The following is a 71,875-nucleotide window of genomic DNA, read 5'->3' on the forward strand; positions in this document are numbered from 1 at the left end:
GCGCACGTGTGTATGTTTTCCTCCCGCACATTTGTTTCGTCATCTCACATAAACACAAATCTCCTATAATCTGCTGTGATGAGCTGATAAAATTGTTACACTCGGTCTCACCTCCTTAACTCTGTCTGTCAGTCTGGCAACCCCTCAGGTGCGCGCGCGCGCACACACACACACACACACACACACACACACACACACACACACACACACACACACAACTCCCCTGAGACACCTAACCCCTTATAGTCTGAAACTTGCCACCATGTACTGACAGGAATAGCAGGTGGGGGACAATGTTTTGGTGCCAGAAATCCTACCCCGGACCGATGCTGATATAAATACTGTCATCCTTTCCAGATGCCCAGCCCAGTTCTGTTTGTATGTCTGTGTCAGGTTGGCTTCACGTTATGGCCTATGATCACATCTGGGGGAACCAGACTGAAATTGGCCATTTCACGATCGTTAGTGTAATTTTCAACAGACCTTTGAATCCCATATCAAATCTTTTGATATCTTTTTAGCAGCTAGAGCTAGATACAACTATTTATCAGTCAAAAAATATTATTCTGTTTGACCATCTTGACTCACACTCCACAGAAACCTTGGCTAGGATCACTCCCCAAATAATTTTGGGGAGCGAATAATTTAATTTATTTATCACTGTAGTAAATGATCCTGCTTCAAATAAACAGTGATTTCAACGATCACGAGCTGATGTCCATGTTGTCGTTTCAATTTATCCATTTGTAACTGTTAATTTAGCATCCTGAGTGAAATTAACATATAGTATTTAGCTTGTTTATTCTCATCCTCTGCCTAACAGAGATGTTCTCGCTGCATGGCCTGGAGTGGCCTCAGATTGGGCTTGAGCCCTCCAGTCCCACTGACCTCCCAGTGGTCCCCAAACGTGTCCATTTCCGTGATCCACCTGTGGATGTACCTTTGGCCCATGCAGGATGCCAGGATCTACAAAATAATTTGTACAATAACTAAAACTAAAATGTGATATAACATTTATTTATGTATACTGTTCATCAATACTGTATTCGTCTTTTAAAACACGATACAAGGAAGCAGACGAGGTATGTTAGTTCAGTACTTCACTTACCACAGTAACATTCAAAATAGAGCTGTTAATATCTGTTTCAAATGGCGCATCGAATTGTTTGTATATGAAATGAACTAAATGGCTTGCCTTGTGTCAAGCATACAAAATGCCCACAAAAAGAAAGTAAATAAAAAACTGTGAAAGACACCGATCTGTCCATACAAGAAACCTGGATTTACCACAGGACGCCTGACACCTGCCAACCTGCCTTTCTTCCTGCCCTGAAATAGTGTGTGTTTGTGCGTGTGCGTGTGCGTGCGTGTGCGTGCGTTCTTATCTCTGTGGGTTGATTTTAGAGCCATGCTGACTGCAGCACATTCCCAGACTTCCTGTAGAGCCCTGGACAGCTGCATATTGATCAGTGTTGATGAGGGCCTCTCACTCACACTACGTGAGTGTCTTTCTTTCTTTCTTTCTTTCTTTCTTTCTTTCTAACTTCCATTATCAGGTAGAGGCTCTCAGGGATGGATCATAAAACCTCATCAAAACAACAGAAATGACTGAGCAAAGGATGAAGGCAAGAGGCAGGCTTAGTGAGAAGATGACCTATCATCTATTGTTATGTTCTATTTAATAGAATCTTTTCTAATCAGGCACTGTACTTGATATGATAGTGGTTCTCAAAGTGAGATCCGTGGATCTCACAATATTTTCAGATGGGGATCTGCAGTGGCTCAGGGGTAGAGTGGCTGGATGGTAACTGCAAGGTTGCCAGTTCAAACCTGGGCTCCCCCAGAGTCAGTGTCGAAGTGTCCTTGAGCAAGACACTGAACCTAATTGCTCCTGATGTGCTGGTTGGTGCCTTGCATGGTTTCTGTCGCCATCAGTGTATGTCTGTGTGTGAATGGGTGAATGTAATGCACAATCTAGCGCTATATAAATGCACCATTTACCAATTTGGGTGTCCATGAGATGAAATTTTTTTAGACCCAACGTGATGCCTAGAGACAGGTTGTGGGCTGTTGACCCAGTTGACTATACTGTACTCAGCAAGAGACAGAGCTGCCAGTCTGTCTGCATTGGAATGTCTGCCTGAAGAGTCCCACCGACCTTTTAGGATTCCTTCTTGCTTTTAAATAGATTCTAGAACCGTGGATTCTAAAACAGAGACAGAGTCACTAGGACGGCCACTGTATCCTGATGACCCTTAACCACATGAACCCTATAGTGTCCGCTATTCTAGGCGAACATCAAAATAAATAATAATAATAATATCTGGGATTTATATAGCGCTTTTCTTGACACTCAAAGACGCTTTACATGTGTTGGGGCCAGGGGGGAACAAGAAAAAAAAGGACAACTTTATTAGAAAAAAAACTATTAAAAGAATAAAACCAATAAAACAGTGCATATAACAAGTTTTAAAAACACATCAGCTTGGAAATGTGATTGTGAACAGGTGGGTTTTCAGTGCAGATTTGAAGTTGGGGAGTGAGGGGGCATCTCGGATGTGTTTGGGGGCATTCCAGAGGGTAGGGGCAGCCACGGAGAAGGCCCTGTCGCCCCAGGATTTCCGTTTGATCCTTTTAGGGACCTCAAGGAGGCCGGCGTCGCTGGACCTGAGGGAGCGGGATGGGGCGTGTGGCTTGAGGAGATCGGAGAGGTAGGGGGGAGCCAGGTTGTGCAGTGATTTAAATAAAGAAATAAATGTGTCTACACAGTGAAGAAATTTGGTGTATAGACTATACAGGTAAAAGGGACCCCTGAGGGGTGTTCTCAACAAACGCAGGCACGCGCACACACACACACACACACACACACACACACACACACACACACACACACACACACACACACACGCGCGCGCGCACACACACACACACACACACACACACACACACACACACACACACACACACACACACACACACACACACACATGCATGCACACAGCAGTGTACATTCCTTACAAGCTATTTCTGATTCCCCCCCTGCAGTTTGTTTTCCCGGAGCAGAGTATTGCGTTGGAGATGGGTGGAGGATGTGAAGAACGATTTACGTCCCTGGAAGCTATAGATTATCTCACACGACAGAACATAGCTCAAGATCCTGCTGCCTCTGACAGTAATTCCCTGTTCTCCTCAGAACTCATCTCTGTCTCTCCTTCTCCATGTCTCTGCCCATCTGGTTTCCCATTGTCCTAATTTTCTTTCTCCTTTTTGTCCCTCTTTCATTCTGTCTCTTATAGAGATGATTATATCGTCTATATCGTGTATGTCAGTGTGGCTGACTCCAGCAGCCCTCATTTGCCAGCCTCTGATTCCCTGGCTCCGCCTTCAACCAATCACACTCACCTGTGCCCTATAAAAGGGCTGTGTTGGGCTCAGTACATGCTCTCTCTTCAACAACAGCAGTTTGTTTATAGACCAAGGACTAAAGACCATTACTTTTCAGGAAATTAGAAAAATTATCCTGCTGTTTTAGCTACTTTCGTGTGACACTGTCTCATGATGAAGTATGTCAAATAGGGGATTCATTTGTGGGGGGAAAAGAAAAACGCATGCAAGTTTTTTTTGCGTTGATATGATGGATGAGATGGTTATATCTTCCTGACTGGCTGTCTGCTTGTACAGGGTCAAGCCGTGACCCTGTACCTCTAACCCTGAATAATTCACAAGAATCTAACAGAACTTCACACACCTCAATGCTGGTGTGAATCACTGATGTTTCGTGTGACAGATTGTTTGAATAATGCACCCACACGTCTGCAGTCGTTTATAGTGCAGGAAACAAAGCCCCAAAAGTTGACTATACCCCTCCCCGAGGTATAACAAAACGGGACAAAACATTTTCATATCTTTAGGATGTCCCCTTCATGAAATGGATTGTCCCGAGATTTACTTTTACTGCAAAAGGGTTGAAATTGATCCATGAAGTTACTCAGCACATAGGCAATAAAAAAGCCTATCTGAAAGAGATAGTTCCAAGAAAAGTCTGTCATTTTTTACAGAGGGCCCTCACTCAGGGCAGCAATTAAACATTGGTGTATAGCATTTAAGCATTTAATGCATTTAAGCATTCAGCATTCAAATGCTGCCCCCAGAGCAGCAATTTAACATGGTTGTATGTATAGCATTTAAGCTGCCCTGAGACCAGCATTCAAATGCTGCCGTCAGGGCAGCAATTTAACATTGGTGTTTGTATAGCATTTGGCTGCCCTGAGACCAGCATTCAAATGCTGCCCTGAGAGCAGCAATTTTAATTTAACATGGTTGTATGTATAGCATTTAGGCTGCCCTGAGACCAGCATTTAAAAGCTGCCCTCAGGGCAGCAATTAAACATTGGTGTTTGTATAGCATTTAAGCTGCCCTGAGACAAGCTGATCTTCCAAGTTGAGCTCTTCTATGATTAAAGTGCCAAACGGAAAGATAAGGAGGGACTTGGAAGCAAAAGGAATGCCCATAGCAGATGTACCCATCATAGGGATGGATGCAGTGGAATTAGGAGTCCTAATTGGCGGAGACCAATATTGGAAAATGGTCACAGGAAAAATGGAGAGACTGAATGAAGGACTAGTTGCACTGGAAAGTGTATTTGGATGGCTGGTGCAAGGAGAAGTCACCACGCTAAATATCATAACTGAAGTTGTGGACATTGAAGTGATGCACATCAGCGTCGGAGAGGAACAGGCACTGTCAGATCAGTTACGCAACTTTTGGGAAATCGAATCCCTTGGAATCCATGTGAAAGAAATGCATTCTGAGAAGGAAGACATGGCAGTGTATCCCAAGCCGTGCATATCCACGGCTTGGGATATATGCCTATTCCCACCCCTATCTATCTATCTATGAAGGTAGTCCTGCATGACAAAGCACAGTGCCATTTAATCATCTCAAAAGTAAATTGTGGCCTTTATTTTCACAAACACACAGCACAATACTGAAACATACATTTGCCAATCGACCAAAGATGATCATGTGACATACTATTACGAGTTACGACTGCCATTTCCCTGTGCCAATACTGCATTTCAAAGCCAGCTCTCCTAATACTGAATAAGGACATGGATGCCTGCTCGAAGTCTTCCTGAGCAGACTGTGTGTTTACAAATTGTTAAGACAGACAAAGACCAGATCATTCTTTGTGGTAGGCTAGCCCACAGTATTAAACCAAGAGGTTATGGCTAATGTGTTTTTTTACACACAAATAGCCTATCTTCATTAAGGACCTGACTTTTTACCATAGACTGCTTTTTACCCACACTTCCAAGTTTGGTGTGGAAGAGCAGAAATAAAAACACAAATCCTCTTCATGCTGCAAGGGTGTTATTCTGCCCCCGGGTGGCCAAATGCATCACATTGCAACAGTAGGCTCTAGGCTTAGAGTGGGGCTCTATGTGGAAGCTTCCCGACTAGATCATGTTTCTAGAGGGATTGGTTTAATTGAAACACAGCAAGACTTTCACAATAATAACCAAGGTTAGCGATTCCATTTATGTTGTGTGATCTTGCATAACAATTACGTTGATAATGTGCTCCAGATGTTAGCCTCGTTGTCCGTTAACAAAAGGCACACCGAAGACAATGATAGATCAGGAGTCAGGACAGGTCACAGTGGAAGCAGTTCTTGAAGTAGCAAAAATGGCTAAATGAATGTGATGCAGTGTGGAACTCATTAGAATGATACTAAACACTGGACTGGGTTCACCAGCTATTCCATTATTACAATACTAAAAGTCTCTATTATTTAAATTCAAAGAATGTCTTACTCTTATAGTATAAAGTTACTGACGTGTAAATGTTTACTAATTAACATTGTAGCTGTGTGCCCAACAATCAAAGCAATAACGACACTCCATCACAAGCTACAAACCATTAAGGTTTCTTTAGAAACCATGGTTCTTTAAGTAAGTGAGCGAAATACTTCGCTTATGGGAGGTTTCGATCTGAGAAAGCGAGGTGCAGATTTTCATTTATGAACTCACACAGGCATTATTTAATGCACTGTGGGTTTAAGGCTCGTGACGTAGGCACCCAGCGCCCTAGGCGTATATAAGGCCTAGCTGCTACGTCACAGGCCACTCGAACAATTTCCTTCTGCCACAGAGCATGACAGAAGGGTGTTCAGCGAAGTATTTCGCTCACTTACTTAAAGAACCATGGTTTCTAAAGAAACCTTAATGTTCTTTTAAGTTGTGTTCGCGAAATACTTCGCTTATGGGACTTTATGAACTCCCGTATCCAGAACTTAGCCAGTCCTAGGACTTGGGAATCATTTAAGGGCTGGGGACAAACCTCAGGTTTGTGGCCCGGTCCCACCTAGTGGCTAATTGGGGTAGAGAAGGGTTACCCCAGATAGCCTGGGTTTATAGAGGAAGGAGGGGGCATTGTTCCCTTCCCTCCGGGGCTCTGTAAGGTGGACTTTATTAATATTATGTTATTATATATATTATATATATAATGTACGTAGTCCACCTATGGTGCGGCTGCTCCCAAGACCGCGTGCGCTATAGAAGGCACTGCCACATCTAGGTTATAGTATGTGGCAAAGGTCGAGGAGGAGGACCAGCTCGCTGCTGTGCAGACGTCCTGGATCGAGATGCCCTTGTGGAGCGCCCAGGATGCTGCCATGCCTCTCGTGGAATGAGCCTTCAGCGTAAGCGGTGGCTCTACCCCTTGAGTGGTATAGGCCAGGCGAATGGCCTGCACTATCCAGTTGGAGATAGTGACCTTGGTGACAGGTTTTCCCCTGGTTCTTTCACCCCAGGATACGAACAGTTGATGGCCTATCCTGTAGGGGCCTGTCCTATCCATGTAGGCGCGGAGCGCTCTTACTGGACAAAGGCAGTTCAGCCTCCTGTCCTCTTCCGTGGCGAAGGGGGGAGGGTGGAAAGCCTGTAGGTCCACCGGTACGCAGACCGAGAAAGCGTTCTTTGGTAAGAAGGCTGGGTTTGCTTTGATGGTGACCTTGGTTGACCTGTCGTCGAATCTCATGCACTCTGGAGTGGTCGAAAGTGCATGTAGATCGCTGACCCTCTTAGCGGTCGTTAGAGCGATTAGGAGGGCTGTCTTAAGAGTAAGGGATTTTAAGTCAGCCGTCTGCAGTGGCTCGAAGGGCTCATTTGTTAGAGCCCTGAGTACTAGTGACAGATCCCAGGAGGGGGCCAGGGGCCTGTTGACCCTACAGTCCCTGCGTACGCCCTTCACAAACTGTTTTACCAGCGGATGTTTCCATACTGTCTGGTTGTCAATGCCCACGTGGCAAGCCGAAATGGCTGAAAGGTGGGTTTTCACTGAGGAGAGGCCTAGACCTCTATCCAGGAACTCCTGCAAGAATGTCAGGATGTTGACTATTGAAGCTTGGAAGGGGATAACCTGGTTAGGTCGTTCTAAGCACCACCGCTCGAACACGTTCCAGGCTGTTTCGTAGCGTATTGCTGTTGACTGGGCTCTGGCCCTCTGAATTGTTGCAATAACATTCGGAGGGAGGCCGGTTTCTGTCAGCATCACCCTTTCACGGGCCAGACCCAGAGGTCCAGGTCCCTGGGGCAAGGGTGGAAGATCTCTCCTCTCGCTTGCGTGAGGAGGTCCGCTCGTAGAGGGAGCTGCCATGGTTGGCTGTAGAGGAGGGGAGCTATTTCCGTCCTCCACACGCCCCAGGCTGGTGCTACTAGAAGTAGCGTCAGACCCTGAGTCCTCACTCTGTCCAGAGTGTGAAGAATGAGACCCAGTGGAGGGAAGGCGTAGAGAAGGGACCTGGGCCATTGGTGAGCTAGAGCGTCTAGTCCCAATGTTGATGGTCCTCTCATGGCGAAGAAGAGAGGACATTTCGTGTCCTGCTCTGAGGCGAACAGGTCTACCTCGGGTGCTCCGAACCTGCACCAGATCTGGTTCGCTACTTGGGGGTGTAGTGACCAGTCTGCGTATCGGAGGTCTCCCCTGGACAGCAGGTCCGCCCCTGTGTTTAGAACACCCGGGACGTGGCATGCTGTAATGGATAAGAGACGAGCGTCGCACCATAACGTGAGTTTCTGAGCCAGTTGGTGCAAGCGGGGGGATCTGAGTCCTCCCTGCTTGTTGATGTAGCACATCGTTGTCGTGTTGTCTGTCCTGACCAGGACGTGCCAACCTTGGATGCGCGGTTCGAAGCTCTTCAGTGCGAGGAACACCGCCATCAACTCCAGATAATTGATGTGGCAGGACAGTAATTGTCCCGTCCACAGTCCTCTGGCTGTGGTGCCCTCCAATGTGGCTCCCCAGCCAGACATGCTGGCGTCTGTGGTGACGACTTTCCTGGTCAGAGGTCTGCCCATAGGGACGCCTTCTGAGAGGGCTCGTCTGTCCGCCCACCATTTCAGTGCTAGCACGCATTGTGACGTCACTGTTATTCTCTGGCGGCGACGGTGCATGGGTATGCGTAACGCATTCATCCACCGTTGAAAAGGTCTCATATTTAGCCTGGCTAGGCGTATTATGTAAACCACTGAGGCCATAAGCCCCGCCATCCGCAGGCATGCATGAAATGGAATCGAGCGATCCCTTTTGAATGACGCCGTGGACTGTATTATTGCCTCTATTCTTTCTTGGCTCGGACGAGCCGTGAAAGAAATCGAGTCCAGCGTTATACCGATGAAGTCTATAGACTGTGTCGGAGTTAACACGCTCTTTTCCTGGTTCACTCGGAACCCTAGGGAGTGGAGGTGGTTGAGCACTTGTTGTGTGTGCAACAGCGCCTCCTGCTGTGAGTCTGCTGACAGGAGCCAGTCGTCTATGTACGTTGCTAGACGAATGCCCTGTTGTCGGAGTGGAGCTATAGCTGCGGCTGTCACTTTCACAAAGACTCTCGGACTCACGGACATTCCGAAGGGGAGTACGTTGTATTCGTAAATTCTCCCTTCGAACCCGAAGCGCAGGAATTTTCTGTGCGGGGGGTAAATTGGAACGTGAAAGTAGGCGTCCTGTAGGTCTATTGACGTGAACCAGTCCCCCTCGCGGAGTGAGCGTAGTAGGACTGGCGGCGTCAGCATCCTGAATCGAAATTTCCTCAGAAATTGATTCAGGGCTCTGAGGTCTAGAATGGGGCGAAGTCCGCCCCCTTTCTTTTTTACCAAGAAATAACGGGAGTAAAATCCGTTTAGGGATTGTATGGTAGGGACCTCTGAGATGGCGCCTTTCTGCAGGAGGGAATTGATTTCCCCCTGTAGAATGTGCACTGCCTCCCCGCTTGCTTTTGAAAAGATGACTTTGTCGAAAGTGGGCGGCTTTGAGGCGAATTGGAGCATGTAACCTTTTGCTATAGTGCGCATGACCCATGGGTAATCCCCCTGCGTCTGCCACTGTGGTAGGTGACGTAACAGGGAACCCTCCATGTTCAGAGGGGATCCTGTCCGTGGTGCTCTGGCGCTCTCTAGCGTTTTGGACGCGTAGAGGCATGGCCTCTTGTTCCTGCTCACACTCTGTGTCAGAGTGTGAGAGGAAAATCGGGCGTGACGGCTCTGGCCTACGACAGCTAATGCTGTCGTAGAGTGGGTTATGCCTCCCACATGTGGGCTTATGCCCGTCAGAGTGCGCCTTATTGTTTTGTTTTTGTGTTTTTTTGTTTTTTCTTTCTTTATTGAATTGAAAACATACACATGTGATTCTCTTGCACATAAAACAACATTTTTCTGAGAGACAAATACAGGGGCAATTTTTGCATATACAGTCTCTCTGAAGCGCTTGTGTTGCGGTTCGGGGCTGAGGTCCGTGACCACTAGTCCCCTCGCAGAACTCTGAACTGTAGGAGGAAGGGGGGGTGCGGCCTTGACCCCCCTCTGGACCCGGCCGGGCGCCTCACTTACGCTTCCCATAACCACGTCCTCTGGGAGCGTCCTTCTTGTAGGGTGGGGGAGAGCGGCGGCGGGTGTCGTCCCTCTTGGTACGTCCTCCGCGCTGCGCTGGTCTGTCCCCGCCACGGTCCTGGTTCCTGGGTGGTCCCTTGACGTCCGTTCTGGTCTTCCATGGTGCCTTCTTAGGCCTGGTAGGGCGGTTGGAAGGGGCCTGGACAGCCAAAGGTTCGAGAGCCTTCATTGTCTTAGTGGAGGACTCGGCCTGCTGTATGGACACGGACATTTTCTCTAGGACCCCGTGGAACAGGCTTGTAGGAGAGATAGGGGCTCCTATCATGTCCTTCTTGACGGGCTCTGAGAGAGGGGCCAGGCTGACCCACCTCATCCTTTCTTGTAGAACGGAGGACACTAGGGCTTTCCCAGTGTGCTCCGCTATCTCGCACTGTAGAGACGCCATCTCGTGATTGAGGCGGCGGAGCTCGGCGAGGTCCTGTGGGCAGGACAGGTTGCCCATCTGGGCCAGGAGTCTTTCTGCAGATCCCTGTAGGAGGGCTCCAGCGTTGACTGCCTTGGCCACGAAACACATGTGGGCGTGCATCCACTTGTTGATTTTCGCTGCCTCCTTGTCTGCTGTGGAGGAGAAGACAGGGTCTCTGTTCAGTGGGATGACGCGTGGGACGGATGGATTGGCGAGGTAGGCCGCCACGTCCTTGTCCATCGGTGGCATGCCGTCCAGACCCATGTCACCGGCGTCCACCATCTCCATCACCCCTCTGGTGCTGCGAGTGGTGCACTCCACTTCCGTCAGTGGGTCCCCCCACGCCATAGTAATGGTGTCGAGGAAACCTTTCCCCTGGGGGAGCTTCTGCTTCTTAAGTGGGAGGGGAGGACAGCGGTCTTCGTTCCTACCTTCCCACTGGATTCTTTTGACTGAAGACTGGGGCCATTCGTGGCCGCAGCGCAGGACCGCCTTCTTGTAAATGCCCATGATGTCGGATTCATCCGTCAGCATTTCTTCGCGGTGCTGCTGCTCCTCGGTCTGCATGTCCCCGTCGTCCTCCTCGTAGAGAGTGCCGCGGGGTATGCTGCCGTCGTCCTCGTCGTCTATGTAGTCCGAGTATTCGGCCTCGTCGACGACGACGTAGTCCTGGACGTAGGGTTCCTGCTGGTAGGAAGGGAGGCTACCCTCCTCTTCCTCCTCGTCGTACCCTGGGGACGGGTCCATGCGGTCAGCCATCCTCCTAGGCACGACAGTATGTGCTGCGCGCTTCGGGGGAGGCTCCGCTGCAGCTTTGACTAACAGCGGGCGCGGTCTAGTCAATGGAGCGGGGGGAAACTCTTCCACGGTAATAGGCCGTGTAGTGTGTAACTTCCCCCGCTCCGCTGGCTGCTTTGGCTGGGTCGACATTTTCTGCTTTGCTCCCCAGGCCCCGTAGTCATGGGTTTCGGCCCTGTCTATCGGGACCCGGGAGGCTGCAGAGTTGGCCGTGGCCGGGGCGCGCGTGCGCGGAGCCGGCACAGGCTTTTCTTTTTCTTTGTTAGCCGCGCTAGCATGCGGCACTGGTGTGCTACGTGCTAACGGCGGCCAGTCGACCTTCTGTCTAGGTGTGGAACGTGGAGGCCCTTCGCAGACCTGCTTCTCCCTTTGAGGAGGCAAGTCTGGGTCGGGTCTTTCGCCTTCGAACTTTTCATAGAACATCTTCACGCGTTGAAGACGGGACCTCTTGAGCGCGTCAGGGATGGTGTCGCAGGGGATGCAGCCGGGGCCTTCCCCGGTGATAGCGTCGCGAGCATGAGTCTGTCCTAAGCAGTAGACACAAATAGCATGCTCGTCCTTTATAGCCATGGTGTTGTTACACCCCCCCACGGCACACGTCTTTCCCCCGGAGAGGTTGTTCTTCTTCGAAGCACACTTAGACATATTGTTTCTTATTTTTTTACTATCGTCACAGCTTAGAGACGGCTAGCTAAAAAACAAGACTAAAAAAGAAAGCGGGTTCACCCTTTCCTTCCGTTCACTAACGTCACAGCCAGTGACGGCTAGCTTAAAAAAGAGCGGGCTCGCCTGTTCCTTTGTTCTTTAAGTTAGCTAAGCTAGCGGAGCCGCGGGTAATAGGCCCGTGAAGCCGCACAGCTAAGGCTAAATAGCTTGCTACGGTAATAAGCCGTATCGGAATTTAGCTAGTTTTCCTAGAGTCAAAACAAGTTTCAACGTCGAGAAAAAAGCTGTAATAGAGTTCTTTTCTGCTTTTAAAATTACAATGAATGCTAACCAGTTATACCAGGGAGCCTCACGGAGCTTGAGTCTTGTCCTCTTGCCCGGTTTTCGAGACGCTGAATTGCCCAAAGTACAGGCTGGATAGCTTAATCATGCGACCTCTGTGGCAGAAGGAAAACGAGTGGCCTGTGACGTAGCAGCTAGGCCTTATATACGCCTAGGGCGCTGGGTGCCTACGTCACGAGCCTTAAACCCACAGTGCATTAAATAATGCCTGTGTGAGTTCATAAATGAAAATCTGCACCTCGCTTTCTCAGATCGAAACCTCCCATAAGCGAAGTATTTCGCGAACACAACTTAAAAGAACTACTTGTTTCAACGCACCACAGCGACTCAGCACTATATGTTGCCATCATCAGGCGTTGTATAAATATATATTTAAGTAATAATTAACTTAAGTAATGACTTAAGATGGGAGAAGTAAGATGCCCATTTGGGTAACAGAATGGACCAGGTTGAACTGCACGATAATGAATGGAGATAGTTGCTATCAGTAGCTTTCAAAGTTTCAAACCTAGCTATATTTGCAAATAATTAAAAAAAGCATATTGAATTATTGATAGTTTAAGTGTGCCAGTATTGAGCTGATTTAGCTGTTCAAACACGACTTCCAAGGACCAAAACAGATGTATTGTTTATGATAATGGCAAATTATAGGTAGGTACTATGACATTAGTTTGGAATCCAGTGAGTGTCTATAATTATTTATTGCCCTGTCTTTAAGATACCTTTCCCTCCTAGAATGTCCATTAATTTGATGTTCTCCTCTCCATCTTCATGCTGCAGAAGGATGGTTCTGTGTGCAGTAAGTAGACTCCTCAAGAGAAGTGTCGGCAGGGGGTCCTGGAGTACTAGGTAAAGGAGCTTGTCCAGTTAGGATCCTTTAACCACATCAACCCTAGCATCCCTATTCTGGGCATCTCATAACAGGCAAACGTTCTGCAAAAATAGCATTGTTAGATTGTCTGTTTTTGGCGACAATATTTGGTGTAGGCCTAGACGGAAAAAAGGATAGGACCATGTATAGACCCTGTGGAACCCCGGTCAATTAATATACAGTATAGCGTTTAAGGAATTAATTTAATTTGAAGTTGTCTGTGTATGTTTGTCTTTTATGCTCACCCACAACACAGGTTTTTTGATTGATTGAATACTTTATTAGTCAGAATGTAAACAGCATGTGGTACCGTCAGACAGTAAGGCTAAAAGGATAACACAAAGAAGTCCTTGGGGTCTTGTTTCCATTGTGGTACAACACAAACCAGATTGTGTGGTGCTGAAACTTTCCACTGCAGTGTGTTATGATCCGAGGAAGGTCATGGTCATCAACTTTTTTGAAATGTTTTATATTTTAATATTTCACTTTTTAAACCATTTGCCCATGACCTCCCCCAGCTCACAATACACCATTATGCAAAGTAAATATTACGCTAAGTAGACTGTATTTCTCCTGGGGACATGATACCACATATGTAACAAACTGATTTATGTAGTTATATAAAATATAAAGGCCTGTTTGGCCTGTCTGTAGTCCTATGATTCCAGCACTTGTTTGTGTTACGAAACATTTATATTCATTTTTCTTGAGAATGCAATATTTCTTTCTGTTCATGAGTTCCACACCACCTGCTCTCTTAGCTCTAAACATTTTACAGGCAGTTGAGCATCAAGTATGTATTTAATATTAAATATACTGGGGTTCGCAATCAGTCCTGTTCCTTCTGTAACAGCAACTTCTGCAAATCCAGAGAGCCGAGGCACAAGGTTAAGCAATCTCCTGTGCTGGATGCAGAAGGAGTAGTTGTCATGTTCTAACCATCTCTATTCTTCTCAGGCCATTTCAGAGACAGAGCAGTGGTTGTGTTTACTCTAGCAGCCATGGTTTCAACCAGGAGGAGATCAGAGAGAAGCTGCAGGCTTTTCCTGGAGGTACCGTTGACCTGGTCAAACAGGAGTCTGGCATCGCGGTGCTGACCATCAACAACCCCACTCGCATGAACGCCTTGTCTGGTATGAATTCTGCAGTACTGTGTTAGGCTGTGGATTTATCAGTGGCGTTATGGATGTCAGATCTTATATTGGTACAAGGTGGCATTCTTGATTTGCGTCCAGGGGATTTGGTGTTCAGGGATCAAAGCTGCATTGTCTGTCAATCATTTTGAAGGGTTGATTTCTCATGTACTGTAAATGTACTGTAGCAGTAGTGGCTCAGAGCCTCTGCACGATGACCAAAAGCTCACCCCGGTCAAGGGGAATTGCCTTTTAGGCTAGTGGTTAAGATGTCGACTTTTCACGTGGGAGACCCGGGTTTGATTCCCGGGTGTTACATAAACAGTAGAAAAATTATGTTTTCAAACTGCATTCATATAATTCCTATTCTGTACTGCCTAGTTTGTTTTGATGTGCTTGTAGTTTAAGAGCTTTACCTTGTAGTCTCTGGAAATGTACTGTACAATACATGTTTAGTTTTGAATTGATAATATTGCATAATCCGTTGATGTTGGGTGGAAACCTAAGTGTCCAAAACTGTTACTTTTCAGGATTTAAATAAAAAAAATAGCAAACACAGATCTGTTATTTACTACATTGTAGTTTTGTAGTATGAAGTAGGCCATTACTTTACGAAAAGTAAAGCAATGTCACTCCCCTTCTCCGCTCCCTCCATTGGCTCCAAGTCGCTGCCCAAAACTGTACAAAACTGTACAAAACTCTGATGCTGGCATTCAAAGCAACTAAAGGTACGGCACCGCCATATCTTGCAAGTCTGATCGCACCCTACAAACCCTCCCGAGTGCTCAGATCAGCCGACGCAGGGAAGCTGCCCTAAAAACACTGGGACAACGCTCCACACGTCCCAAACTCTTCTCCCTTCTGGCTCCAAAACTATGGAATGCACTTCCCATTGCAATCAGAACTGCAGATTCCCTCCCAATCTTCTGACTCCATCTTAGCCCATAGAACTTGCCGTAGTATTTGACCTAGCCTCGACCTCCTACAGGCGTATGAAAAGGCTCAACTTATGTATCTTAGATAGCATTTTTATGTAGACTTAGAGAGCAGTTTATGTAGACTTATAGCATGTTACTGCATAGTATATATATATATATATATATATATATATATATATATATATATACCGGTATGCATAATTTCATTATATAGATTTTCCACTGTTGTGCTCTTAAGCTTACGTATGATTCATGATAACTACTTTGTATGTATTTGATGTATTGCCATGCTTTTTTATTCTTTCTTCTTGCTTAATGTAAATCGCTCTAGATTAAGAGCGTCTGCTAAATGCCTAAATTGTAAAAGGTCAAATCTGGAGATGATACAAGGTTCCTGCCTTGGATATTCTTAACTAGCATTTTGAGGTATGAGACTTGACATGATGTGATACATTTAGCAGGACGGAGGTCAACACTTTTGGAACTTCTGCAAATTAAGACAACTTCAAAGTAATTCTAGTGCAATTTAGTTTAGTATGACTCCCATTAGCAAATGAAGGTCTAGAAACTGCTTGTGTATTCCCTTCCAGGTAGTATGATGGTGGACCTGGAGCAGAGTGTGAGCCAACTGGAGACGTGGACAGAGGGCAAAGGACTCATTGTCCAGGGAGCAGCTGGGACCTTCTGTTCTGGTTCAGACCTCAATGCTGTGAGAGCCATCTCTAATCCACAGGTAGAAACATACATATTTTGTGTCTGCCACGCCCTGTCTGTCTCTGACAAGCTGTCTGCCTGTCTCACCCTAGACTGTATGTTTCTCTCCTTTGCTCTCTCAGCTGTCTCTTTTCCATTCTATATACAGTGCATTGTACATGTGGTTTGGATTTCTGTACTGTACCTTTAGATGACTTTGATTTTGTGATTTATGTATTTGTGCTTGTAGGATGGGATGAAGATGTGTATGTTCATGCAAAATACTCTGACCAGACTTTTGAGGTAAGGGCTTCTGCCTCTACTACATATGGCAGAGTAGCAAAATATGGAATGTCATACAGTCACACAGTATATCATCATGCATACTGTACATGTATTTTCCATTAGTAGTTTTATTTTTAGATTTAAAGTAATTTTTTTCCCTCCAAAGTCATGAAAACATTCAGTCAATATGTTGGCTTTGCGTTGCTGTTGCTTACTAGAGTTAAATCAACCCGTGCTTTAACATACATTATTAAAACACGTTAACATAACTTTGACAAAACAATTATGGCGCAGTGATACAGTATGTGTGTTCTGTTGGATTAACCACTTTCAACCTGGCGACCTGATGTTTCTCAACCAAGTTGTATACAAGTTGTATATATCAATCTAATTGTATACAGTGTAACAACACTGCTATTTTTCCCAGTGCAGGTTGCCTCTGATCTCTGTTGCACTGGTAGAGGGGAGAGCACTCGGAGGAGGTGCAGAACTTACCACCGCCTGTGATTTCAGGTACACAGAGATGATGAGAAAAAGCATGCACACGCACGCACGCACGCACGCACGCACGCACGCACGCACGCACGCACGCACACACTTAATCTTGTTCCTACGTTCTAGCATCTGACTCTTCCACCTCCACTTGTAGGTTGATGGCTGGAGGCAGTGTGATCCAGTTTGTACACAAACACATGGGCCTGGTCCCGGGGTGGGGCGGTGCGGCCCGCTTGGTCCACATTGTGGACAGCCGGAATGCCCTGAAGCTCCTGGGTGGAGCTCTGAAAGTGGACCCTGAGCTGGGTGTGCAGATTGGATTGGCAGATGGAGTCCTGGGAGTCTCCCAAGCAAGGGAAGGTGAAAGCAGTTCCATCAGTGTTCTGGAACAGGCAGAAAACTGGCTGAGTCGCTATACAAAAGGCCCAGCCCCTGTAATCCAGGCTATGAAGAGGGTGGTGTTGTCAGGGAGAGAATTATCTCTGTCTGAGGCTCTGAGGACTGAAAAGGATGTATTCGGGACAGTGTGGGGTGGACCGGCAAATCTACAGGCCTTGGCTGGCAAGTCCAAACACAAGTGATGGCCACCCAGTTTCCTACAGTAGTAATTTAGCGCACAGTTGACAGTTCATGTTCAACTTTTGGGAAAACTCTGAAAACCATCTTGCTCTTTAAAGTCTCGGACATTAAATAATGTTCTTGCAATAAACACCATGTTCTCAAAAAATGATTGCCTCGATTTAAATGTGGAAAGGTTTTGCAGTGGCAGTAGAGTGATAGATGATTGACAGATGACTACAGGATGTATTGCTGAACTTGCTGTTCTAACCACATTTGAAGTTGTGAGAAAGCTGTTGATGCAGAGTTTCCAAGCACACTATCAAATAGTACTGTATATAATTGGAACTCATTGGTCAAACTCAAATTAAAACTAGCCTGGCACTCAGAGAGATTCCTACCCCTGTGCTGCATAAACAGGCAAAGCCTTTCACAAAATCTGCAAGTGCTGCTTGCAGATTGCTGCTTACCCCATGTGGGTAACAGTACAGTATTTATCCAAAATGTAGATGTAATGTATTTTTCTCCACGTTTGATTTGAGTAGTCATTGGTGGAAATGAATACAAATAGATTTTTTTGTTTTTTTACTTGACTCGACAAACACATTTTCATACAAATTCAATCAGAACTGGAGTGTGGCTTTGTAAATGACACTGCTTTAAAACCACTAATAACTTCAAGATAAAGTTTGTGTTTTCCACCATGACCTGTTGGTTAACACCATCCCCGCCCGGATCAGCTTCCATCCCCTAAACATGAGCCAATTGTGTTTGTGTAGATGCACGGCAATGCCGGATACAACCCGGTGGATTCGAACCCCCAGACTCCGCAGTGGTGAGTTTTTAAAATAAAAAGGTATTCTCTTTGTGGTTAAGCGGTTAATCATCACAACAGCACAGCTGACACATTGTAAACACTGATACGGTGCCTTTTTTGTGAAGGAATTGATGAATTTGGTTTTAAATGTAAAATTGGGAGATTTGATGGTTATCTGACATCTACAGTACACTTTTGACAGTCGCCCATTCACGGAATTGTGCACATCTTAAAATATGTGTTGTCTGTATAGTGAAGGGATATCCTTGATGTGAGTGTGATTGATATTTTTAATAAAAATGTATGGTTGATGTACTGTGTAATTGCACAGTACATCTGTGAAAAACACAAACCAAAACGATGCTACATTCCAGAGATTTTCTGTATTCCTCCCCATGCAGGATTAGGTTAATGTTATAGATGCTTGCCCGAGCCTAACATTAGCACATAGGCTACAGTAGTAGATATCGACAGTGTAGGAAAATAACTAAAGTAACTTATTACTTAAATTCATATTACCCTTTTCCAGTAATATAACTAATTACTTATAATAATATAATAATAATAATAATAATAATAATATTACAGTTTTTCAAAAGTATAAACTCATTACTATTTTCATGAGCCTTGGTGGTACTGTGGACATGAGTGCTTATTTATAATGGTAGACTGGGTTGGAATCGAGTTGCTTTGCAGGCTGCTGATCTAGCGGATCTAGACTGTAGTGGATACGGAGATGATGCACACTACCAGTAATAAAAAGTAATAAGTAACTAGTTACTTTTGACATGGAGTAATATGTAAAGCAATATTACTTTAGTTTTGTTTAAGTAAAGTAAGTAGTAATAGGTAATATATTAGTTTTTGAGTAACCTTTCCAACACTGGATGCCGATGAATATGATTATGAACTTTATTCAACCTCCTTTTTTGTGTTTACATGAGTCAAAGGTTAATCTCGTAAAATCATGAAACATTTAGTACTCATTTGTAACTAAAATGTAAACTGATATTTTTTCACTTGCCCATATCAGAGCTGCTTTCGGCTTTCTATACAAATATATTACTGAACAAATGATGCATCAGCAGACAAGTCCCTAGAGCATGACAGGGCTTGTCTCTTGTTCCTCTTACAAAGGTCATTCATTTCCTGACCAGGCCTGTGGTGCCACTGTGGGCAGAATAATACCAAACATCCACATCACAGGTGAGGTGAATAGACATGTTTTACTCTAAACTGTCTTATGTTAAGGCCCTGAATCAGTTGACATTAGGCTATTTCTTGCTAGTTAGACTATTAAGTAGACCAGGGATACTCAAATAGATTTACCTGTGGGCCACATTACAAAAATGGCAAGGGGCCAGGGGCCAGTAGATAAAATTACGACATTAATGATACTTGATAACTTCTCTCTTTCAATTGCTTTATTTTCGCAAAATGTATCAAAGTACAATGTGCATGCACACAATATGTAAATAAATAAATGTGTTACATTTTCTTGCATAAACACAAAGAGCTGTTTCCATAACTGCACAAATTATTGCACATAACATGAGTAGCTGTTATAATAACATAATAACATAACATGAGTAGCTCTTTGCCTGCCTGCCTGTCTGTCTGTCTGTCCATGAGTAGTTATTTGTCTGTCTGTCAATGAGTAGCTGTCTTACTGTCTGCCTGTCTATGAGTAGCTGTCTGCCTGCCTGTCTATGAGTAGCTGTCTGTCTGTCTGCCTGCCTGCCTGTCCAATTGTCCATGAGTAGCTTTCTGTCTGCCGGTCTGAGTAGCTGTCTGCCTGCCTGCCTAATTGTCCATGAGTAGCTGTCTGTCTGTCTATTAGTAGCTGTCTGCCTGCCTGCCCAATTGTCTATGAGTAGCTGTCTGTCTGTCTATGAGTAGCTGTCTGCCTTCCTGCCTGTCCAATTGTCCATGAGTAGCTGTCTGTCTGTCTATGAGTAGCTGTCTGCCTTCCTGCCTGTCCAATTGTCCATGAGTAGCTGTCTGCCTGCCTGTCCAATTGTCCATGAGTAGCTGTCTGCCTGTCTATGAGTAGCTGTCTGACTGCCTGCCTGTCCAATTCTCCATGAGTAGCTGTCTGTCTGTCTGCCTGTCTATGAGTAGCTGTCTGCCTGCCTGCCAGCCAGCAAGTTGGTTAACAGAAAATAAATTGTTATGGCTGAGTAAAATAAAATACAATAAACACAATTTGCCTGAAAATAGATTACCCAGCTATGACCTTTTTCATGAAAAGAAATGAGTAGTGATATGGCTGACTGAGTAAAATAAAACAATCTACCTGAAAATAGATAGCTATAAGTGAAGGGCAATTTCCGCAATTACCATTTCCGCAATTTCCATTTCCGCAATTTCCTCAATTTCCATTTCCACAATTTCCGCAATTTCCATTTCCACCATTTCCGCAATTTCCGCAATTACCATTTCCGCAATTTCCACCATTTCCATTTCCGCAATTTCCATTTCCAACTATTAATGGCAGCTGGGTTTCATCATTCAAATAAAATAGAATTCTGTCCGTTTAGCTATAAAATTATGTCAGGGAATAGGGATACACAGTATGTCTTTCATTTGCATTGCATCTCCCCCCCCCCCAAGCTTTTATTTTCGTTCGAGTAATAGTACAACTCTAATAGTATTACTTATAATAATGTAATTAAAGTCATAATGGTCCCGCGGGCCTGATGTGGCCCGCGGGCCTGAGGTTGAGTATCACTGAAGTAGACTATTGTTTTCAATTCTATAAATTCCAAGCATTATTTACTTAAGACATCTTGAGATGTTTGTTATAGCGCTTTTCCAAGTGCTCAAAGCACTTTACAATGGTACAATGTGGACAGGAGGAGCCTGGATTCGAACCACCAATAATTGCATTGAGTGGAAATGCAGTTCAAATGTTTGTTGCTTTTCCATGCTGGAAGGAATTTCATATGTATTAATGAGAGATTTACTCAGGGAAAAGTGTGTGGAACCTTATGTATCTGATCAAATATTCAAACTTTACCAATTAGAAATCTTGGCAAAGACCAGTTTGTATTCTACTCGGTCATGATGTTATGAGGGACAAGTCATAAAATGTGCTTCAAAACGGTAAACCACTAATAGTTTCAAGATGAAGTGATACAATTGTGTGATACATGTATGCCATATTGCCATTCTGGGTGTGACACTTCCAACAATGTCTTTACTATAAGTTCTATTGTACAATTGGGGAACTTTTGGATTCAACAACTGGAAAACACAAAATCCCATCCTTTAAGGTTGATGAAATTTATTCTTAAATTACAAACTGTGAAATCAAGCAAAGGCTTACAGAAAGTTACGTTTACTTTATTTTTCAGAATGAGAAGTGTAAAACTGAAACACCGGAGGAAATGGTAATTATGCGTTTAAGAAATAAAACAAAGTGTGGGGGATAAATGACAATCCCCTCCCCACAAAGAAATATAATTAAAACTTAACATTTCTGGAGATGGCCAACAAGTGTTCTCTTACCGCCTTAGAAATTAGATGAAACAAGAGAAGAGTTACAACCAGAGGAAAGGCAAAAACAAACTGCACATTAATTCAAACTAAACCCCAGAATCAATGAAACATCCTCCCCACCCAATAGTGTTAAAACAAACGGTCTTCAAACACATGCACATTATTAAACATACTAGCCTTTCAACATGGGTAATAATGAACACTCAAAGACCATGTTTTTCTTAAGCAACACACCAATTAAATACATTAGTCATGGCTAGAAAGAATACTGGAAACCGAAACCGACTCAGAAGATTAACACCAAGATGATTTATGTAAAAGTGACCAATTATCTTTCAGTTATGTCAGAACAGAGATTAAAATGTATCGTTAATGAGCAATTAATTGCTTATTAAGTATGTTTCTTAATAGATTCTATATAAGACACTTGGTTAATATTGATGTAAAAGAACCAAATCTCAGCAGCCAGATGATTTTGCCAATTTCTCTTAAAGATCTGAATTGTGAAATCTTGAGTGTGAGCTTGCAATATTTACATACTGTAGCTCATGGGGTTACACTACAGCCCTGAATCAGCAAATTATTAATTTAAGACCTGCTTTGATTTCAGATAACAGGAAACCAACTGCCACTGTGCCAAAATTGTCAATTTTTAACAGTTAACAGTTAACAGTATTTGAAAGTACATTTTCATCATTAGATACATCTGAAACAAGGAACTACATTAGGGGATTTAAGGGTCGTCAACAGTAGTCAGATGAGCCAAGCTTGGGAAGCCTGTGTGTGTCTAAGCTGTAAATATTCATGTAAATTGTCAGTGGCTGCGCCCCATTACAATAACTCCCTCTTTTGTGCCTTGTTTCACTACATGATGTCACAGATTTGGACGGGAACTTCAAAACAGTCCCTGGGAATCGTGATTCCCATCATCACAATGGGCATGAATGAAATGTACTTAATCTTCAATGCGAATTCAATGTCCCCCGTTAATTTCGCGTGGTTCTGCAGTGTAGACAGGCTCTGGGCGACGCACATCGTGTGTCTCACTGCTCATGACACCGTTCTTGTAAGTTTATACTTACCGGTATATACTTTAATTTTAAATTGCAAATTCAAATGTTATAATCCTTTAACTAGTGTTCAGGAAGACCAGGCGACCATTTTAGCAAATGGCAAGTGTACAAAGGAGTCGTCGTCCCATGTCATTTACATTAAACAAGTGTTATGAACCATTTAATCTAGGGGGAATAATAATAATACACGACCCCAGTCGTCACACAAGTCATTACCTAAATTACATGGGCACACCAAGACACCATTCTCCCATTCCCTGCTCCTTAATAGCCAATCTACAAGCTCACAAGAACATGGATGCCCTCTGTCTGAAATGGGTATGAACACGCTGCAAAAATAAGCACAAATTATAAAAGCTTATTTTTCTCCAGTTCTCCAACATCAGATCTGTGACAGTGAAGTGAACAAGGGCATATGAGAAGGAATAAATTAATGGAACATAGCCATTTAATGAGGTTGATGACTTCACACTTCAGTCACTGTACATTGGCCATCAGGCATTCTGGACCTTCCAGTGCTACTGGAAGATGAGGAAGGGGGAGCGTCAGAAGACTCTGCCCCAGGAGGGATTCTGTCTTCTGGAATCAGTCTTTGCCTCCTTGGCCTCATCTCATACGGCTCCACACATTCGTCGTCTCCACCCCCTTCCTCATCTTCTTCATCGTCGTCCTCTTCTTCATCATCACTCCAATCACCAGAGCCAGACTCTTCCACAGAGGTATGAGGGTCAGAGGACCTAGAGGGAGAGGCTTCCTCCTCTTCCTCCTCTCCTTCCCCAACATCAGACCTTTCTTGGGCAGGTATAGGCCTGGGACTGATTTGCAACTGGGAGAGTGTGTCCACCAGAGAGGGGCTGCTGCTGCCAGGTTGGCCCCCAAGAGAGGTGGGGGGTCTGGGAGCCTGGGGGATAGTGACCTGCTGCTGTGCCCCTGCTATGGTATCGGCACCATCTGCAGAGTTTTCTCGACCCGTTCCTGTTGCCCCAACAGCCACAGCCCCAGCCTCAGTGTCCAAACGCAGTCCTGCCACACCCTTCTTGGGGATGTCCACAATGTCTCTTTTCATCTTGCGCCTACGGCCGTGCTCGTTGCGCCGATATTGCACCATGTTCTCCAAGTCAGCCACATACAAGAAGCCAGCAATGAGCATCTCAGCCGTCTTCTTGCCCTTGGAGAAAGCGTCCTCCAGCTCCCTGCTGGTCCGCTCGTCATACTGCCACCAACCATTACGCCCTTCATAGTACCAGGCGTGATCCCCCGCCGACGGTCGTCCAGCCGATGCCTTCAGATCCTCCGGGGAGAGCAGCGTCGGTCTCTCCAGGAAATCCTCCGGCACTTCCTGTCTGCAGAGGGCACATCGCTTGCTCTGCCAGGATGCTCCCTTAACACACAGAAAGCAGAAGACATGGCGGCAGGGCAGCTGCACCGGGTGGACACAGCTCTGAAGACAGATGGCACACTCTGGTACAGGCAGTGCCGGAGAAGAGCCACTGGAGCCAGAACACGAGGACTCTGCACTGTTACCACTTCCCCCACCACCGTCGCTACCCTTCTTGCTGGATGGGAGCGAGCTAACAGAGTGGTCTACCTCGCTACAGCTAGCCATCCTTGGAAAAGTACTGTTGAATAGGAAACATTGAGAAAGCGTTAGAATTGGCAGATACATGGTTTCTGTTGTGAATGATGTCACATCATGCCTAAATGCTAAATGGACATCTCTGATGGCAGAGAGGAAGAGGAGAGGGCGGAGGACATTGTTAATATTATTAGGTTAGATAAACCGATTACAGTGTGATATGGACCACGAAGAAGGGATACCATTTAATGTTGAAATACAACAAAGTATCTAGAGCAACTATTCGTGTTTGCTAGCCCAGTAGTTAAGAAATTATTTATAACTGTATTATTGTGTTTTTTATGCTATGTTCATTAAATAATGGAATACATAGGGCCACCACAATGGAAACAAGCTAAAAGCCAAGTGTTATCCTTGGTTTTTAGCCTTCATGTCTGACTGTACCACATGCTGTTTACATTTCTGACTAATAAAATAATTTAAAGATAAATCGCTATAGGTTATTCTACACTAGATCACGTTTATTTTCTAACAATAGTGGGACAATAAAAACTATTAGATACTTACTGCAAGAACCGTTAATGTCGGTGTATCATTAGGAGTGCGGTTCTTCAAACCAGCCACTGAAAAAAAACAGTGTCAACAACACGATCAAATTACGTTATATACATCCAACCAAGACAGTGACAGCTTACATTATGGAACTTGAAATGTATGTCTGCCGTTTTGGGCCTCTTCACTGTGAATATTATCATAATCACTAGAGAGTTGCCAGGTTTGATAACATTCCCTACAGGTCACACGTTAACTGGTTGTCTGATAAACAGTGACATTGTTGTGTTGGATTACCGGGGAAACGACTGATCTGTTGGTCACTGTATACAGGGAACTGTTAACCCAGTTTTTGTCTTAATAGTAACACTTGTAAACCAGTACAAGCAGCCAGGCAGAGAATCCTTTGTCTTTATTGTGGACACAACACCAGTTAAAGTTAACTGTTAAGTTAGTTAGCAAGCGCTAGTTTGGGAAATATATATAAATAAATATACGTGACGTACGTCGTTACAAAAAACACCCTAAAGACCGTAACGATTGACTGGCCAGATTTATAATGACTGATAAAAACAAAACAATGAGACCTGTTGTTATGATTAGCTAGTGACGTTCGCATTGAAAAAAACTCCTGCCATTCCAGCAAATAGACGGCGTTCAACTGACAGTGCTATCTGGTTAGCCCAGGGTTAGCACAGCTGGGATACAAACAGCTAGCCTGTGTTACATATCGAACACATGATCATCTTAAACAATGCAGCGGGATATACTCACATTACGTGCCGTGTCACACTGGATGTTGTCGTCTTCTTTCTGTTGTATACAGTATCAGCTCGTGCCACTGCTGTTTCCAGCGTTTGATTTAGAGGGGAGACTGTTATCAAAATGCTAACTGGGGCTTTTGTTTTCCTCCGAAAAAAGAATCCGAGACGAACAGCCCCGATTTATATGGCTCGCCGTACGACGGCGTCGCGCGGCGAAAATAGCCGATCTGCAAGCTCACGGAGTGTCTCGTAAGCGACACGCCGTGAGCTTGTAGATCTGCTATTTTCGGGCCAAAAGAGAGAGAGTCCGTCTGGGGGGCGGGGGCGTAACCACGCATGTATACGTAATGACGCGCGTAACGTTAACAGTGTTGCCAGGTCTGCTTATTAGAAGTGCCTCTGGGCTTGCTTTTCTTTTTTTGATTGATTGATTGACTCTGTATTAACAGATAATTGTTTGCAGAAAAAAGGCACAGGAAAGTACAGTTCAATCCAAGATCTGCTAAGAGTATTAAAAACATAAGCAAGCCTATGGCTTAGTTGTTTCCATTGGGGTCCTTCATATTTAATTAATCGGTCTGTAGCCTACCCTGTAAAGGTTGCTTGCAAATATTGGTAGATGCAAGTTGTGTTTTTTATTGGGGGTGAGGGTTGTTAACTTGTTTATAAAGTGTAGTTGATTATTTTGAGCTTGATAGTTGTTTCCTAATGTTGTTTAAACCAGTGGTTCTTTTTTTCTCCCTACATTTTCTCCCACGATCTTTGTAACCCATTTTTCACCCCATGTGTCAATTATCTAATGTGATCCTGGGCTCTACACACCCTCCGCCAACCTGGGGAGAGCAACGGACTTGAACTCATGCTTCCTTCATGCATGAGTGTTCAAGTCGCTCCTTTACACCGGATGTAGCACGTGGAAGGAACACTTATTCGAGTTTCAAATTGCAGCCATCTGAAGGTGCCCTTTGACTGAGAGCGGCTTTGAAGGAGTCAAGAGATTCACATGTCTTAATGGCTGTTGGTAGGGCATTCCAAATATTGTCACCCACTCTAACCATGAAGCTATCTGCCTTGCTAAGATAACTTTTTGATCCAAAGAGAATGATTTCAGTTTTTCCCAGGTGTAAAGATAGTTTGTTATCAGGGAGCCTGCAGGTTCAGATTCTACCGAGTTTAGAGCTGAGGGCCTTTTCAACCTGCACTTTGTTCCTGTCTGAGACCAGCAATGCAGAGTCATCTGCGAACAGGAACAAGTTGCAGTCACAAGCTGATGTCATGTCGTTTACATATATTAGGAACAGTAAAGGTCCTAGTTTGCTTCTTTGTGGAACGCCACAGCTCACTGGGAGGGGGGACAGTGTTCCGTTCACCTCCACCACCTGTCTCCCCTCCAGAAGAATACCAGACAACTCGCCCCTTTACCAACTCACCCCGCGAAATATGTTAATGTAATGTAATGTAGTTCATTTAGTATTTCCCTCCCTCTCTGGAATTATCTTGTATACAGATTTATTTGATTGTATAGTAGTCGATCGCTATACTAACTAAAGAATAACATGAGACAGAGACGGTGACTGCCCATGTTTTGTAATGGCATCATCATGCTACTATGCCCGTGGATATACGTGAACTTAACAATGATAAATTAATATGATAATACCTTTTATATAATCATGTATCAATGTGTCCAGAGTAACAGTTTTTTTTTTTTATTAACCTGTGCTTTCATTTGAAATTGTTGACCAGCTCAGTGGCCTTCTGGTTAGAGTGTCCGCCCTGGGACTGGGAGGTCGAGGTTCAATCCCCGGCCGGGTCATAGCCTACCAAAGACTTTACAAATGGGACCCAATGCCTCCTTGCTTGGCACTCAGCATCAAGGGTTAGATTGGGGGTACTAGTGCTATGTCCAGGGCGTCTAGGCCTACTTGTACATCAAGCTGCCTAATGCTACAGAAACAGGAGATAGGCTCCTGCTCTATGGGCCTCATGGCTCGGCAGGTGCAGTACTTAGATTAGACAGTCCTACAACTAAAACCTATCTCAAACCCTCACCCTAAACCTAACCTCCCACGGGGGAGCACACCTAAACATAACCTTAACCCATGTCTAACCAATGACTAGTCTAAACTAAGTAGCCTATCTGTACGGCAAGGCTTACTTACTTTTACTTTAATAGGCCTACTTCATTTGAAATGTAGCTACCATTCTACATATACTGTGAAATACAAATTTAAATCAATCAATCAATATTATCCAAGAACCCCCCATCTGAAAGTATTTTGTGTGTTGTTAAAATGTTTCGAAAATATTCTACAATTTTCACTTTGAAAATAGCAGATGCATTATGCATATACCGGTTACACCGGTAGGTTTAAAATTGCTCCATGAATTGAATAACCATGTTGCTTACTTGCTTCTTTTCCATAGACCTGGTTGCTTAATTCTCTCACACAATCTGGCAAAACTGCACGTTATGACGCAGGCTGATGACGCAGGCTGATGACGCCTTCTTATACCTTTGCCATTTACCCCAGCTGCTAAGCTAGCCGCCTGGTCTTCCGGTACGCTTCGGTTAGAGGACACTGGTGTCATACAACAACGGGGACGTTGAATTCAGCCATTTAACGCTAAAGCACTGCAAACCAAACCATCAAGAATGTACTCCCGAGCCGTGAGACCCGCCATGTGCGCGGCCGTCGCCCGAAGCCTGTCAACGTCGTCCCAGAACCACGCTAAAGTCGCGGTGCTCGGCGCGGCAGGGGGCATCGGCCAGCCCCTGTCCCTGCTGCTGAAGAACAGCCCTCTGGTGAGCCACCTCTCGCTGTTCGACATCTTCCACACGCCCGGCGTGGCAGCCGACCTCAGCCACATCGAGACCCGGGCCCAAGTCACGGGCCACATTGGGCCCGACCAGCTCGGCGCTGCCCTTCAAGGCTGCGAGGTGGTGGTAATCCCCGCCGGGGTCCCGAGGAAGCCAGGTATGACCCGTGATGACCTATTCAACACCAACGCGACCATCGTGGCCACCCTGGCCGACGCTTGTGCCCGCTACTGCCCCGAAGCCATGATCTGCATCATCGCTAACCCCGTCAACTCCACCATCCCCATCACATCTGAGATGTTGAAGAAGCATGGCGTCTACAACCCCAACAAAGTGTTCGGCGTGACGACCCTCGACATTGTCAGGGCAAATGCCTTTGTGGCAGACCTCAAGGGCCTCGACCCAGCACGAGTCAATGTGCCAGTTATTGGTGGGCATGCAGGAAAGACCATCATTCCCCTAATCTCACAATGCACACCCAAAGTAGAGTTCCCTGCTGACCAGCTGGCGGCCCTGACTGGAAGGATCCAGGAGGCAGGCACTGAGGTGGTGAAGGCCAAGGCTGGAGCTGGCTCTGCAACCCTCTCCATGGCCTATGCAGGTGCCCGCTTCACCTTCTCCGTCCTGGATGCAATGAATGGGAAAGAGGGTGTGGTGGAGTGTGCGTACGTCAGGTCGGAGGAGACGGAGTGCAAGTACTTCTCAACACCTCTCCTCCTCGGGAAGAACGGCATCGAAAAGAACCTCGGCCTAGGGAAGCTGACCGCCTTTGAGGAGAAGCTGGTGGCTGACGCTATTGGCGAGCTTAAGGGCTCCATCAAGAAGGGCGAGGAGTTTGCGGCCGCGTTTGTGCCCAAATAGATGGGCCATTGCTATGTAATATGTACCACTTAATAGTTCACAGCATTCTTTATTCAGTTATCTAAGACTGTCTTAGAATGTCAATGGCATCCTAGGGCAGGCACCTCAGACTCTCAGTTTCCTCTATAGTTTTTTCGTAGCTGTGGGGGTTAACCTTGGTTTAAAGACCCTAGTTCTGACCTTGATGTTCCTGTTACTGTACCTAGTTTTAAAGGGCATATGTTTCCATACTGCTACTGTGAACTTCCTGTATGTCTTGTCTAAATTACAAGCCCAAGTGATGGATGTGTTTTGCATGTCTATTTTTATTGCAGGAGAAGCTATATTTTGTGCAGAATGCCCCACCCCCTCACTGCTGCTTAAAGAATGGAGAAAAAACTGTCTCAACTACCTGTTTGTTGCTGATGAGTGGGATGTTTCTAATTGAATCAAATTCAATGTCAGTCTGATCAACATCTGACCTTTAAAGAATAAAACCAACTGAACAGACTATGTTAATGTGTCCGTTCTATAATTCTACTCTACCTACTGTATCTCAGCTTTGTTTTTGCTTGTTGCCGTTATCCCATATACAGCCATGGAAAAATTGAAGGGCAAAATTATCTCTAAAACGATAATTGTTTTAATGTATTCATCCAATAGTTCAACCCTGATTTCTTCAAAGTATATTACTTGGGTTGTGTTTGCCTTCCAACTGCCATTGCAAGAGGATTAGCGTCCACAACAGTTTTATTATAATTCTCTTCGTTAAAGATTTAGTTCAGTTGATTACCTAATGAGTAACTCTTTAGGTGTGTTTGTGTTGGAATTAGACACTGTAATGAAATGGTTGCCATAGATATGATAACTTGAGAAAAGTTTGGAGTGGAATCTTAATTTTTCCAGAGCTGTGTATATTATCATTGTCTGGTTAAAAAAAATCTCCATATACATTGTTGTATGAAAGTTGGATCACTGGTTCATTTTTTTCCATTTCCTGAAAAGTTGTGGTTTTGGACATAAGGAATCTGCCCAACAGTGACATATCATGGGATTATCACTTCTTGTGCTGTATGTCTATAGCGGTATGTGACAGGTTACACAGAAAGTAGAGATGATGAAAACAACACAGACTCATACAAACCCATTATAATTTTATTTGACATTAAGGTACTTTTGGTTTCTGGTCAGGGGCTTTATTGAAAGCACAGACCCTGTTTGCACCAATAGGCAGAACCAGTGACTGATTAAACTAGTCATTAATTTGAGCCAAATTAGCATTTCCCCTCCCAGAGATACAGAAGAAACAATATATTTGTTTTTCCCCCTCTGCAGCCTTATTCCAATGACAAAACATTCAGTCCATTTGACTTACATAATGACAACATGCAGCTATCTGTTTCATTATGTCACTGGTGGTGGTGGTGATGTCACAAGATGATGAGCAAACAAGTTTTTTTTTCCTTTTTTTATACAAATGACATAAGCAAAATTGTAAAGACATCTAAAGAATAAAAACAATGATTCTACATAATGTCACAAAATCTACATAAAAAAGGCGCAATGTTGTACCTGGGCCCCTTTTAAATAACCATATCAACAAGCACATAATATAACCTCAATGTCCCTCCGATATGCATGTCCATCCATCTGCCTATCAGTCCTCCACTTTTCCCAAATGTTTGCTCTTTTTTGTCTTGTCCAGTCACAACAGCAGTCATATTTCTCTAATGCATTTTAGGGAAATGCAAGTTTGGGGAAAAGTGACGGAGAGACTAGTGGTGAACAAGAGATAGGGTGGAGCTGGAGGGGGTAGAAACTAAGAAAATGATTTTTAAAGTCCATAATGGCCCAAGCCTTGTGGCTGAATGTGCCCCATCTTTCTTGTGCATAAACAGTATATTCAAATCATACAGATAGCAGCAGCACCCCTGCGGTGAGGGGTTGTGGGGGGCGGGGTGGGGGTGGAAGGGAGGAGAAGGAATAGGGGAATGGAAGGTGGAGAGTCATTTGAAGGTGGAGCGCTACTTTGCGGCACCATCCTCCTCCGGTGAGGCCAGGTGTGTGTCTTGGCCTCTGCGGTGCCGGTGCTCTGTTTTGTTCCTGTTTTCAGAGTCTTCACGGTCACCTGTCTCTCTCTCCCTCTCTCGTTCCCTCTCTCTCTCACGTTTCCTCTCCCTGCGCCCTTCCTGGCTGTCCTTGTCTCTCCGGTTGTTGCGATTTCTCCGCTCCCCCCTTCGCTCACCCTTCCTCCTGCCTCCTGGACCAAAGAGCAGAAAAAGGATACAGTCAGCATGTCATGTAAAATGTGGAACTATCCGTACAGTACAGTGTAATCCTCACCACATCATAGCATCTGTTTTTGTTCTGGCTGGTACTGAAGAGATTTCTCTTTGTGGTCCAGTGTCCATGAATACTGTTCATACATTCATTCCAGCTAAGCCGTTTCAAACCAGCATCTGCCAAATCAGTTTAATTTCACACATTGCGTTTTCTTAACAAAATAAGTGCTGTTATTCTGAATCCACAGGGAAAAAAATGTGGTGGGACTTTTGCAGAAGGATGAAAGAAAGACATTTGAAACTCCTAGAATGCAAAAGATTGCATGGATAGTTTAATGTTTAAATGTTTTTCCACAGTAGGCCTACTAACTTGTGCTATGTGACAGATTTTGACATTCATTCATGCAATGTTCTCCATTCGCCACAAGATGTCAGTCTACCCCAACAGACAGACGCCACACCCAGACTTTCAGCTGTTGCAATCCCCTCTGATAAGCAGGCTTTGTCCAAAATAGAAAGCCTTTAAATAAACCCCCCAATTTATCTGCTCTTGCAACACCATCTCATAAACAAAACAAGGAGTTTAGGAATGCTGGAGGTTTATCTGCTGGAGCTCAGGCAGAAGTTATTAATGATAATAACAAGATACACCCCCAGGGCGAGTGGAGACAGATCTAGCTAGTGAAACCAGGGGCCCTTTCCTGTTGTTGTGCTGTTGCTGTCCATGTGTGACTGGAGTGGAGCACCATAGCCTGCTTGGATGGTTGTCTGACTGGCTGGATGCATGGGGATTGTGAAACTGCTGAAGTAGGCAGTAGGCATGGACACGGGGAGAGAGAGAAAGAGGGGTGATAGAGTTGGAGCAAAAGAGAAAGAACCATATCTCTTTCTTCCTCCCCCATCTGCCTCATAGCACCCCCGTACTCCCTTCCTCTCCCTCTCTCCATTAATCAGCCCAGTTCCTTGCCTGGACCGGGTAGTGGGGCTCACCATTGCTCTGCCAGTCCAGACCTGACCCATACATTCCAAAGGTCCACTCAAAGCGATACAGGGCCCTGCCAGCCAACTGTGTTTAGTCTTTAACCAGGAGTAATGAAAGACCTTAGAGGTAAGGAGACACAAATTGTGAGGGGGAGAAGAGATGGCCCCTGCCCCCATACACACATACAAATGAACCTGTATGTACTCACATGCATATGTACACTGTCGGTGTACAAACGCTGCAGTGTGAAAAAGGTTTTGTTGAAAAATTAAAGCAACAAAATCCACTAAAAGCGACGGATGAATTGATGGACAGATAGCATATCTTGGTGGTCTGACTCATTTCGACTCATCACTCTCCCCTTTCAACACAGGAAGTCCTCTGGGTTCACAATGTTTTCTTTGCCTTGACACCATAACTATTTATAAGATCAACAGATTAGTCACACTGTATTCTCTCCGCTTTTGCAGAGCCAAAGCAGAAACCTAATCCATGCCAATGTTGAGATCATTAGGAGGAGCGTTTATCAAACCAACCTGTATTTTGTTAGTTGGACTTGTAACAGTTTCTGATCAATCATGCAGTATTGACAAGGGGTGCATGGACCCTGAATTAGGTGCTTACCATGCTTTTGGTGTTTTGGAACACTCTAAATACATTTATCACATTTCTTTAATGCCAAACCAAATCTACCCTAAAGACTCACATTATGTGATCTTAAGAGTAAAGTGTTTCTTTGTGAGTAATGAGTATTCAAAGGTATTCCAATATAAGAGATGTACAGCATGTCAAGTTTAACCACATGAACCCCAGCATCCCCATTCTTGGCATGTCATAAAAGGCAAAAATAGACAAACATTTGATACAAAATAAATAAACAAACATCTGGCCCACAAATCTGAGAATATTCAGATATAATAGTAGATCTACAAGCTCACAAAAAATATGTATTCATCTCATGTGAATACATCCAAGCTTGGTCACCATAGTGCCTCACAAAGCAGATCTTTACAGGGATACCAAAATATCATCTGGAATCGATTGTCCACAAATGTGAATAGGTTGTACTGTGAAGTGTTGCACAACATTATACACAGTGAAATTTAGATTTGACTGTGTATAGCCTACAATGCACTTATCCGTGGTTTTTAACATTGACCCACAAACACGTTGATGGAGAAATGTCTTTGAACTAGCTGAAGCATTTGGAAAAGGATCAGGTTAATGATTATAGTATCTCCAATGCTGAATTCATACTCATAATATGAATCACACTTTAGTAACACAATGTGGTCATTTTCTTCTTGTAATTTTAAATTCAAGTTGCTTATTGCATTCAGGCCCTAAATTGGGTAAAACAATGGTTTATGTCTGGTCTCAAGATGCGATGTGATGTATGCTTTTAATATCTCACAGTCAAGTTAATTACTGTATTGTAAAAGACTAGTCTTTAAGAGACATAAAGGTGGCTGCACACACTAGTGTGCCAATCTTTTATTATGGACGCAGAGAAATTGAAACCAACGTTTTAGACAACTACCTTCTTCAGGGTATACGATTACTATATTGTTTCTATTATTCTATAATTAGGTGATGAGAGGAATATCTCTTTCACATCCATAATTATATTTTAAAGCCATTCATGGCTGTTAACTCTGCTGAAAAGATGGTTGTAACTTCTAGAACGCTCAAATGGTCACACAGAGCACACTGCTGGCCAGTAAACTGTCCTGCCGAATGGGGCAAAGGGGATTTACTGGAGAGAAGCTGCCATAGACTGTCTGGCACAGTGAGTGAGAGACAGACAGACCAGGGAGTGCATGAGAGAGCTGTCGTACAACCATGAAAATAACATATTTTCGAGAGATAAAAACACTAATGTGAAACTAAACCTTTTCGGAGAGCAATATGGCCACATGACCAAATATATTTTAGTGAGGGGACAAAAACAGACGGAGCAAGGATGTGTGTGTGTGTGTGTGTGTGTGTGTGTGTGTGTGCGTGTGTGTGTGTGTGTGTGTGTGTGTGTGTGTGTGTGTGTGTGTGTGTGTGTGTGTGTGTGCGTGCGCATGCGCATGCGTGCGTGCATGCATGTGTGTTTGTACAATCAGTGTAATGATGGCACATCCTCCGTGGCAGGCGTGCTGTCGTCCGGGGGGCTTCTGGCGGGAGCCAGGCTGGGATTAAAGGCTCTGGCCTGTCCTGTAGGAGGAATGCCCGCCGTGCGGCCGCCAGCATTATTGTGCAGGGGGGGATGTTGTGTGTACGTGTGTGTAACGTTCCTCACTGACTAGTTGGTGCTGGCGTGTCTGTGTGTGTGTGTGTGTGTGTGTCTGTGTGTCTGGGGGTGTCCTATGCGAGCGTGTATATATGCGTAGGAGGGGAACTGCATGTGTGGAGGGGTGAAGCATGATTGTATATATGTGTGTGTGTGTGTGTGTGTGGGGGGGGGGGGCTGCAGGGGGTGGCCTGTTTAAGGGGTTAAGTTTGGCAGAGGGCACCCAATCTATCCGGCTAGAGAGATAGAGAGGTGAACAGTAGGTCGATCGGAGGACAAATTAACCAGCGTTAACTTGAAAGGCATGGAGGCGGGTAAGGATGTGTATAAACATTCACAATCTCTACACATGGATAAGGGATGAGCAGAGCCAAGGTTTTCCCCTGACATTCAGGGCTTGCATGTGTCTTCTTGTTTCCTGTTGCTTTTTGCTTGTTGCAAGACGATATCACCCACTTACAGTTACAGCTTTTAGGAGCTAATCACTTCCTCCTGGAAGTTGTGATTTTTCACTGCCAACTCTTGAAAACTTTAAATCATATCTAAAGGCCTTTACACGTCAGGGCCACCCATGACGCATAAATTATACGGACATGTGAAATACCAAGGCGTCGCTTCATTAACATCAAAACTATTATAGTTGATACTTCATTCATACAGGCTAATTCCTAATATATATATATATATATATATATAATAAGTGCGGAAACTGAGAAAAGTTTACCTAGTTCAGAATAAAAAGGACACCACTTCATTGGTGGTGAGTAATAATTCATGTTCTATGTGAACTAAATTCTCAGACAAACCTCCAAATTAATCCCACAAAAGATACATCCCTGAATGTATCTGTACATCAAACTGGAAGACATAAGGGAGTTTAATAAAATAATTAATATGTATTCAGGTGATTAGTGAGTTCATGAATGGAGAGAGAGACAACGTAGAACTTGAGAATAGAAACCATGATGGTTGGAGAATGAAGATGTTAAAAGATAGAATGAAAAGGTAAAGAAAGGCATTAGGTAGCAAAGTTGAAGGACGTTGAATGAAAGTGCAGAGAAAGTGCGGTAAAGATGACAAAAGAGTCGCAGAATGTGGTAGAAGTGCGTTTGCAGAGTTTTGTAAAGGGGAAGTAGATAAAATGGTGACGCTAGAACAGTGGTTCTCAACAAAAAAAAGAGATGATCTACAAACTCACAATGTGTCGCAACATTGTGAGTTTGTAGATCTGCAATTTTTTGGCAAAGAGATGTGGTGTAGATGGAAAAAGAACGTACAAAGTAGAGAGTACAGTGCAACTCAGGTCCGTTTTACAAAGTTTACAGGGCCTAATTGGTTAAATCGAAGTGATATTGATACATTCCTAAAATGATCTAAGTATCTGTGGCACCCCTGGACTTGCGTCACGGCACCCTAGGCCTAGGGTGCCACAGCAATAAAGGGAAGATCAATAAACAAGTACGCAGTCAAAGTAAAACTGTGTTAACCACTATGAGTTTACTTATTTCGTCGTATTGGGGTGTAGTGCAGCGAAAATAGCTCAATAGCTCACTTGGAGATCTTGCGTGTAGATTTACTATTTTTGTAATGATGGTGGGGACTGGGGAGGACAGGAGGCTCTGCTGGGGGACCACTACCTGCATAGCATGTTCACAACATAAACAGCCAGGAAAGGACACTGACGTGACAAAACACATAATTAAGAGGCTGGGGCAGCTGGGTAATCACGCACGCACGCACTGCTTTGTATGAATACTGGACTACTCGCCCCGGTGCTTGCCCGTTTTTCCTCCCGGAATTTTCCCTAGTGAGGGGGATAACTTTGTAATATGCTATTGGCTGTTTGTATTCTTTTTGGAAAAATATAAAAAGATACTGCTGTGGAAAGGCTATATTATTACCTATAAACAATTTAGTATTATGTAGTATATGTAAGGTTTTGCCCCCCTCAAATGGTACCTCGTCAGATAATCCCCACATATCCTAACAACTTCTGTGAACAGACTTCACTGTAGTAGCTTTTCATAAATTATATTTGTACTTAGGCTGTTCTGCTGTCATGAAAGTCTCACTGGGGAAAATTCTGGGAGGAAAACAGAAACGGGGCGAGTAGTCTTGTTACCCTTTGTATCTGTATCTGTGTTGGCCCTCGGGTAATGACTAAAACCTGAGTTGAGGGTTTTAGACTGACTTTTCTGATGAGGAATGCCTAGGCCTATTTCAAGCATGACAGCCCAGACTCCAGAGAATATCTGACTCTACTCACTGTAGTGTAGAGCTATCCAGCATTGTGCCCTTCTCTCTCCACTACCTGACACAGGAATGATTATGAATGAATGCCATACCCACAATCTTGTATTGTATGCAGGCTGGACAGAAACGTTACGTGTTTTAGTTTATACATTGTAATGTTTATGTGTTTGTTTTGTCACAGAACGCCCAGTAAAATAAACAAATCAAACCACACTGACTGGACTCAGTCATTCATTGAATTGTGTAACATATCATCATCTCTCACTCTCTGACTTTGAATCATTTTACGAGGCTCAGAACGGACCAATAAAGCGGTCAACTCAATTCAACTCCACACCAAGTCTCAGCGACCGACCCAATCAACCAGTATCCCCGGTAGGGAGAATGGGTTGGGTGTTTGTACGGTGGTACACAGGGTGGGGTGGGTGAGAGGAATGAGAGGGTATGGTGGTTCAGATCAGGGAGAGCCTATAGGGTGGGCCAGGTGAGAGGACGGGGTATACTGTAGGTGAGGCTGAGAGAGGGGAGGGAGCTGAGTGGGTGATAAGGGGAGGAGGTGAGTGATGAGGGAAGGGGGGGTGGGTGAGAGAGGTGACAGGGTGGGGTGAGTGAGAGAGGTGGCCTGTTGTTTTCTTTGGAGTGCTATAGTGACGGGAGGGAATGTGTGTATCCGTGTGTGTGCAGGCGTCTGTGTGAAGGGGAACAAGCTGAGAGAATGAATCGAGAGAGATAGAGTGAGTGAAAGAGGGGGAGTGAAAGTGGCAGATGGAGGACAGTGAGACACACACACACACGCACACGCACACGCACACACACACACACACACACACACACACACACACACACACACACACACACACACACACACACACACACACACATTGAGGAACAAGACAGGGGTGACAGAGGGCACATATCTGTCTGCGTTACAGATTGGATCCATGCAGTTGACTCTATTTACAAATTACCACCTAGAGTGTGTGGGCCTTGTAGTTATGTTAGTGGTTAGTGAGCCGTGTTGGACAAGCTGTTTGTTATGTATGTGTGTCCGGCGGTGCGCACACATACAAGGAGTGTATCTGCTTTGTCTGTGAATGTGTCAACACGAGACTCCCTCTAACCTTTAACTTCACAAAAACTATGCATAACCCCAACCCTAACCCTAAACTCACAGACACTATGCCTAAACCTATACACTCAAATCCACGTCAACCTGGGCACACACACACACACACACACACACACACACACACACACACACACACACACACACACACACACACACACACACACACACACTGTGTGTGGGGATAAAGCTATTCTGATCCCCAGTCGCTGCGTGCCTCCCTATGGGAGGATGTTGATGTTGAACTGACCATTCTGCTCCAGAGTCTGGAGCAGAATGACAGACACATGCACACATGTACCCCCACTCCCCTCTCTCTCACACACACGCGCGCCACACGCATGCACGCAGGCACACACGCATGCACACATCCACTGTTTGTTCTGTCAGAGTGTGAGGCCCCAGGGGACTGGATCACAGCCTAGCCTGTCTGTGATCTATCATTTAACACTACATGGATGGCAGAACAACAACCAGCCACAAAACACCACTTTTATGATGCACAGACACACAGATTCAGACACACAGTCAGACATGCACGCACGCACGCTAGCATAAACCTTCACATGCCTAAACGGTGATGGAGATGTGCGCACGTATTGTACACTTTGTACACAATTAAAATCTTCACATGCCTTTTTACGGCTCTATAGTCTGAGAAGCATTTTGCACTCAATTCATTAGAGATGATCACGCGATCCCATGTTTATGAGAAGCAGAGCAAGCGGTTTTACTGTTTAAATATCGAAAAAGGTCTCAGGGGAAAAACACACAACAACCCTATTGCAACATCACACATGTGTGTCCCCCCCTCTGTCCTCCGCTCTAACCACAATGAAAATCCTCTGAGTAAACAGCCATAGTCCCCAACGGAAGAATGACTAGTTCAGATTATACAGGCTGGAGCAGCGAGTCTGGGTTTCATAGAGAACTGAAATGCTGCCATATTATAAAATTATTAGAAGCATTGAATTGAGTCAGAATGACAGGAATCAATAGCAGCTGCACATATCTGGCATGTAAACAGTTTAAAAAGGTTGCTACGATTACACCATTATGCACGTTGCTTTTGACACTTTGCAAAAGAGAAATGGATGAAAATGGTGGGATACGGTATAACAATCAGACAGGAAATTATTTGAATGCCTGTGGTATAGATAAGCCAGACACATTGTGGCAAACCAGGGGAAACAGCCAGGCCTATTCCCCACAGAAGGAGGCTGGGGGAGGTGATAGAGGGAGTATATCACTCTGTAAAGGTATTGCAGCCAATGGGAGCCTGTACATGGACGCACCTGCAGCCAGTAAGGCAATCACCAGAAGCTTTTAAATAGCCGACGCCCAAGCTGTCTGGTGAGTCAGTTTGGACTAATGGAGGAGTGAGGAAGCAGGAATCACTCTGTTCATGAGGAGGCTGGTATGAGGGATATCTCATAATCTCACAAGCCGACTGAACTCCACCAGGGAGAGCATACAGCACTCTCCCCCACCTGAATACGTAGTCACTAGCTCTCTCTCTCTAACAAGGACATTACACACAGACGCCTGAGATGGCTAGGACATGTACTGAGAATGGAGCAGGACTGCATCACAAAGGTGGCCTTAAGATGGACACCACCAGGCAAAAGAAAACCTGGGAGGCCCAAAACCACCTGGCGCAGAAGTGTGACGCAGGAGCTGGAACAGATGAACCTGTCCTGGGGAGAGGCACAACATTCTGCCAGGGATCGAATTAAATGGAGAGCGCTCATTGAAGCCTTCTGTCCCATTGGGGACGAAGAGGAGTAAGTAAGTAAGCTCTCTCTCTGCTCTGCCCACAGGACTGTGAATAGAAGCCCAAGTCCCTGACAGGAGGAACCCTCAGTTGACGTTTTGCCCCGTTTTCCCCATTTCCCTAACAAGTTAATGAAAGACAATTTAAGTTACATGTTGAATCTGACTCTGAGCCTCTTCTTTTATTGTGAATCTTGCCTATTCTCCCCTGGGTTGCCACAACATATATAACGACCAAAGCACACCTCTGCACAACAGGGTTTTCCTTCTTCCTCATAATCATCATCAATAACATCTTGGCCAAATTCCAATACCCAATATCTCGGCCACTCGCTCACTTACACTCTGTCATTCCAGCATGGCGGCGTTACGGTGAAATTGGTGATCTGCCGGAATGTGTGACCATCTTGTGGACTTCACATAACTTACATGGAAGTCTTTAAATGATACGTGGCCTAAATATCGCTAGGTTTAACTCTGTTAATAATAAGCAAACCACAATGATTTACGTTTGGACACTGACATTATGTGACGTCTACAAGATTGTCACATATTTCTGCAGGTCACCAATTTCACCGTAACACCACCATGCTGGAGTGATCAAGTGTGAGTGAGCGAGTTGCCGAAATTTTGGGTATTGGAATTCAACAATTTTCTCATTCCATTTACCTGGACATCTCTTTCTTTTGACCAGGCACTCTTTGATCTGGGAGATCTCTTGGCAGGGGTTTCCAAAGGGTGATGGGTACTGGAGGACTTGCCGCGTCCTCGTCTCCTGGCCCCGCTTGAATCCACAGGTTCTCCCTGCCCGAGCACAGGGACTCCACTCGCCCCACTCACCCACCTCGCAGTGCACTGTGGAACACGGTCAGTATCAGAACGTTTGTGTGAATATGATCTCCTAAAAGAAGATTCTATTCAATTTCATCTTCCGATCCACTGAATTATTTTCTAGTCTGATCTGTATTTATTTTCTTCTTACCAGAATTGTTTCTAAAGTAAGAGCTAAAATAATGTTCTATTGAACTGAGCTATGAGGATATTGTTTTTGTCAATCTGTGTTAGCAACCGGCTTCACAGAATGACACAAAACTTCCAGGAAATATGGGCAATGATTTGAAATGATCCATTGATTGAGCTGATCAAACATTGGAGGTATGGGTCAGAGCCATGTCAAAGGTCACAGAAATGTTTACATTGTCTAAAACATTACCACAGTTATGAAACACAGGACAGATACAGAACATCATCGTATCCTATAACTCAACAACTGTTTAAGTAAGAGACATATTCATTGTTTGTTTCTAATTTGACCTTGAGTGACCTTGAAAGGTCAAACTCATGGTCACCATTGTCACCATGGTCCCAAAATTAATCAATGGCCAAGAGCTTGTCCTATTTGTTTTGATTAAGCATGGTTTGTTGTGCCTATAGCACTATTGTGTTCTCTCCTGTTTTTGATAATGATAACTTGTTTTACACATAAATTAGGACTAGGAGCAAAAGCTATGAGCTAGTCTTATACTTAAATATATTTGACTAAAGGCTGATGCATGCACACCTTAAGAAATTAAAGGTGCACCAGATGATGCCAGTGCCAATGGAGAGAGCAATCCCACAAACTATTAAAGTCTGGAACCAAGTCTGGAACTTGCAAAATAATCATTATTCTGCAACAGCATGATATAGTACAAACTATACCTTGTAAATGAAGTGTTGTTACTGAATGAAGATCATTTCCAGACAGTGTTTGGGATTCCGTTTATTTGCTACTGGGCTTCGTGCGAATGAGATCATCTAATTCCGATATGTTGTATCTCACGCATGCTAGCTCTCTCTCTCTCTCTCTCTCTCTCTCTCGCACACACACACACACACACACACACACACACACACACACACACACACACACACACACACACACACACACACACACACACACACACACACGTAAGCCTAACCTTGCGGGGTGCACTCCATGAGCTTGTCATCAGGCTCGTAGTCCTCAGGACAGACATGGTGGCACCTTCCCATCAGCTGGTACAGGCCTGGTCGGCAGCGTGTGCACGTGTCACTGTTCACACACGAGTCACACTCCGCAGGACACTCTGCACACACACACACACACACACACACACACACACACACACACACACACACACACACACACGTCTGTCACACACTGTGAAACCCTGCCTGTTTGACCACTTAAACCCCATATAGTCCCTCAGGGCTATATCCTAGTATATTTTCTGTATTCTGTTATAGTGGGGAAAGTATTCGCCCAAAATAGCCGATCGACGGTTTCCCCTCAGAATATCATTATTATTATTATTACTCTCAAGAGTTACAAATGGATAAATTAAGGATATTATTGTGTATGACCAAAATTGTCAATTTATTGCCCCTCTGGCTAACATGTGATCATCACCAGTAAATACTCACTGGGAACGCACTCCCTCTGTGTGTCGCTGCGGACCAGCCCCTCGGGGCAGCTCTCCAGGCATTTGCCCAGGTGAAGGTAGAATCCTGCTCGGCAGCGCGTGCAGAAGTTCTTATTGAAGCATGAGTCGCACTCCGGTCTGCACTCTGACAGAGAAATGCATGACAGACCCACCACTGGCGTTTATTTAACTGCACAAGTTATCGTGTGTATATACTGCCTTTTAAATATACAGGGTGTCATTTGTGTTTGTGTGTGTGTGTGTGTGTGTGTGTGTGTGTGTGTGTGTGTGTGTGTGTGTGTGTGTGTGTGTGTGTGTGTGTGTGTGTGTGTGTGTGTGTGTGTGTGTGTGTGTGTGTGTGTGTGTGTGTGTGTGTGTGTGTGTGTGTGTGTGTGTGCGTGCGTGCGTGCGTGCGTGCGTGCGTGCGTTTGTGCATGCGTGCATGCGTGCGTGTGCCTGCACGTCTGTGTGTGCATACTGTATGTGTGTGTGTGTCATTGGGAAAGGAAAATATAGGCCACTGCAGACAAATGGATGTATTTTACTGGGAGCATGCGTGGTGACCTTTCCAGTACAAAGAAGATTTGAACAGGGAAGATGATTTGCAATATATATCACTAGCATTGGGGCCAGTAGGGACTGTTCTGTAGCTGTTTTTTTTATTTAAAGAATTGTATATGGACACTGGACAGAGGACGTGTATTTTGACAAGGTCTCAGAGCCAAATTGCCAACTTGTCCTTGTGTTTATTATGTGCAAGTTAAAACATACCATAAACCGGACAAATTAGACTCATGACAAGTTTGAGACACTTTCTTGTGCATGTGTTTGTCTTGAGTAGTGAAAAGGCTAGTGTTCTGCACAGGTCACTAAAACCCTATACATACAGATATCTATATACCTATTTGTATTATTCGCAAAATAGAGGTGTTCTTTGCCATTTTGATCAATGCTTTTGTTATTAAAGAAATCCCATGATAACAACTGATGTAGGCCTAATTGTAAAATCTTCACAGTGTAGAGTGTAGACTGATTTATACTTTGTCGTATGTGGCACGTTGTGGGCTTATAGATAGTCTATTTTTGGTGTGGCAGCGTCATGCGATGGATTGGCTAAGCATGAAACCGAGGATTTAGCTGTTATTTATATTCATGACTGTCACTTACTGGTGCAGGTGTTTCTGTCGGGGGAGCGTGTGTCATAGAACCTTATAGATATAGAACCTTATAGAACCTTATAGAACTTACTGGTGCAGGTGTTTCTGTCGGGGGAGCGTGTGTCATAGAACCTTATAGATATAGAACCTTATAGAACCTTATAGAACTTACTGGTGCAGGTGTTTCTGTCGGGGGAGCGTGTGTCATAGAACCTTATAGATATAGAACCTTATAGAACCTTATAGAACTTACTGGTGCAGGTGTTTCTGTCGGGGGAGCGTGTGTCGTAGAACCCCCGAGGACAGGAAGGCACACACTCCCCTATCTGCTTCATCCCGTTACGCTGCAGATGCATGAAGTAACGTGGCTTGCAGGACAGGCAGCCATTATAGTCCGAGCAGGTCAGACAGCCACTCTGCTGGCACCCCGTGCTCTCTGTGGAAAAGACATGGAGAGCCAACAATTCAATGGAAAACAGACGCACCTCAACAAAGTGAAGATGGACCATATTTAAGTGGCAATAATCAATATTCAATATTCAATTCAATAAGTTGGTAAGTGTCTTCTTGCATAAATCTTGTAGACATGTACATACAGTACATTGCGTGCAGTGCAGTGCACACGCACATTTTCTGGGTACCCGAATAATAATGCCAGTTTCCAATTATTGTCAACTCACAGCTGAAATACGTCTTTCTGTCCGTGCCTGGGATAAAACCAGAAAAGAAAAGAAAAAAATCTTTAAGTGGGATCTCTCACATATGGATCAGTTTTAGGAAAAGCAGCAGGAAAGCAAATGACAAATTTTTGTCTAAACCTGAAAAGCAGGTTTTTAAAAACAAATTACGACTGATGCCCTCTATGAATTCAAGAAAAGTAGCCCCTAGAGAGCCATTAGGGGCCCCAGACAATAGTTCAGGAAGTCAGTTTGTAAGATATATGGTCGAATGTTTTACAATTAATTTGGTTCAGCTTGACCTCAAATAACCTTTTCTATTATGCTTTGAAGACCAAGTGTGTGTTATGTTTTGCATAGATTATGGTTCTATGAACTCAAAAGAGAAGTCAAGCAGCTCAGAGCTACACTCAAACTTAACTTCTTAAACTCAGGATTTTGCAGTAAATATAGCAGCGTACAATGGTAATATGGCTCTATCATGTTCGGGTATTATATATATATATATATATATATATATATATATACATACGTAACGTGTGTGTGTGTGTGTGTGTGTGTGTGTGTGTGTGTGTGTGTAATTTAATATAAATTGATTTTCATTTGGCTATTATTTACCACCTTAGAAGAACTGTGTGAGTAATACTTACTGCCACGGGTCACATTCATCATTCATTCAACCAGTAGTAACGCGTAATTCACAACGAAAATACGGTTGCACATAGACCCTCCCCTGCCTGCCTCTGATTGGCCCCCCTCGTACCAGTAGTAGGGCGCCCGCGGGGCAGTAGGGCATTCTCACATTCTAGCACAGCTAGAAAACGCCAATCTGGCAGCCAACTCGGTAGAGTGACTAAAGTGAGGGGGCCGTTACCATTTACTGGTACTGTGATACCGGCATAATTTCCATGCTTGAGAATGTGACACATGACTACTGGCGAAGCGGTTCCGTGTGCGTCACAGGAGGAGACGTTCAGTACACCAATTGAGACTGGCGTGCACATTTATATGTTTAAGCACCTTAGATCTAATTTAGCCACTAATTTAGCCACTCATTTTGGCCATGTGTATTTCCCTGGCGCCGCCATTATTGTACTCCTGCAAATGCATTGGGCACTCAATTAAGCCACTTTAGCGCAGCTTCAGACTGAACAGACTTATTATTGGAGTTATTGGTTTAAGTTTGACGTTTTTGGGCAGCTTATGGAAAGGTGTATTGTTGTTATGTGTATGGTAGTTAAAGATCTACTAGATTGCATACTATGTTTGATTATGTGATCAAACATAGTAATGTGATATTTTGGGATATTGTATGTATGGTATTTGTAGACTACTCATACTTAGGCTACTATTGTTTCTGTATTGACACATTGTCAATTATATTCTCACTCAGTTCTTGTACCATCATTCATCAGCATATACCCATGCCATGCCTGCCCTGGCTGTACCCTACCTGTGCCTACACCTTCCAGTAAAGCTGCCCTATAAAACCCCTTCGCTCTCCTGTCCAATGTGTTCTGACCGACACCCCGGGGGTCCAATGTGTTCTGACCGACACCGCGGGGGCGAATGAATCAGAACTCCACAGAACCAGTCCCGACTCCCTACTATACAGTCCTTTCCAAAACCCTCTCTAACATGTGTCATCCTTTTTACATTTCTGTTTGCATTTCCATATAAAACCACAAAAAGACCAATAGTCCCGGACTTTGTATATCTAAGAGTTAACTTTGAATATTTCTATGGTGAGAAGCAAGTCTTCCTGTGGTAAAAACAGAAAAAAGAAAAGAAAAAGATATTGTCTCATCTTACAGTAACATTGTCAGCATTCCTTAAGTCTTCAATGATACAAGCCTCTCTCTGAGTCTTCGTGTCTGCCTAACTCTCTCTCTCTTTTTTGCTCTCTCTGCCCCGTCTCCGTCTGTCACTCCATATTATGATGATTGCAAAACGTTGCACCCTACAAAGAACATGCAGCCGGTTGGTCTGCACTCTGCAACATCCTAATCCACGAATTTCAAAGCGCCTCTGCCTATATATATATATATACTTTAAATCTGTGTGTATGGATAGTCAGTATAGTTTTCCATGTGTTTAGCAAGCTTATAAGCATAGTTCAAACCTTTACGTTACAGTATTTCAGCATGTGGTAGTCCACAACCACATAGGAACAAAAACCAAGCTTTGCATTTCAAATGATTCTTAATCCTGGAGGAGATGCTCTTCATTGAGATAAATTAAAAGAGATACAACTTTTGGCATTTATGGTGCACCCGTTTGTTGATGTTAAAATGCATTTGCAGACATCTTCTGACCCATTTTAAACATACGGTATTCATTCACTATATATCATGATGGTTGAACAAACTGTACCAGAGATATGGCCAAGTTTCTGATGGAGCACATCCTCTCAACATATCTAACAGCTATGTGTATTTAACTGGGCTGGATTCACAATCCAATCGACAATGTACATGCATTTCTATTCAGTAATAGTATACCAAGTTGTTGGAGAGATCAAAAACAAAAAAATCACTTTTAGTTTATAACTGATTTGTCAACATTGCAGACAAACCTTCCGGATAGACTTTGATGGTCCAAAATCCAAATCAACCGTTTTCCTGAGTGAGGTTGTATGGGCCAGATTTTATTATAGGATAAAATAATAGGGGTGTTGTGGTGTTTAAAGTGTCTCAGTTTGAATCTGCAATAGGGCAAATGCTGAGATGTATGAGTCTGTCCCAGTGCCTGAGATAACATTTTAGAGTTCTGTCTTAGACATATCTAAGTGTACAGATACACAAAGCAACATAATGCATGCATATGCATGGAAACAGACAAACACAAAACATCTGTACAGCTACTGGATATGACTACAATAACAAATAAAACTTCAGGCCAACAACTTTCTTGGATGACTTTCTGAGAAATAACTTGTAATTTCCTTGTCTGTCAAGTTAACATGACATTTGTGCAAAGAAAGAGTAACATAACTCACATTTATTATCTGTTGGCCAGAATGATTTTCCCACTGCATCCAATTGTCTCTAAAACACATGTCCATATTAGACTGAAAGAGAGACCGTGATTTCTCTCTAGCTGTCACGCCTCGCTCCTCTGCCTTTGAATTTGAGCATTGACTTAGGTCCAAACCACTGGACTAATATTTGGCTTGACCTTAATGGTTATGTGGTTGATTTATGTTCTGTATTTGCTTAAGTCAAGAAAGACAGTTGTTACTATTCTTGCCTTTGTACTTTTTTACTAATACTGCAGTCCTTTAGACTTATGTTATTCTCTGTATGTTTAGTATTTTGCCTTGTCTTCCTGTTCTGTTTGGTTTTCTGTTACTGTATCTTATTTTGTAGTATGGTCCCTAGTGTTTCCTGTCTGCCTAGCTACCTTGTCTCACCTACCTTGTGATGTGTCAGTGGTTTCACCTGTGTCCTCTTAGTTAGTGATTGATTGTATTTTAAGTTCACCTGTGTCTAGTTAGTCTTTGTCTATTTATATACCCCAGTTTGTTCAGTTCCTTTAATGTCAGATCGTCAGCGTGTATACTGTGTCCTTATTTTTGCCTGCCCCATTTTATGGGAAGTTTAAGTTATAGTTTAAAGGACCACTTCACCACTTTTCAACATATCTTCATATAACAGGTCCTCACTAATAATCATTAAAAATGGCGCAATTCAGACACTGTCTTCCAGTGACATCATCTATGGGGAATACAAGCTAATAGAAAATTCAAGCTTTCTAGTCCTGAAAAGTTGCAATGCGAATATGGATAAATAAATCAAAATACATGGTTTAAAAAATATTCTGCCTCATGATGATGTCACTGGAAGACGGTTTCTAAACTGCCCACAGCCGTCCTATGAGACACAGACTGAGTAGAAAAAAATCGTGCCAACTAATCTTGGAAACTTCTAAAACAATTGGCATCAAACCTTTCATTCACGCTTCCAGTAGGCCAATTAAGGAAGACACTCCACCCTAACTTTTTAGGGACTCAAGGTGGTGCTACACCAGCCCTCTATAACTCTTGAACCTTAGGTCATACAATCAACATTAATTTTCCATGGATTCCCTGAAAACTATTCAACTGCAAAGTCCTGACTGATTTCTGTCCTAACTAGAGTTTCCGCCATTTTCTTAAAAACACACTTTTAGCTACTCTTCGACCAGATTTAGTCCAAAACTCACACAAATCACTATACCATAAAATGTCAATCAAAATGAAATCACAGGTACCGTACCAATTTTTCACATTCCATTCCGATTGGCTAATTATTAATTGGCTTCCAAAGTTTCCAGGAGGGGCCTACTTTACAAAAAAGGCCAAAATATCATCGTCCGATCAACCCCACAAAGTTTTACTTTGACCAATAGAGGCATCAGAAATTCTATACGCTATTGATTTTCACCAAATTAGATACACATGATCTCAAGTGTTGTGTGACAATGAGTGTCAAACTGGTTTTTGATAAGCCTTATTGTTTGCATGCAATTGGCTACCAAATTTAGTTTCCGGAGGTGCCTATTTCTTATTAATAAAACAGCATACATCAATGAAAGGAACGTCGAATCAACTCAAGCCCAAAATGCAATCACATGTAGAAGGGCCTGGATCCTGATGGACCCAACCCACGATTTACACAGCCCTGGGTAAGCCACCCAGCCAGGCACAGATATGTGCACTGCACTGCTCTTACTCTTCATTCACTCTCCATTTTGTTTCAAAGTAATGGTAACCATGCACATAAATACTGAATTTGATCCAAAGCCAAATCCATGTGAACCATGCACCATGACAGATTCATATCAGTTAGCCATTATGGGGCGGCAGTGGCTCAGCGGTAGAGTGGCCAACAGAGCGGCTGGATGGTGAACTGCAAGGTTCCCAGTTTGAGCCTCCATCTCCATCCATGATGATGTCATGCGATGTCACGAGACCTGGGCACCATATTATATGGGACTTCCCCATGTATGGGGATTTTGAGTGATACACTGACTGACTGACGAGAAATGTATGATTCTATAGTTAACTGTGACCTTTGAGGCAACCACAGTGGTTATCATGAGACTGTCACAATATGATCATATATTGGCTTAATATTGATCACAGTCAGGGATCTCCATATATGGCCATAACAGGGATTGTATTAGGGTATCAGCTGGGAATGCCCATGTATGGAACTTTGTCACGTGATGTCACGATGATGTCACGATGACCTGGGCACCTGGGGGCTTGCCTGGGGAGACCAGGGGACTGATGTCACGTGATGTCACGATGACCTGGGGGCTTGCCTGGGGTGAGCGACGGGATTTCAGTTAGGTGACGTGTCAGAGTGACAGGGTTTGAACGCAAGGTTTAATAGTTATCTGTGACCTCTGGTCGCAATGACTGCATGAGAGTCTGCTTGACTGTATGAGACTGCTGCTCAAAGCCCCAAGATGCTGTAGTGCCAGTCAAATGTTTGTAGAAATAAATGTACCCACTTGCCCTGCTGTGCTACGAAACCTGATGTATATATTTATGTGCAGGACTGCAGGTTAACAGATTCTGTGAACAGCATCATTGTAGCACTTTCCCACCCTGCTAAGAGCTCTGTTAGGCTGTCATCCAAGGTATGGAGCCACTGGCGCTTTAGCCTACAGAGATAAGGCAGATGCCTACCGCCCCCCTTGTTTGTTTATGCTTTGTTTATTTATAGTTTGTTTACTTTTATGTTTTATGTGTTCTGCTCTATGGACCCATCTGTGAGTATCTTAAATAAAGTTTGAATTGAATTGAATTGAACCATTTACCAAATATATACTTGTTGCACTCCTGCTCTAAAACTCCAAAAGGGACATTTAATCCTTTGGTCCCTTTTTGGTATTCAGCACTAATACTTTATACTGGTTCCCAAACATTGGGTTGGGTCCCATTTTTATGGGCCCTTAAGTTTTTTTGTTTCACACATTTTGTTTTTAATATTATTTCAAAACCTTCTCAAAAAACATTCCCAAAAACGGAACAGTAATTTCATGAAGAAATAAATGAAATTCCATGAATTAAAGTAAAACATTTTTTTTTAAGAAGTAGTTAAAATAGCCGATCTACAAGCTCAGCATGAAGCGATGCGTTTTTCACTGTTTGGGTCCCAGGCAAGCATCTAATCTCTTTTGCAAGCAACATGTTTTGGGAGGAGATGGCTTCCACGGGTGCCATGGGAGAGGTTTTTCTCTCTCTCAAACACACATTTTATGCCACTGGGTTTGAGTTGGCATTTCTCCCACTTTTCTCAGCTCAGGATTTTGCTGCCAATTTGCCATATATCATGGTACTGCATGTTTGACATATCTCAGCAATCTTTACAACTGCTGTCCATTTGCCCACATGTGTTCCTGCCAAGCAGCCCTGATTCAGAGAAGTCTTAAGACACAGGAATTTGGCCGTGCCCTTGCACTTGCACCAACACACACCTCTCAGCTGGGCAGTGGTATCGTGCTTAAGCTTAACATACCCTCACACTGACACACTCGCCCACATTATGCATAAACACATGAAGACAGAAACAAACGCGCACGCACGCACGCGCGCTCGCACAAACACACACACACACACACACACACACACACACACACACACACACACACACACACACACATTTTGACAGAAGAATATTAGTTTTATAGTATAATAGAAGACAGGTGGAACCACAGACAGTGATTCTCTGTTCAAGTTTCACAATTGTTTAATGTCTTCCTTGTCTTTTTAAGGTTTCCATCATGCTATACACAATGGATGCCCGTCCCTTCTTATTGTGTTCCCTTCAGATTAAATCTAAAATATGTGGTTTGTGTGTGTGTGTGTGTGTGTGTGTGTGTGTGTGTGTGTGTGTGTGTGTGTGTGTGTGTGTGTGTGTGTGTGTGTGTGTGTGTGTGTGTGGAGGGGGGGGGGGGGGGGGGGGGGTACCCATGCATCATCATTCAGAGGAAGCCTGGAGATCTGACCCAGCCTTTGCATGGTAATTTTGGCCAGTTGACTGAATGGTCATTGACTCTCTCCTCCTCCTCCTCCTGCCCCTTCTTCCTTTCCTCTCTGAGTATTGTGTACTCATTCACTCCCCTCCATCCTCCTTGATATCTGTCTGTGGATGCATCCCATTTATGTCCAACTCAATTCAATCAAAGCTTACTGCGCCAATCGGGAAGGCAGAAGTTCACTCTCCTTCCTGAACACTTAATGCAGAGTGAGTGCATTTCTTAGTCAGACGGGTTCATATTAACATGAGCTCAACTGAGAATGTCTCATCTTGGGACACAGGCTCATCAGAACACAGTGCTATACTCCTGTTTTTGGTCCCTGGAATAGTTCTAAAATCAGGTGTGACTGTACTGTAGTCAAAACATAGTATGCCTCTCTCTCTCTCTCTCTCTCTCTCTTTCTCCCCAGTCTGCCCAGTCTTATATCCTTCCTTTTCCATTTCATTTTCAGACAGAAATTAACATTTCAAAGGATCTCTTAGCTTCTGGAGATGATGTATGGGTAAAAGCATACAGACATTGTAGTCCAGTGTATATCTGCATCTGTCCTACATTACTGACAGCAGGATTTCTGTACAATTCCTCTTGGGGGTGCAATAAAGTAAGCATGTAAAATGAACGTCTACAGTCAACACATACAGTATAGGTTATTTCTCTGTCGTCTCCTCTGTCTGGGGCAACGTTTGTTTGCTCTATTTCTGCTTAAAACTATTATTGAACAGAACAGAACACACTGATCCTCGCTTACCTCAAAAAGCCTGAACGAAATTATATTGGACTGAACTGAACTGGGTCTGCTCTCCCCAAAGTGAGCACAGCTCCTCATTTTACATCTCAGTGCTCTGTGAGCACAACTCTGTAGATGGCAATAATACATAAACAATACGTAAAAACAATGTGTCATTTCAACATCTACACACTAAAAACTCCAGTGTTAATTGATGTTGTAGGCTACACCTGTTTAAAATAAACCAAGACTTTTCTTGGTCAGCGAAGTTTCAAATAATGGAGCTACGTATATGCAAACTTTTCAAAAGAAAGAAATGCAGCATGGGACTTCAACCACAGGTGGCAGAGATAAAAACATCACTTTAAAGTCTATTACTGCACATCATGAACAGTTTTAAGCCACGCTGGCAGGTGATACATGGAATATTCCAGTTATCTCTGCTCTCCTCGGTCAGAATGCACATCTGGACACCCTCAGTGATAAAGTGTGCATAGGAAGAATACAAAAATATACTTTATTGATACTCATTTCAGTGTCATGGAAAAACGCTGGTCATAGCTCAAGAGATGAGACATAATGTTGGACTGTAGGGTGATATATGGGATATGAAATACCACGAGATTTAGAGGACCATATCTCAATATACTTTATTCTCCTTTGTTCTTCTGGTGGACCCACATTTAGTGTTATCTCAGATTTTGAGTGGCAATTAAAGTGAGTTATTATTTCCATCTTAAGTACATAAGCATTACACAACATATAGAGCACAGCGCAATATTTAAATAGGAAAATAGCAACCTGATGGTAAAAATCCCACAAAGTGATCCTTTCTCCTCACTTTACAACCACATGAAGTGCAACTTGTGGAAAGTAGCCTGCAAGTGGCTTCCTATTGTTTCCAATTTCTGCCAGGCAGATATCTGGATTTTGCTCAAACCAATAGCTTTTACAGAGTCTGATTATATATATGATCTTGAACGAGTCTGTCTCACTGCTGCTTGGGGGAAATTAGGCCTGGCCCTGGCTACATACTCGAATCGCTAACAGACAAATTTAGCTATATAGACATTCCGTGGCGTGGAACAAATAGGGGAAATAACTACACTTAACACGAGCGTGGCCCTTGAATATGGGTAGGCTACTTGAATCGGGCACCCCACATAGTGTGGGCTACTGTTCTGACCGCTAGAGAGCGACGGGAACTAGCGGACTGAATGAGCTCAGGCTACTCAGCTACCGACTCACCGAGTGGCGTCCAGGATAGGATGGATAGCAGCATGCGTCGAAAGAAACAATTCTCCGAGTCCGGGCTGGATTTGAAGTGGTAAGAAATAGAATATACGATTGGGTGCCATTGCTTCTTGCAAGGTAAACAATTTATTGAATAGGCCTATATTCAATTTAGAGTGCGCATTAATGCGCAATATAGCTATAGGTGACAAAGCTGAATAATTTGAACTGTTATGGAATTTGTCAGAAAACGCCTAGAAATCGTCTAAATTTGAATAAAAGTATATGTAGAGGCTGCGTGAGTATGGAAACATCAATGTGATTGCAGTGAAGTAGCCTACTCTACATGGTGGTAAACCAGCGAGTTCTCCGGTATTCTACATCCTATACCACTTGACCACTGTTTCGTGTTTTGGACAAAGCCGTTATTTGTAGCCTGTAGGTATTTTCCAGCAACTGTAACAAGTACGGAAAAGGTGACTGTATAGGCTACACACTACATAACTATAGCCTACTTTAAAATAAAGTAAAATTATTGTAGCTTGAACTTGCGCTGAATGTGGTGATGAGCGCATATAGGCAGCGGCATGCATGCATGCAGCGCCCTGGGGTGGCTGAGAATGAGGAGGGCGCACCAAGCAGGCAGCATCTCACTGCGCGCAGTGCGCAGTGCGCCCTTATGGCTTTCTTTGTATCTGAGCTTTAATACTCACGTTTATGTTGCCGGTGCCTGGCGCTGCTGTGCTGCTGACAACCAGTGTATTCCATGCAGTGCAAGGTGATCAAAACAAAGGAGATCAGTTGTAATTGCATAGTAGCCCACAGATGAGACTCGACACACGCCAATGTCAATGTCCACCTCAATAATCACTTATTGGATATGACTCGGCTGTTCCCGCTACACGGTGGTAGAAGGTGTAGGGTAGGCCTATAGAATTCCTAGACAGAGCAGGACCCCCAGCCCGTTGCAAACGTATGAGATGTGTGTTGATAAAAATCTGCGGTGGCCCAATGATGCCTGGGCCGCTTAGACAGTAACATCCTGGATAGGATCCTCATACGCGCCAGGAAAGCCAGGCTGAAGTCAGGTAGCAGTTATCCGTGCCGTGTTTGAGAGCATTACTCAACAACAAAAAGAAGATAAAAAAAAAAAAACTATCATCCGCTATATGCGCAGGAGGAAAGCAGAACCATGGATTTACACACAAACAAGTTTGAGATATTCAGAAATGATATAGATTTGATTTCTCCTTCCAGTATTCCAAGCTGTAAGTTCTCTCTAGCTCTTTGGAGATGCGCCTGTGCGTCCCGGTATCTAGTAGCCTCTATGCCAGGCGCGGAGAAGGTCCTCGCGTCATCTCAGCATCAAAGTTGGTACCAAAAGTGCACGCGGTCACACGCCCACCTCTAAACTATGAAATAAAGTGCCAATAAAGTCGCGGGTTTCGACGGGGTGTGAATGTTTCGTTGTCCTTTTGATTGTCGCAGCGCGCGCGCACGCACGCAGGCTACGCGTGCGCACACACACACACACACACACACACACACACACACACACACCTCTCTCTCGCTGTCGGCAGCAGGCAATTGAACCAAAGTAGCCTAATCTCCGCAGTTCCAGCGCTTTTCTGCTTTGCGTGCAGGACCCATTCACTCACTCCGGCTGGCCCGCTGATGACTTCAGCCCTCTGCCGTTTCTCTTTCTCTCTCTCCCCCTCTACGCGCTCCAAAGTTTATTTAGAGGGCAAACCCCCACGCCAGAGAGAGCGAGAGAGAGTTTCACACACACACACACACACACACACACACACACACACACGCACACGCACACGCAAGTTGAAGTACGCACCATATAATTTCGGGACATTTAAATTAGTATCCCTCATTTGGTCATGTATAAACGCATGGATATGGGGGCTTAATTTAGATGGTAGGGCCTAAGTTATATTTATTTAGTTCTTTCTTTCTTTCTTTCTTTCTTTCTTTCTTTGACAAAGGGGTTGGGGTTAACTGGTTTCGATCATACCCCGTGCACGAGTCCGCTCTGGTACTCGGTGGGTGCTCTGACTGCTCTCAGCGCGAGAGACTGCGGTCATAACCCTGGACTGGAGTGGAGGAGGCCCTAAAAGAGAGCGAGAGTTTGAGGAGAGAGAGAGAGAGAGAGAGAGAGAGAGAGAGAGAGAGAGGGTGGGTGGGTGGGGGTGTGTGTGTGTGTGTGTGTGGGGGGGTGTTGTTAATTTATGCTCCACCGAAAATAGCTCAGTAATAACGCATCCCCAACGCGTTGTCTGCTAATTTTGTAGTATAAATCGGACTGTATAGGCTACTGTAGCCTAGGGCTACACAGAAGACCTATATGCCTAGTAGCCTACATTTCAATGCTTATTCAAGACTGAATGACTGACAGCATTATTTACAATATTAGTTTTAAAGGCGGTGCCAGTTATGGATCTCATCTCATCCCAAGTTTAGTTTATTCACAGATGGATGCAATGCAGAAACAAAGGATCCCACTCAGTGCAAGCCAGAGGACCCCAAAGAGGAAAGAGATTGAATGCCACAATGCACATACTATGGGGTCACAACGCACTTTGAATTATGTGCAGCAGTGAATTGATAGATAAAGGAGGGTAGAAGAAAAAGATTTGGTTGCAGTTACAGAAAGTCCAAAGTTATTCATTTTATGTTTTTGGAGACGTGAGTGACAGCCCCCTCAAGTAGCTATCGGCTAGAGAGCAAACCACACGGAGTTTTGATTCTCCACACGGAGAATCATTACATTGTATCACCTCTAGAGGGGGTTAGTGCCATAAAAGCCTGAGGAGTGACACAGTCTAAGCTTCTCAGGCAGGCGATACAAAAAAAAACTGGAGAGAAGGACAGAAAATGGGACAGGAGCGGAGAAGATGCTGGGAGCTGGACACAAGATGAATAGAAAGCAAAGGAGAACAGGGGAGAAGAGGAGAGAGAAGCCGAGAGAGAGGAGATTAGAACAGAGAGGGGGGGGGGGGGGGGGGGGGGGGGGGGCAGGGTTGTAGACCAGTGTGTGTGTTGTGTTGATGTTTGGAACTGTAGCCTATGCAGAAGATCTGTGCCTCACCTCGCTGTGGCTTCTGGGGTTCCATCAATCACTAGGTTGTGGAGAGCAATGCAAACATTGTGTGGGTTCCTTTATTCTTTATGGGGGAAACCTCTGTGTTTGCCCCGTCTGACTCAGAACTAGAACATTTGGGAGACATGAAAGAGCGATGCTTGCTGCATCGTTGTAAACCCTGTGACCCCGTTGAGCACTAAGGCATGCAGTCGTCACCTGAAATATTCAGGTGACGTGATATTGTGATTTCAACCCCATAATATGCCATTGTGACACGTTGAGTCAGTGCTCGTTAAACCCACTTAACCCAGTGGACAAAAATATTCCACAGTTTAATAAATAAATAGTGTAATAATGTTCTCATTAGACAATGAGAACATTGTGCGTGAGTACACACACAAACAAAAAGTAATATCGGTCAATATTATACAATCTTAGGGTGTGACTGTCTGGTTTGATGACCTCTCATTCTGTTTTCTGGTTAGTCACACTTTATTCTATTTCTGTCTTTCTGACCCTCCGCACGCAGTCTGCACCCCTCCCCGCCTTTTCTCTCTCTTTCCCTTTTATATGTTGTTTTGTTAAGTCTGTTTAGTTGTTTGTTTGGTTTGTTTATCCCCGACATACTGCTGTATGTTGTATATGCACTAAAATCAATAAATGATTGTTCCAAAAATAAATATTATGAAGTCCTTGGTATAATACCCCAAGGGGGGAAAATGAATCAGTCCAAAGACATCAGTGTGAGGGATGTGGAGGTATAATGCTTGTCTTTGTACCCCAGCTCATATACTAACCCAACCATCCCTTCCTTACTCTCATGGGGGAGTATGTGTGTTTGAGTGTGCACCACATGTGTGTGTGTGTGTGTGTGTGTGTGTGTGTGTGTGTGTGTGTGTGTGTGTGTGCGCGCGTGCGTGCGTGCGTGAGTGCGTGGTGCTGTGATGGGATGGGGGAGGTTAAGGTCGCTTGGTCAGTCCCTGTGACCGTCCAGTGAGAGAATCAGTCGACACCTGTAAATGAAACGGGGCAGGTGCACAAGCCTTTCCAACCAAAGATGGATGCACACTACATGATGTTTTCTTTTATTTAAAAAAATAATCTCCAATGTAGCCCCAATATAATATATGCAGCAGGGGGGTTACAAATGTATAGCATCACCCCTTTTAACGAAAACCCTCAAATGTTACTGTCTGGAACACTAAGATCTACATGATGACAATCCCATAATGAACCCTTCAATTTGACATGATACTGACATGATGAGAGAGAGAGAGATGTGTGTGTGTGTGTGTGTGTGTGTGTTGGGGGGGGGGGGGGGGGACCACATCTCTACTGTTAAATGAATGATTCTGAATCCATTGCAGTTATGTTTCACCTCTGTTTTCTGGACTGGTTGTGTGTGCCTTCTGAGTAAAGGGGGAAAAACTTAAACTAGAGATGGACGGCTCCCCACACACTGGCTCACCGTTACAGCCAGGAGTGGGGCGGCAAAGGTCAGTATAGACGTCCAATCGTTCATTTTATGATAAAAGCGCCACATTTGGCAGAAGTGTTGATAGATATGTTGGGAACCAAACTGGATATTGGGCCATCCCAAATTCTCATCCTGGTGGGCGTGGCAGCCATTTTTTTAAATGGCCACCCAATTTTCCTAAATGACGCTCTAGCAGTTACAATATTTGCTGCAGGAGGCTGAAATGTTGCATGAAGGTCAAGCGCTTTCATATTGGCTAAAATAGGGGGGGGGGGGGGGCTAATGCAATGGCCTATCATAAAATGGTGCATAACTTCCAAGTAGACATAAATATTTTACATTTTCTTTTTTGGAAAAGTTGGTCATGACCCAAAGAACAGCTGAGTCATCTTCCAAAGAGGGGGTGAACTTGACTATCTAGAGGAAGTAAAAGTCGTAACAAGGTTTCCACAGATGAACCTATGGAAGGATCATTACCGTCGGTCCGATCACCCTCGCGCAGGGGTCTGGAGGACACAAACCGCTCACCACGGCCCCACGTGGGGCCCAAAGGCCACTCTCAAACGCCTCGGGCCAGACACACATCCGCTCCCCCGGTGTTTTTTTCCCGTCGGCTTTGCCCGGCAGATAATATGAATTGCAGGACACAATGATCATCGACACTTTAAACGCGGCCCCAGGTCCATCCCGGGGGCCAAGAGTCACTTCCCAATCAATCGGAGACCCCACATCTCCGCGGCTGGGGAGTCGCAGCACCTCTTGGCGCTTCGTCTCCCGAAATGCAGGCGTAGAGAGAGGCTTCCCCGTCCTGTTCATCCGTGTCGGAGCTAGCTCTGCGGCGGGCGCTCACGGCAGCGGCTGCCTGTGGACCGTTGCATCTCGAGCAGCTCGTTGGTCATCCCGGCGGACTCCGGCCGACCGGTGGGGAGAGTCGCCTCTCTCTGAGCGCATGAGCCTATATACCCCTCCCAGGGAAGCCACGCCCCCTACCGACGACCTCAGATCAGAGGAGACCACCCGCCCAAAGCTGGTGGTAAACTCCATCTAAGGCTAAATACCGGCACGAGACCGATAGCGGACAAGTACCGGACAAATACCTTGAAATAATGCATCCGTAATAATTCCATATACATCCACATAGTTATGTGCATGTGTAACTTCTCATGTATATTCTGCTTGAACTAAACTCGAAAGCAATGTATAATTTCTTATTATAGCTTCCTATCATAGCTCCCTAGAATGGACTGAGGACTAAATATTCTGACATTAACCACTTTGAGCATATATCCAGAATCTAAGTTCCTAAAATGATGTTGTGATTCCTTTATGATATTGATATAGCGTTAGCATTTGAAACCACTTGCCTTGACCTTGTTCAAAATATCAGGCTCACCAGTGTCAACAGGCACTAACACCTCCACAATGTGGCCAACAAATTGTTCATTCCCCAGCTCATGACTCATAAAATCCAATGACTTTGACAGTGCCTATTATCATGAGCATTTGAATTAGATCAGGCTCAACATAGATTGCAAGTAATATGCCCTATTGCAGCTTGTGAAAACACGACGGCTCACTCTATGGCAGAGCTGTTTTCCAAGGTTGGCGTGATCAGGCGGTGAAAAAACACCATTGCGTTTACGTCTTCAGGTTGCTATAATTCGAATAATACAAGCATAGAATAAGTAAATCATTTATAATCAATTGATTATAGAATTAGTCAACCAGTAAGACGCCATGAGGTCGCATGCACGCATCTGCCTGGGTGACAGAAGACTGCTGGGCGATCCCTGGCGCTTTGGCATGGGGGGTCAGATCAACATATGGAATGAATTCTGTACTGGCTATATACTGTATATGGAGCCTGTCTTGAGTGTACAGGGTTTGATGAGGTCAGATCAACATATGGAATGTCAGAACAGGTCAGCTCCATATATGGAGATCTAAGGTTGGCAGCGGGGGCAATGTCTTGAGTGTACAGGGTTTGATGAGGGCCTTGATGAGGGCCTTAATTTTCGGGCCTGTTGAGAACTCTAGTTTTCGCCGGCTGCCGGGCGCGGCTGCACTAATAACTTTGGGACAGGCCCGTCTAGAGTTTGAATGGACAGGTATCAGTCAAAAGGGAGACAAAGAAGAGGAAGGAAGGGTGGGGATGGATCAACATATGGAATGTCAGAACAGGTCAGCTCGGAGTTCTAAGGGTTTGAGGTTTGAGGTCAGATGTAGAGTTGCTGGCCGGCTCCATATGCAGATCTAGGTGATGATCCAGTCTTCTCCATGTATGGCTATGCATGTTTGCACATTCAAACACACATTCATAGCAAAATTCATTGATTGTCTTAATCACGTGACTATTATCTAAGGTTCTAATCAATGATTATTGCTTTGTACAATTCTGTGCAAACAGACAGACATAAGGTGCGTGTGTGCGTGCGTGCGTGCGTGTTGGAGCTATGGGGATCAGTTCATTCTCAGAGGGATTCAGAAGGTAGCCAAGAACAGATGAGATGAGATGAGCAAGAGCTGTCAGCTGCACATACAGAGAGAACACAGGTCAGATGCTTGTATATAGAGAAGGTCAAACGATAGGGATAGTGTGTGCGTGTGTGCGTGTGTTCACATACAAGATTTCCATTGGGATCAAAGGGGATTGTGCAAGTGACCACATCATCCTTATTTGAAGGTTGCAAACAACCTTTTTTTAAATCAATCTAATCAATCTAATCACAGTTACAAATGGGGACTTGTGTGCACTGTTTTGTGAGTGTATACTGTAGGTCACACTTTCAGGATTAAGGGGACTCCCTGAATTGAGCCCTGCACCTGCTGCTCCTGCAGCTAATCTCAGGCTACGTCTTTCATTAGATAAGTGAAAGGTACAGGTAGGTAGGTCGGAAAGAGAGTTAATGTCGGTATCAACCAGAATGCAGGAATCTATCCCTGTTTCAATGTACTAGATTCCTGGGAGATGTTTATTGCTGAGGTGGAGCGCAACACCCACATTAGCCCCCAATATTTAATGCACACCAAATGCGTGCCCATGGGATCACACCCATAACCTTGTGGTCCAAAGATGAGTGCTCTACCAACTGAACAACCAAGACATCATTTTCATAGATGATGGTGGGACATTCACAGCTTGTTCCTACATGGTTTTTGTTTTGTGGGCCTATAGGTGTGTGTTGGCGCATGCGTGTTCACGGACAGTAGGCCTATACACTAAAGTGTGTGTTTGCATGCATTGCACATGTGTACTACGTGCATGTCTGTGTGTGTGCATGTGAATGTATTTAAGTGTGTATGTGTTGTGCTTCACTTTGGAGACAGCCAAATCCCCACGGCAGTCCTGACTGATTCGACCATGATCGTGGCATATAACTGCGCATTCCTTGCAAGACAGCCTTTCCACTTCGCTCGCTGGATGACAAAACTTTGAATAAACTCAACACTAGACAAATCAAAAGGGCACCGGATTCTATGTCTGGCGTGCAGTGAGACCTCAATTGATGTATTTCCGTTTCTTTTTAGCCTGTCTTTTAAAGAAACGTGACTGCCTGTTGAACTATCACAGTGACTCACATGACTGGTTGTGGGGGCAAAGAAATCCTGAACTCACTATGAGGGGTTTTCCTTTCATCCAAGAAATCTGAGCGGAAAATATTGGTGAGCAAAGCCAGCCACCTCTTGACAAGAGTGAGAAAGTTTATACATTCTCCTCTCTCTCTCTCTCTTGCTACCCCACCGTTGGGTTCCTCATGAAGCTGCAGAGACATAATGGCAGCGTATTGGAACCGATGATGGGGTCAGACCCCGTGACCCCCGGAAATTTTAATCATCCCAGCCCCGAACTGCTTTCTTCTCATCAGTTGTTGCCAGGCAAAGGGTGAAGCAGCCCCCAGGTATTCGGTGTGTATGTGTGTGTGTGGTAGGGAGATTTGGAGGGGGGCAGGGATCAGGGCATGTATAGAAGAAACCGTGGGGTTATTTTATTAATCTACATGGGGATTCTTTCTTTCTCACCCTGATGAAAGCGTTTTTTCTTCCTTCTTTTCTTTTCTTCATAACAGGTGGCCTGTCTGCCCGAGACTTTTGTCCAGCAGTATAATCACCCAGCCCTGCAGGGTCTCTGGTTAGGCAGCTACCTCAAAGACAGGTTGTGTGTGGGTATATGTAGATGTGTGAGAGTCAGAGATAGAGAGAGAGAGAGAGAGAGTCAGAGAGAGAGAGAGAGAGAGAGAGAGAGAGTCAGAGAGAGAGAGAGAGACTTCAATGCACCTTTAACACGCCTATTCTAAAGACTGCTGTGCTTAATACTCTCATCTCGTCATGGTATAGCAAAATAGCAGATCTACAAGATGTGTGAGCTTGTAGATCTGCAATTTTTGGCACACAACAGTGTACCTTACAAATCTTTGTCAACTTTCTTTCAAAGCACACAGGTCATGAGAAGAGAAGTTTCAAGAACCTTACCTTTGCCATAGAAAGTTGAAAGAAGGCAGATGGTCTGAACATTTATTTTTTCTAGTGAACAATTTCCTCCCAATCTAAGGGTTTCTTTTGGAAAACTTGAATTAAAACACGTGTGAAAGCACAATTTACCCCTTTGTTTCAAACCCAGGCAGGACAACCTCGGCGAACCACAATAAGAATTTGTCTTTTTGTAAAGCAAATGAATTCAGACATTTTTCCGTCCAGTAAAAACTAGACCCTTGACCTGTACGAGCAGCGCTAGGTGTTCACCACATGTGTTCTTTGGGCAGTTAGCAGCGGCTAATGTAACGTTCTACACGGCTGTTAACGTGCTGTTTAACTGAGCCCAATTCACAAACGAAAATCATTTGTTTTGGGGACCCTCACATATGGTTGGACCAAAGAGTTTCTCACTTACCCAATTTACTACTGCACCTTAGCACTCTATAAGGTGATATATACATGTATACGTGTGCATGTGCGTGCGTGCGTGCATCAATGGGTTTCAGAAATATACTACTGCTCTGCTGCTTTTGAGGTTTTGAGATTTATTCAGTGATTGGCTGTTTGTGATAATTGTGACCCAAAATGACACTCTTGAAAATATCATCAACAGTTCGCTGTATGCTTGCACCAACATTTCGCTTTCTTGACTGAACCGGAAAGAGGAAAATGACAGAATCAAGCACTAAACACATTTTAATTAAGTAAAGAGAGTTACAGTATCTACTGCTGTCCCAGTAGATAACTATCGCTATGGAAGTGAATCCACATTCAAACTAATTGAATGTGGTGTGAAATATTGTGTGTAGGCCTATATGTTTTTTATGAATGCATCAGTGAATGTATGAATGAATTAACAAATTATTTATAACGTTTCCCATCGCTCACAAAATCATAAAACATAATTACATAAAGAAAAACAACAAATAAAAACGACCACCATGTTTACCAAACTAAGCAATCATAGATCTGATTCTGTTTCATGTTGGTCACACATTGTTGTGATATCCAACAAAAGAGAAGGAATTTCTTGGAGACCAGAGGCCAGAGGCACTAAAAAATTAACTGGTGTTGATTATTCTCACACAAGTAATCCATTTCATGTTTAAAAACCAGTCATATAAAAAGTACCCGGGGCCAATAAAACAGTGTGATTCAAGGGCTGCTGTTTTTATAATCAGAACCAAAGCTAGTTCTTGCTAATGACCAAAGTTGGAGTCTTAAGTGGGGACAGTCCATGTGTTTAGTGGGGACAGTCTAGTGGGGAAAGTCCATTTGTTTAGTGGGGACAGTCTAGTGGGGAAAGTCCATGTGTTTATAGGGGACAGTCTAGTGGACACAGTTTTTAGTGGGGACAGTCCACATGTGTTTCACCCAGACTCAGTCTTTAGTGGGGACAGTCCATGTGTTTAGTGGGGACAGTCTTTAATGGGGACAGTCCATGTGTTTAGTGGGGACAGTCTAGTGGGGACAGTCTTTAGTGGGGACAGTCCATGTGTTTAGTGGGGACAGTCTAGTGGGGACAGTCTTTAGTGGGGACAGTGTTTCACCCAGACACAGTCTTTAGTGGACAGTCCATGTGGGTGAAACACATGGACTAAACAGTCTGGGCTAGACTCTTCACTGGGGACAGTCTATGTGTTTCACCCAGACTCAATTCTACTAATCTGTACAGTAAAATCCTCAGTGTTCATGCGAGATGCCAAAGATTGTACAAACGGGTCCACTTGGTTCTATACTCCCTTTTGAGTTAAATTAACACAATTTTACTGTGCATGTGTGTCAGTTTCAGAACAAAATAGGCCTATGGGTACTGCATATATAATACGCTGAAATGAAAGTCATTGATGCTAAATGCTAAAGTGATTCCCTTCTTCACCTGTTCATAATCATTTAAGCCTGATTTATATTTTGTATAAAAATAAAAAACCGCATTGTGTCTTGATGTGACGTGTAATGTGTTGTTAGCTTGTAGATCTGCTATTTTCACGAAAAAAGTAACATTTCCGAAAATGTTTGAAAGTGTCTAAATCATCACCTACGTTTACATTATTGTTTGGCTAGCTATACCCAAACAGCAATAGCTAGCTGGCAGAACACATGTGAGGTACGTTTGTACCACATGAAGCCATAAAACATGACTGAATCTGTGTCTCATAGGCTAGCGAAAGAGTATACTGACTATACAGTGGCAGTTTATAGACTAGTGTTGACGAAAGCTTGTGTAAGAAAGGCCCTGGACACTGGACAGTGCACACGCACAGCGCGCACACACACACACACACACACACACACACACACACACACACACACACACACACACACACACACACACACACACACACACACAAAGGCCCTGATTGCCCAGGTGTTCTGAGTGCTGATCACTCAGCTATTTGACTTTGAAGTTAATTGATCAAAGCCTAGCTCCTTAACAGGCTGTATGGCCTTATTGGTCAGATAGTAATTTAGGCCTGCACACAGCAATCAGAGTTAGTGATGCCAGCTTGATGTGCCACAGAGCTTCATTTTAGTTCAGTTTGGCCAACAGTAAGGACCTGTGCAGTGTGTATCATTCCTGATATGTGAGTAGCATTAGTTGTGGGTCTTTTGTGATTATTTGTTTAGTTAATTCAGTAGTGTGCCATCGTGGTTTGTTTGTGCTATGTTAGTATTCCAGAACATGCTTTCTTTCACAGTTTGAATATGTGTGTAATGACTAAAAGTGAGTGCTGTTATTTGACATACATGTAGCTTAATTGCCTGCATTTTATTTGATAGTTTCTGTACACATTAACCCATTCTGGTGTTTGGCATCATGTTATGCTTTAGCTATTGAAAAATAGCAGATCTACAAGTCATAGCGCGTCACTGAGTGGCGCGCTACGAGCTTGTAGGTCTGCTATTTTTGAAAAAAATCGAAGAACGACTGACATTTTTAGAATCTGATCTCAGGTCAGAATGGGTTAATCAGACCAGTGTGTGTCCAGTGGAAACCTCGTATGAATCTGATCTCAGGTCAGAATGGGTTAAGCCAAGTTTGCCAACAATGTTTGTGGTCGTAATGTTTGCTGAATTCTGTCAAGTTACAGTACCTTTCTTGTTAACTAATATAAGTATATGTTGCTATGGTGTGTGTATATATATATGGTTTATATAATTAATTAATTTTGTTTTATGGCCAATTTAGCATGAGCATGAGTTCAGCAGAGAGTGTTTCGCACTAGGCCTATATTTAGCCCCTCTCGGACCCCCCGGTTGAGCTCTTTTCATCGCTAACCATCAGTTGAAATCCTATGGAAATTATGGAATACTTACGGACTTAGCGTCAAACGCCCGTGCTGCGCTGTGTGAGAACTCGTGATATGTTTCAAAAGAAGCATATAAGAGCTATAGGAGACAACGGAAACGGCTGCAAATTTTCCTTTGGCGCAGAAGCTGTGAAGTATTTTGAATCTGTGTTTGACCGTTTTGGCAGCTCTGAAATTCTCTCTTCCTTCGTTCCTTGACTTCCTTATTGACATCTCATTGTACCGCCTCCAGCCCCGACACATGGCTAGCTGGCGTACCTACGTTCCTGCCTCTGATCTGCTGATCTTTCTTAATTTTTTAGGTTTTCTGAGCTCAATTGCACACAAAAAACCCGGAAGTTTTAACATTCAGTAGATTTTCTGCGGTCTGGGGTTTTCTGGCTCAAACAAACTGCTCTGCTTTTCCTGCTGACTCACAGTCAGCAAATCCCATATATGACATAGGAATCTGCCAGCAGATGTCACTGTTTTGCCTGTTTTCATTGCAGCTCAAAAGGCTTCACAGACACAGAAAAAATCTCAGACCACAGAAAGTCCACTGAATGTTCTAAGCTCAGGTTTTTTGGGTGTAATTGAGGTCATAAAACCTAAAATAAAAATAACTATGGAGTCGTGCATTTCCCGTCAGTTGTGTATTGTGTGTATTGGTCAGGCACATGACATCACGTGACATCAGGGATGGAGATCCCTGATGTCATTCAATATTGGCCAGCAACTACATCTGACCTCAAACCTCAAACCCTTAGATCTCCATATATGGAGCTGACCTGTTCTGACATTCGATATGTTGATCCTTCCCATCCATCCTTCCTCTTCGATGTCTCCCTTTTGACTGATCCCCAAAGTTATTAGTGCAGCCATGCCCGGCAGCCGGTGAAAACTAGAGTTCTCAACATGCCCGAAAATTAAGATCTTACCCCCCATGCCAAAGCACCAGCGCTCGCCCAGCAGTCTGCTGTCACCCAGGCGGATGCGTGCACACGACCTTGCCCTTTTAAGGCGAGGTCGCTTCTCGCCCTCAGGCGTCTTACTGGTATGTTTTCTATGTTTATTTGACAGGGACAATACAATAAACAATTTTATCAAGTTGTAAACACATGAAATCGTTGCATTATATGTGAGGATTCTAGCCGATGGGCTAATTTAGTTGGGTTGGGCTTTTCTATACAAACTTCTGCTTAAAATTTAGAATAAACGCCTGTGAGAGGTTCTTTAAAGTATTAATCAAATATATTAATACACATTGACATACAGTACAATAGCATAATATGAAGTTGCAATGGCTTATATTTGCTCACACCATTTTGTGACATTCAAGACATAAACAATGACATCAAGTACATTTAAAACATTGCAACATGTCCAATTATTTTAGCAACTGTAAATGGTCAGGGAACCGAAACAAGTCTTTCCATCAAACATCCTTGTCCAATCTCTTAGCCAGCTGGACTCAAGCACATCAGTCCACATGTTAGACAAGATTCACCATTAGGAAAATGGACGCTTCATGCTTCCTGGGTTTCCATTGTTTTCACTGCCCTAATTAGATCACAGAAGACATGGAAGAATCACGTTGTGTATCCCACTGCACCCAAATCCAAATGGCAGCTTTTATCATTTAAGGTTCAGACAATGACAACGCAAGAAACATTACGCTCCTTAGGGTGAATCATTATTTAGTGATTGAGCTCCAATCAGTATTGCGTGTTCATCGTGAGTCAATCCAGCACCAAGGTCAAATTGTTTTCAAGGAGTGAACTGTGGTGTTGGAGCCCATGGTTTTTGGTGGGGCCCAACATGACTTGGGCCCCACCTTGTATATGTTTTAATGAGCGCGGGTCCCTGAGTGAGGCTGAATTTCAAATCATAGGGCCCCTTTTTCTTGGTTTTTCCTTTTTTGTCCCGTGAAGGTCACGGGTCAAACTGCTCTGGATCTGAAAACACTTCCAACATGGGATTGGATGTTGGGAAGGGCTAATGCAGCACAGAACTGAGGGCGCTGAGGGACCGTACTTGGATATGTATGATATGGGCAGGTTTGTTGTACTTGGATGGTTCATTTGGCACTGGTTAGTCCTCCCATTCTTTCCTGTGATCACCCCTCTGACAGCCTGTTCTGACCAGGAAATGCCTCTTACTGTAGTGTAAAACATAAAGCTCTCTTCTGGTTCACAATCCCATAGTAGCAGTTTCAGTACGACAGTACGACTCATATTTACACAGTAAAATCATCAGTGTGATTTTTTTAATTTGTAACTGAGAGTGTACTAATCATGTGACAAAGAATGCGAGCAGCACAACGTCAGTTTGTTAGAAGAACACTACGACAAAACTTGCTGGGTGCAGCTCCAACAGTAGTGTTATGTTCTGTACTGAGACAAGCGACTAAGTAAAGAAGTGTTGGTTCTACGTTCAATCGTGTGTGCGTGTCACTCTTTAACACACAACAAGTGGGCCTACATAAAAGGAGAGTGAGCGCCAGCACTGACGTTGTGTTCTTCAGCTATTGTCTCCGCCAGATCGAAAGGAATGGCTAAGACTATGTTTTGCACACTGTCCATCCGTCTGTCTCTGTGTGTGTGTGTGTGTGACCAGCTAATGTCCAGTATCAATGGGCTGTTCACAGAAAAACTGTGCACACTTTTAACATTGCACGTTGCTCTAATATAGCGCCACCATGCTCCCATATCCTGAACGCACTGGCATCTCTGGCAACTCCTACGTAAGGTGTCTGATTCGCCATCTGTTTCTGTCTGTGCATTTTACAAGAGGTCAGCTCTGTCTCGAGTCTGCTCTGAGGCTGACTTACCAGGGGGATCAAAGCTTGTGTATGTCTTAGAATGCTGAATGAAAATAGTGCCAAATCTCAAATAAAATATACTAGTGCCCAACATTTGTCAACACATAAAAAAGAGAGAATATGTCAAACGATGTTTGTAGCCTATGCATACTATAGGCATGATGCAAATTCCACAATATTTTATTTTATTTTGTAGGTTTCACTTAGAGTTAAATTATTAGGTCCCTCAGCGTGTTTGCCAGTGTCGGGCCGACTCAGCCAGCCAGTAATGCCCTGTGGATTGAAATTCTTACCTCGGTAAAAGTGAGCAATGTTCAGTAGAAAAGGCTCATTACATTAATATCCTTTCATTGTTGTTTGATTAGTCTACCTACAGTATTATTTGGTGGTGGAGTTAAACTTCTTATTCTCATGTAGAGCATTATGTTCAGCTCATCCATCGTGCAATCGGTGATTCGCTTCCAGACAGAACAGATGTAGGCCTACAAATTGACAAGGCGATGCAAGCTGTTTTCTTTTTTTTTCTTTTCTTTTTTAACTTAAGCACTGTGAAGTTTTTTTTCACATTAGGTGAAGTCAGTTTGAAGTTGGAATATTTCCTGTTGGTGTTAAATGTTAAAGGATACACACCCCTTTGTGAATTGCACGTTGTTTTTTGCTTAAATACTCCTTTAGTCACTTTATTTACATGTTATTTACGACAGGTGAATCTCAGGCCCGTTATTTCTAGTCAAGTGATCAAGACATGTAGAGCCGTCTGATTTTTCATATTCCATTCCATTCCGAACATTGCTTGTCCACAATAACTTACCTAAAGTGCTCTGAGGAGCACTTTTTCTAGTTTTATTAAAATTTAGGATGGCAATAGAACACATGTGTTCCCTGAAGATTTAACATTGTGTGACTAAATGCACTGTATAACGCTTCAATGGAATGTGCTGCCTATACTGGTGCCTCTGTACCAGATCACACACAAACATGAATGCTGCAGGGGGTGCTTTTAGTTCATGACTCAGAAAAAGAGAGGCAAGGAGAGGGAGAGAGAGAGAGAGAGAGCGAGAGAGGTGCGTGCGTGAGCAGAGAGAGAGAGAGAGAGAGAGAGAGAGAGAGAGAGAGAGAGAGAGAGCTAGAGAACGCACTCACGCGTACACACACACACACACACACACGCGCATACACACACACCATGGTAACTCATTAATTTTGAGCTGAAATAATTTCACCTTGTTTTATTGTTTTTGTTTGTTTTTCTATGTCTTGCTGCTGTGTAATAGCTCTTTGGGTAATAACAACTTCCGACTTCCCAGGGGATTATGGTCACTGTAGTTTTAACACAGTCTGGATGTGCGTTCTGTCAACAGTGAGTCATTGGTTTCCCTTTCTCTGCCTGCTCCATTTGTCCTGTAATAATACAGAGCTTAGCCCACCCTGCAATCTTTCCAGAGGCTGACCGAGCAGTATTTTGGAGCCTAAGTATTTATCACTTTGCAAAAACAAATTGCTGAAAAAATTGCTACCAACAGTGGCTGTATAACTGTGAGTGAATTAGTTGATTTATGTGTTTATTATAAGAAGTTAAATCAAAGTTATTGGGCTATAATCATTTTTTACAAGATGAGGCTAGCGACTCGGTGCCCTGCCACTGTCTCCTTGCAACATTTTTCTCCATTTGTGCTCAGTGCCAAGAGGAATTGATATAGTTTCTGTGGCTTCACTTTCACTGCAGCCTGAAAACATGTGTAATGTGCAATGGTTGTGGAATTGTCTGTACTTGTCTTTTATATTTATTCCATTGTACAATTTATGCCAATTGAATCCTCCCTACAGACATTTGTGTATTGTCACTGCTGACTCACCTGACAGTGAGGAGCTCCCACCGGGAGGATGTATAGGGCTTTCGTCCTACTCCTAGCGCCCAAAACTCCCTGCTGTCAGGTGCCGCGCCAGCCTGTGAGAATACATACAGAGACAAATATCACACTCCCGGCCCAGATACCTCCCCCAAACGCTTGACAAAGCCGCACCTTTATGCGTATATATCATTTTGAGTTCTAAAAACACAACTCCACAATTTCTGTACAGAAAGGCTGCAGGAAAGAGGGGATGAGAGGAGAGAGAGAGGAAAGGAAGGAAGGCAGAGGCATTTGACCTATCTGGGGTGATTAAAAAAAAGGTCCATATAGATGAATGAGAAGCACAAAATAATCTACTGCGTGATTTTAACACTGGTCACACTCACAAAGAAACCTGCAAGATCAGAACAGACAGCCCTCAGTTCAGTATGGCCTGAAATCTATCACGCAAAGAAATCACGTTTTGATGGGAATATGGCTCTTCAGGATTATCCGAGATAAACCTTTATCATTTGTGAAGCATTCACGAAAGCTTGACGGATCTCACTGCACACCCCTGGATAAGAGCCTAAAAAGAGACCAGCTGTATAAAGACAGATTCTCTGCCTCAGTCTTCAGTATATGCAGTTGTCTTCCTGCTATTTAATCAGAGATGTTTTAGTGCGGGTAGTTAAGTGGGAGAGATTTATAGGTGTGTGGCGAGGTGTTGCATGAGAACGGAAAAACATAGCCTCACTGAACCCAGCACAAAGCAGCAGTGTCCACCAGAGCATTAGAGCTAGTCTTTTTAGCACTGCTAAGGATGGCCATGTGGGCCAGTCGGCTAATGCCTGCGTCCGTTTACTTCCATACTGTATGTAAGATGTATTGAAAATGACTGTCTGGATTGCCGGGGAATTTGCAGTGCACCTTCATGCTCTCCAGAGGATGAATCCTACTTATTTTGGTGACCCCTTGACCTTTCCCCTAGCGCCCACCCTTTGTATTTGCATGCCATGAGATGTCTCAAAATCTAGTGGCGCACACACGCATACAAATGCACACACCCTCAGGGCAGTAAATATGTCTGGGGTCGTTATGTAACAATGCCTCCCAGTAATGTTTACATCAGCAACAGAGTAAACAGATACACAGAACATAGTTAATTGGAACGGCTGTCTCCCTTGGCAAAGCACCACCGCTTTTATTTAATATGCACCATATCAGTGATCAAACACGACACACGCACGCACACACACAGCTTTCCCTTCCCTTCAGTTCATTTTGTTAATGTTAATAGTACGCCATTTTACGCGATTGTATTGAAATGTTTTTCTTGATTTGACCACTTAAACCCTACAGTATACTATGGTAGACTATGCAGCGTTGGCTCTGTAAGATCCTCTGGGACAGTGTTTCTCAACCTTTTTTGGGCCAGTGCCCCTATCAAATATCATGATCACAGCGTGAGGCCCTGTCGTGATACCATGGTACCATGTTACCAGCCTAGTCACAGGGATTTAATATCAGAGCCTGACAGTGACACAGTGCTGGGAGAGGAGCCTGATGCGACAGGGTCTGACATTACTGTGACAGGGCTGTGACAGGACTGTGGCACTGTCACAGGGATATCAGGCTGACAGAATACTGACCATGATACTGACCATAAACCATAATATCGACATGATACTGACCAATAATACTGACAGGTCACGCCAACAACGAGTCGCATCATGTTTTTTAGTTTTTTATCATCCCAATAAAAAACTTGCAACTACACACAATTCAGCAACCACGCCTCATTTGACTGCAGAGATGATGTAAAAAAGAAATTAAATGAAGAAAAT

At 44.0% G+C, this 71,875-nt stretch overlaps 4 protein-coding genes across 7 annotated transcripts; 2 read left to right on the forward strand and 2 right to left on the reverse strand.

The window, feature by feature from the left end:
- Positions 1-5,449: 5,449 nt before the first annotated feature.
- echdc1 (enoyl CoA hydratase domain containing 1) lies at positions 5,450-27,858 on the forward strand. 4 transcript variants are annotated; one of them, XM_080768799.1, is made up of 9 exons: positions 12,659-13,009; positions 13,989-14,164; positions 15,693-15,835; positions 16,046-16,098; positions 16,513-16,593; positions 16,730-16,935; positions 17,913-17,968; positions 19,088-19,156; positions 27,844-27,858. In XM_080768799.1, the coding sequence occupies exons 1-8, from the start codon at positions 12,897-12,899 to the stop codon at positions 19,133-19,135; spliced, it is 876 nt and encodes a 291-aa protein (XP_080624925.1). In that variant the 5' UTR covers positions 12,659-12,896; the 3' UTR covers positions 19,136-19,156; positions 27,844-27,858. The 4 variants fall into 4 exon arrangements, with proteins under 4 accessions (XP_080624924.1, XP_080624925.1, XP_080624923.1 ...); XM_080768798.1 differs by lacking the exons at positions 17,913-17,968; positions 19,088-19,156; positions 27,844-27,858 and adding an exon at positions 5,450-5,527 and having other exon boundaries at positions 12,941-13,009; positions 16,730-17,291; XM_080768797.1 differs by lacking the exons at positions 17,913-17,968; positions 19,088-19,156; positions 27,844-27,858 and having other exon boundaries at positions 12,666-12,811; positions 12,941-13,009; positions 16,730-17,291.
- rnf146 (ring finger protein 146) lies at positions 21,220-25,685 on the reverse strand. The gene is made up of 3 exons (XM_080768945.1): positions 25,427-25,685; positions 24,668-24,723; positions 21,220-24,143 (listed from the first exon to the last, which is right to left on the reverse strand). Exon 3 carries the CDS (start codon positions 24,128-24,130, stop codon positions 22,991-22,993), a length of 1,140 nt encoding a protein of 379 aa, XP_080625071.1. The 5' UTR covers positions 24,131-24,143; positions 24,668-24,723; positions 25,427-25,685; the 3' UTR covers positions 21,220-22,990.
- Positions 27,859-27,931: 73 nt separating the features above from the next.
- On the forward strand, positions 27,932-29,588 carry mdh2 (malate dehydrogenase 2, NAD (mitochondrial)). The gene has a single exon (XM_080768792.1). It carries the CDS (start codon positions 28,073-28,075, stop codon positions 29,096-29,098), a length of 1,026 nt encoding a protein of 341 aa, XP_080624918.1. The 5' UTR covers positions 27,932-28,072; the 3' UTR covers positions 29,099-29,588.
- Positions 29,589-29,670: 82 nt separating this feature from the next.
- Positions 29,671-54,932, reverse strand: rspo3 (R-spondin 3). Its single transcript, XM_080768793.1, has 6 exons — positions 53,755-54,932; positions 43,626-43,808; positions 42,217-42,360; positions 41,733-41,879; positions 40,441-40,626; positions 29,671-31,337 (listed from the first exon to the last, which is right to left on the reverse strand). Exons 1-6 carry the CDS (start codon positions 53,852-53,854, stop codon positions 31,102-31,104), a joined length of 996 nt encoding a protein of 331 aa, XP_080624919.1. The 5' UTR covers positions 53,855-54,932; the 3' UTR covers positions 29,671-31,101.
- Between the last annotated feature and the right edge of the window lie 16,943 nt (positions 54,933-71,875).

This window comes from Protomyctophum bolini (assembly GCF_963924005.1).
Source record: "Protomyctophum bolini genome assembly, chromosome: 7".
Classification (NCBI taxonomy): domain Eukaryota; kingdom Metazoa; phylum Chordata; class Actinopteri; order Myctophiformes; family Myctophidae; genus Protomyctophum; species Protomyctophum bolini.

Excerpts from the sequence above, each read along its gene's own strand:
- echdc1 (XM_080768796.1), top strand. The coding sequence starts at position 12,897 with ATGTCCATTAATTTGATGTTCTCCTCTCCATCTTCATGCTGCAGAAGG. Across the intron at positions 14,165-15,692 it reads TCGCATGAACGCCTTGTCTG|GTAGTATGATGGTGGACCTG; the intron begins GTATGAATTCTG and ends ATTCCCTTCCAG. Across the intron at positions 16,594-16,729 it reads ACCACCGCCTGTGATTTCAG|GTTGATGGCTGGAGGCAGTG; the intron begins GTACACAGAGAT and ends CTCCACTTGTAG.
- rnf146 (XM_080768945.1), bottom strand. The coding sequence starts at position 24,130 with ATGGCTAGCTGTAGCGAGGTAGACCACTCTGTTAGCTCGCTCCCATCC.
- mdh2 (XM_080768792.1), top strand. The coding sequence starts at position 28,073 with ATGTACTCCCGAGCCGTGAGACCCGCCATGTGCGCGGCCGTCGCCCGA.
- rspo3 (XM_080768793.1), bottom strand. The coding sequence starts at position 53,854 with ATGCAATTACAACTGATCTCCTTTGTTTTGATCACCTTGCACTGCATG. Across the intron at positions 42,361-43,625 it reads CGACAGAAACACCTGCACCA|AGTGCAGACCGGAGTGCGAC; the intron begins GTAAGTTCTATA and ends TTTCTCTGTCAG. Across the intron at positions 41,880-42,216 it reads ACAGAGGGAGTGCGTTCCCA|AGTGTCCTGCGGAGTGTGAC; the intron begins GTGAGTATTTAC and ends GTGTGTGTGCAG.